Below are 71,708 nucleotides of genomic sequence, written 5' to 3'. Positions count from 1 at the left end.
CATGACGAACCTACGAACTATGAGGAAGCGATGATGAGCCCAGATTCCGCAAAATGGCTTGAGGCCATGAAATCTGAGATGGGATCCATGTATGAGAACAAAGTGTGGACTTTGGTTGACTTGCCCGATGATCGGCAAGCCATAGAGAATAAATGGATCTTCAAGAAGAAGACTGACGCTGACGGTAATGTTACTGTCTACAAAGCTCGACTTGTTGCGAAAGGTTTTCGACAAGTTCAAGGAGTTGACTACGATGAGACCTTCTCACCCGTAGCGATGCTTAAGTCCGTCCTAATCATGTTAGCAATTGCCGCATTTTATGATTATGAAATTTGGCAAATGGATGTCAAAACTGCATTCCTTAATGGATATCTTAAAGAAGAGTTGTATATGATGCAACCAGAAGGTTTTGTCGATCCAAAAGGTTCTAACAAAGTGTGCAAGCTCCAGCGATCCATTTATGGACTGGTGCAAGCCTCTCGGAGTTGGAATATACGCTTTGATAGTGTGATCAAAGCATATGGTTTTATACAAACTTTTGGAGAAGTCTGTATTTACAAGAAAGTGAGTGGAGCTCTATAGCATTTCTGATATTATATGTGGATGACATATTGTTGATCGGAAATGATACTGAATTTCTGAATAGCATAAAAGGATACTTGAATAAGAATTTTTTAATGAAAGACCTCGGTGAAGCTGCTTATATATTGGGCATCAAGGTCTATAGAGATAGATCAAGACGCTTAATTGGACTTTCACAAAGCACATACCTTGATAAAGTTTTAAAGAAGTTCAAAATGGATCAAGCAAAGAAAGGGTTCTTGCCTGTGTTACAAGGTGTGAATTTGAGTCAGACTCAATGCCCGACCACTGCAGAAGATACAGAGAAAATGAAAGTCATTCCCTATGCTTCAGCCATAGGTTCTATCATGTATAGAATGCTATGTACCAGACCTGATGTGTGCCTTGCTATTAGTTTGGCAGGGAGGTACCAAAGTAATCCAGGAGTGGATCACAGGACAGCGGTCAAGAACATCCTGAAATACCTGAAAAGGACTAAGGATATGTTTCTCATTTATGGAGGTGACAAAGAGCTCGTCGTAAACGGTTACGTCGATGCAAGTTTTGACACTGATCCGGATGACTCTAAGTCACAAACCGGATACGTATTTTTATTGAATGGTGGAGCTATCAGTTGGTGCAGTTCCAAGCAGAGCGTCGTGGCGGGATCTACGTGTGAAGCAGAGTACATAGCTGCTTCGGAAGCAGCAAATGAAGGAGTCTGGATGAAGGAGTTCATATCCGATCTAGGTGTCATACCTAGTGCATCGGGTCCAATGAAAATATTTTGTTACAATACTGGTGCAATTTCCTTGGCAAAGGAATCTAGATTTCACAAGAGAACCAAGCACATCAAGAGACGCTTCAATTCCATCCGCGATCAAGTCAAGGAGGGAGACATAGAGATTTGCAAAATACATACGGATCTGAATGTTGTAGATCCGTTGACTAAGCCTCTCTCACGAGCAAAACATGATCAGCACCAAGACTCCATGGGTGTTAGAATCACTACAATGTAATCTAGATTATTGACTCTAGTGCAAGTGGGAGACTGAAGGAAATATGCCCTAGAGGCAATAATAAAGTTGTTATTTATATTTCCTTATATCATGATAAATGTTTATTATTCATGCTAGAATTGTATTAACCGGAAACTTAGTACATGTGTGAATACATAGACAAACAGAGTGTCACTAGTATGCCTCTACTTGACTAGCTCATTAATCAAAGATGGTTATGTTTCCTAGCCATTGACATGAGTTGTCATTTGATGAACGGGATCACATCATTAGAGAATGATGTGATTGACTTGACCCATCTGTTAGCTTAGCACTATGATCGTTTAGTTTATTGCTATTGCTTTCTTCATAACTTATACATGTTCCTATGACTATGAGATTATGCAACTCCCGAATACCGGAGGAACACTTAGTGTGTTATCAAATGTCACAACGTAACTGGGTGACTATAAAGATGCTCTACAGGTGTCTCCAATGGTGTTTGTTGAGTTGGCATAGATCGAGATTAGGATTTGTCACTCCGATTGTTGGAGAGGTATCTCAGGGCCCTCTCAGTAATGCACATCACTATAAGCCTTGCAAGCAATGTGACTAATGAGTTAGCCACGGGATGATGCATTACGGAATGAGTAAATAGACTTGCCGGTAACAAGATTGAACTAGGTATGATGATACCGACGATCGAATCTCGGGCAAGTAACATACCGATGACAAAGGGAACAACGTATGTTGTTATGCGGTTTGATCGATAAAGATCTTCGTAGAATATGTAGGAACCAATATGAGCATCCAGGTTCCGCTATTGGTTATTGACCAGAAGTGAGTCTCGGTCATGTCTACATAGTTCTCGAACCCGTAGGGTCCGCACGCTTAACGTTCGACGACGATCGGTATTATGAGTTTATGTGTTTTGAAGTACTGAAGGTAGTTCGGAGTCCCGGATGTGATCACGGACATGAGAGGAGTCTCGTAATGGTCGAGACATAAAGATCGATATATTGGAAGGCTATGTTTGGACACCGGAAGGGTTCCGGATGAGTTCGGGCATTTACCGGAGTACCGGGGGCTACCGGAACCCCCCAGGGAGTCAATGGGCCTTATTGGGCCTTAGTGGGAGAGATGAGGAGGCGGCCGGGTGGAGGGCGCCCCCCCCCCCAAGCCCAATCCGAATTGGGTGGGGGGACGGCCCCCCTTTCCTTCCCTCTCGCTTCCTCTTCCTTCTTCTCCTACTCCAACAAGGGAAGGGGGAAACCTACTCCTACTGGGAGTAGGACTCCCCCCTTGGGCGCGCCCTATGAGGGTCGGCCCTCCCCTCCTCCACTCCTTTATATATGGGGGAGGGGGTCACCCCATAGACACACAAGTTGACAGTTGTCTTAGCCGTGTGTGGTGCCCCCCTCCACAGATTTCCACCTCGGTCATATCGTTGTAGTGCTGACGCGAAGCCCTGCGTCGGTAACTTCATCAACACCGTCACCACGTCGTCGTGCTGACAGAACTCTCCCTCGGCCTCAGCTGGATCAAGAGTATGAGGGACATCACCGAGCTGAACGTGTGCAGATCGCGGAGGTGCCGTGCGTTCGGTACTTGGATCGGTTGGATCGCGAAGACGTTCGACTACATCAACCGCGTTACTAAACGCTTCCGCTTTCGGTCTACGAGGGTGCATGGACACACTCTCCCCGCTCGTTGCTATGCATCACCTAGATGGATCTTGCGTGTGCGTAGGCAATTTTTTTGAAATACTACGTTCCCCAACAGATAGTGAGATCTCTTGGTTGTTATGTTGACAATGAAAGCATACCGCTCAAAATTATATTCATCTCTGTTTCAAAGCTCGAGCTCTAGCACCTCTGCAAATCCCTGCTTCCCTCTGCGAAGGGCTTATCTATTTACTTTTATTGCTAAGTCATCATGCTCTTATAAAAAGCACCAGTTAGAGAGCATCACTGTCCTTTGTATGCTTTGTTATTAATTGATATTGAGTATGAGTGTAACTGGATCTCTTTTACCATGAATTATAATGTCTAGTCAGTCCTTGATCTTCAGGGGTGCTCTGCATTTATATTTTGCGGTCTCAAAAAGGGCTAGCGAGATACCATTATATCATATTGTATCATGATTGCTTTTGAAAAAGTTTTGTCATCCGAGATTTATTATTATTGCTCGCTAGTTGATTATGCCATTGATATGAGTAAACGTGAGACCTAAACGTTATTGCGAATATGGTTAGTTCATAATCTTTGCTGAAACTCCGAATGCTGGCTATACATATTTGCAACAAGATCAAAGAGAGTTTGTAAAACTTTTTCTTTTCCACTTTCAATTTGTCAACTGAATTACTTGAGGACAAGCAATGGGAAGCTTGGGGGAGTTGATACGTCTCCATCGTATCTACTTTTCCAAACTCTTTTGCCCTTGTTTTGGACTCTAATTTGCATGATTTGAATGGAATAAACCCGGCCTAGCGCTGTTTTCAGCAGAATTGCCATGGTGTTATTTTTGTGCAGAAATAAAAGTTCTCGCATTGACCTGAAAATTTACAGAGAATTATTTTTGGAATATATAAAAAATATTGGCGAAAGAATCAACCAGAGGGGGCCACCCATAGGCCACAAGCCCTGGGGGGGTGGGCGCGCCCTGCAGGCTTGTGGGCCCCTTGGACCTCCTCCGACCCTAATTCCAACTCTATACATTCACATCCAGAGAGAGAAAATCAGGGAGAAGGATTCATCGCGTTTTACGATACGGAGCCGCCGCCGCCTCCTGTTCTTCATCGGGAGGGCTGATCTGGAGTCCTTTCGGGGCTTCGGAGAGGGGGATCCATCGCCATCATCATCACCAATTTCATGATGCTCACCGATGTGCGTGAGTAATTCCATCGTAGGCTTGCTGGACGATGATGGGTTGGATGAGATTTATCATGTAATAGAGTTAGTTTTGTTAGGGTTTGATCCCTAGTATCCACTATGTTCTGAGATTGATGTTGCTATGACTTTGCTATGCTGATTTCAGATCTGAACTTATTATGTTTTTATGAATATATTTGTGTTCTTGATCCTATCTTGCAAGTTGTAGACACCTATTATGAGTTATGATCCGCATACCCCAAGGTGACAATAATTGGGATTCTTTCCTGTGATTACTGTAGTTTGAGGAGTTCATGTATTCATTAAGTGCTAATGCTTTGGTTCGGTTCTCGATTAAAAGCAGACCTTAATATCCCTTAGTTTCCATTAGGACCCCGCTGCCGCGGGAGGATAGGACAAAAGATGCCATGCAAGTTCTTTACCATAAGCACATATGAGTATATACGGAATACATGCCTACATTATATTGATGAATTGGAGCTAGTTCTGTGCCACCCTAGGTTATAACTGTTGCATGATGAATGCCATCTGACATAATTATCCATCACTGATCCATTGCCTACGAGCTTTTCACATATTGATCTTTGTTAAGTTACTTTCGTTGCTACTGTTGTTACAATCACTACAAAACTGCTACTGTCCCTTTTATCACCGTTGCCGTTACTTCCATACTACTTTGCTACAAAATACTTTGCTGCAGATATTAAGTCTTTCAGGTGTGGTTGAATTGACAACTCAGCTGCTAATACTTGAGAATATTCTTTGGCTCCCCTGTTGGGGAACGTAGCAGAAATTCAAAATTTTCTACGCATCACCAAGATCAATCTATGGAGTTTACTAGCAACTAGAGGGAAGGAGTGCATCTACATACCCTTGTAGATCGCGAGCGGAAGCGTTCAAGAGAACGGGGTTGATGGAGTCGTCCTCGTCGTGATCCAAATCACCGATGATCCTAGCGCCGAACGGACGGCACCTCCGCGTTCAACACACGTACGGAGCAGCGACGTCTCCTCCTTCTTGATCCAGCAAGGGGGGAGGAGAGGTTGATGGAGATCCAGCAGCACGACGGCGTGGTGGTGGAAGTAGCGGGATTCCAACAGGGCTTCGCCAAGCGCTGCGGGAGGAGGGAGATGTGTCACGGGAGGGAGAGGGAGGCGCCAGGGCTTAGGTATTGCTGCCCTCCCTTCCCCCCACTATATATAGGGCCAAGGGAGAGGGGGGCGCAGCCTTGGCCCTTCCTCCAAGGAAGGGTGCGGCCAGGGAGGAGTCCTTCCCCCCCAAGGCACCTCGGAGGTGCCTTCCCCCTTTAGGACTCTCCCTTTTTTCTTATCTCTTGGCGCATGGGCCTCTTGGGGCTGGTGCCCTTGGCCCATATAGGCCAAGGCGCACCCCCTATAGCCCATGTGGCCCCCCGGGGCTGGTGGACCCCCTTGGTGGACCCCCGGACCCCTTTCGGCACTCCCGGTACAATACCGATAAAGTGCGAAACTTTTCCGGCGACCAAAATAAGACTTCCCATATATAAATCTTTACCTCCGGACCATTCCGGAACTCCTCGTGACGTCTGGGATCTCATCCGGGACTCCGAACAACTTTTGGGTTACCGCATACTAATATCTCTATAACCCTAGCGTCACCGAACCTTAAGTGTGTAGACCCTACGGGTTCGGGAGACATGCAGACATGACCGAGACGACTCTCCGGTCAATAACCAACAGCGGGATCTGGATACCCATGTTGGCTCCCACATGCTCCTCGATGATCTCATCGGATGAACCACGATGTCGAGGATTCAATCAATCCCGTATACAATTCCCTTTGTCTATCGGTATGTTACTTGCCCGAGATTCGATCGTCGGTATCCCTATACCTTGTTCAATCTCGTTACCGGCAAGTCTCTTTACTCGTTCCGTAACTCACATCATCCCGTGATCCACTCCTTGGTCACATTGTGCACATTATGATGATGTCCTACCGAGTGGGCCCAGAGATACCTCTCCGTTTACACGGAGTGACAAATCCCAGTCTCGATTCGTGCCAACCCAACAGACACTTTCGGAGATACCTGTAGTGCACCTTTATAGCCACCCAGTTACGTTGTGACGTTTGGTACACCCAAAGCATTCCTACGGTATCCGGGAGTTGCACAATCTCATGGTCTAAGGAAATGATACTTGACATTAGAAAAGCTCTTAGCAAACGAACTACACGATCTTGTGCTAGGCTTAGGATTGGGTCTTCTCCATCACATCATTCTCCTAATGATGTGATCCCGTTATCAACGACATCCAATGTCCATGGTCAGGAAACCGTAACCATCTATTGATCAACGAGCTAGTCAACTAGAGGCTTACTAGGGACATGGTGTTGTCTATGTATCCACACATGTATCTGAGTTTCCTATCAATACAATTTCAGCATGGATAATAAACGATTATCATGAACAAGGAAATATAATAATAACCAATTTATTATTGCCTCTAGGGCATATTTCCAACATCCCCTTATGTCGAATCAATAAATTTGGGTTGAATACTCTACCCTCGAAAACTGTTGCGATCCCTATACTTGTAGGTTATCAGTCCCCTTGTGTCTTGTTTTTTTTAACATAAACAACTTTATTCATCATATAATAGCCATGTCATTTACAATAGGTGGAAGAATAAAGTCAGGGGGATTGGAGTCCCAAAATTTAGATAAACCAAGACTAAAGCAGTGCTTTGCTAAAAAATTGGCAACAACATTGGTTTCCCTTCCGCAATGAACAATGCTGACATTTGAAAAGTCCATCACCAACAGACTGGTCTCAGTGATGATTGGCACATCAGGACCCATGTAAGCATCAAGGTCTGAAACTGGCTCCAATGCGTTTAAACTATCTGATTCAATGATTATATTGGAGCACCCAATATTTGAAGCCAGAATAAGACCATAACGAATAGCCTTTATCTCTATTGAAACAACTGATGCTACATGAACCAAAGGCCATGTTGCAGCTGCGATAAAATTACCCCGATCATCTCTTGCCATAGCTCCGCAAACTCCTGCCAAGGTCTCCGCATGAAATGACGCATCTACATTAATTTTCACATAACCCGTCTCAAGTTTCTTCCATATTTGATCAGATTTTCGAACTGGCATATTCGGAGTATTTGCACAGACAAAGTTTGTGGCCAATACCCGAATTGACACAGCCACCCTATCAGGAGGTTGCACGGGCACTCCTTTCATCGCTTGCCTCTTCTGCCACCAGATATACCACATGGCAACAAGGATAAACTCTGGAGCCGGTATTTCATGTACCATTGTTCGAAGTTGTAGGAGTATCTCTAAGTTAGTAGAACTAGACCGGTCCTGAACTACCGTATGCCTGATAGTTTCTCCAAGATTGAGCGCAGACCATACCTTGTTAGCCCTCGTGCATGTGAACATACAATGTTGTATGTCCTCCAGGCCAACTTTGCACAGCGGGCATTGTGGAACCAGGGGTATGTGTCTACCCGCAAGAACTCCAAAGCAAGGTAAAACGCCCTTAAGCACCTTCCATCCGATGTGCTTTATCTTCCCCGGGATTCCCAATTGCCATAAGTCCTTCCAAGTTGGGTTGATTTGGGACCTTCCGGGACAGTCTGAATGAGCAAAGTGGTTTCCGAACTGGTGATTGAACTCCACATGGTAGGCCGAGCGTACCGAGAAAGTACCTGACCTAGTAAATTGCCATGATACAAAATCTTCTACTGCTTCAATGTGTAAGGGGATTTGTTGTATTCTGTACACATCAACGGGTAGAAATATGTCACGTAGGAGTTCACCATCCCACTCACCCGTATGCAGATCGATTAATTCCTCCACTTTGGACAACATTGTTCCTCGTGGGGTAATAATTTTCCTTGACTCGCTAGCAGGAATCCAGGGATCATCCCAAATGTTAATATGTGATCCCAAACCAACACGCCAAATGCACCCTCATTTGAAAGTTTGGATACCTGCGACGATACTCTGCCATGTAAACAATGAACCCTTCTTTGGTCCAGCACTCAATATATCACCACTGGGGTAACACTTGGCTTCAATACTTGTGCACACAGAGAATCAGGTCTTTGGAGAAGTCGCCAACACTGCTTTGTTGACATAGCAAGGTTAAAGTTGTCTAGGTCTCTAAATCCCACACCACCTTTCTTCTTTGGAACACACATTTTCCACCATGCAAACCAATGCATTTTCTTCTTTTCCTCTCCATCTCCCCACCAGAAGCTAGAAATATCATCTTAATTGATTTGCACACTCCCTTGGGCAGTTTAAAAACAGACATTGCATATGAAGGAATAGTTTTTGCAACTGATTTCACTAAAATTTCTTTCCCTTGTACTGATAGGATTTTCTCCTTCCAACCCTTTAGGCGTAGACAAACCCTATCTATCAAGTGCTGAAAACAATCACTCATGTCCATCCCAACCATCGTCGGAAGACCTAGGTATTTATCTGATAGAGCTTCAGTTAAGATGTCCAGGATGCCACAAATACCTTCCCTAATCAACACTCCGGTATTGGGACTGAAAAATATGCTTGATTTAGCCATGCTGACACGTTGCCCTGAGCTAGTACAATAAGTATCCGAAATTCTTTTCAGGGTGTTTGCATTATGCTCATTCGCTCTCATTAAGATAATGGAGTCGTCAGCGAAAAGAAGATGAGAGATTGATGGTGCATTTCTACAAACCCGTATACCTTCAATTCCGCCAATATTTTCCTCGTGGGCAAGCATGCTGGAGAGCCCTTCCGAACATAACAAGAAATATATGGGGACAAAGGATCCCCTGCCTCAACCCCTCGTGGGTATGAACTCATCTGTCTCTGTGTCATTGAACCTGATCTTGTAGCTGACAGAGGAAACACACTCCATAATCATATCCACCCATAGTGGATCAAATCCCAACTTCAGCATCATTTTCCTTAAGAAACCCCATTCAACCCGATCATATGCTTTAAGCATATCCAATTTAACTGCACAAACACCATTGGATCCATGGGTCTTCTCGGGCAGAATCTTTTTCAGTCTATTTGCCAGCATCTTGGAGATAATTTTATAAACCACATTGCCCAGGCTAATGGGTCTAAACTGGGTAATTACCTCAGGGTTATCCACATTAGGAATAGGCACAACATTAGTGGAGTTCCACCCCTCTAGAATTTTTTTGTTGATGATTGCACAAGAACCTCCTTTGTTAGCTCATCACCTACAATATGCCAAAATCGTTTAAAGAAGATGGCATGGAGCCCATCCGGACCACAGGCCTACATGTCACCTATTTGGAACAAAGCTTCTTTAACATCTTCTTTCGAGTATGGAGCCATCAACAACCTGTTCATATCTCCAGTGACCACATGCTTAACAGTAGCTAGTAACCCATCATCAATAACCCCTGCATCCGTAGATAAAAGACTCTGGAAGTAATAAAAATAAGTGGTCTCGGGTTATTATTACCCTCCACCCACCCATCATTATTATTTTTCAATTTCTTAATTAAATTGTGACGCCTACGAGCTGATGCAGACTGGTTAAAAAAACTTGGTGTTGTGATCTCCACGGCGCAACCAATTCACATGTCCACGCTGCGCCCAGTAAATTTCTTCTAGTTCAAGTAGACTCTCAATAAGCAATGTAAGATCCTTCTGTTTTACCTTTGCTTCGATTGTATATTCTGCGCACATCAAGTTGTCCAACTCCTTCTGAGCTCTCCTCAAACGAGCACGGGGACCTTTAAGGACCTTACGATCTCAGTCATGTAGTTCTTTCTGGACAACCTCGAGTTTTGCGCTTGCCGACGAGCATAGGCCATGCACCACTGCCTTCTGCCATGCCGTCTTGACCACCTCTTCCACTATCTCTTCTGACAGCCAACGCGCTTCGAATTTCTGACTAGGTCGTGACCTAGGCGCTGCAACGCCCGCCAGATATTCTGTGTCTAGGCAAATCGGTCGATGGTCCGACTTCCCCATCTTTAGATTGCACAGCCCGGACATGCGATGAATCTCCATCCATCCAGCGTTAGATACAGCATGATCTAAACGTTCCCACAATCCTCCTTGAAACCATGTGAACTTGTCTCCGTGGTAACCTATGTCCTCCAGGCAACAATATGAAAGTGCATCTTGGAAGGCCTGTAACCTCGATTGGAGTCGCGGTGCACCTCCCTCCTTTTCCGACGAGAACAAAATCTCATTAAAGTCACCAATGACTACCCATGGCAGATTAGATTGAGCATGCAAGTCATGTATTAGCTAGTACGTATGATCCTTGTTATCCCAACTAGGCTCCCCATACAATCCTGAAAGCCTCCATTCTCTTCCGTCTGATTCCTCCACCATCGCATCGATGACACTAAAAGTGGTAGTCCGGGAGTAGATCCTCACCTCCTTCTTCCAGACTAAAAGCAAACCAACTTTCCTTCCATCAAGGCTTGGCGCAACGATTTTTTAATCCACCCCATTTCCCTCCTCAAATTCTCTGCCCTATCCTCATCCAAATGCGTTTCGGACAGAAAAACCGCATGTGGATTATGTCGCCTCTAGATGTCCAGAAGTGAACGAACTGTCTGGGCTCCCAAGAGGCTCCGATAGTTCCAACTTATTAGTTTCATTGCTCCAGGCGATCGTTGTTGGGGAACGTAGTAATTTCAAAAAAATCCTACACACACGCAAGATCATGGTGATGCATGGCAACAAGAGGGGAGAGTGTTGTCCACGTACCCTCATAGACCGAAAGCGGAAGCGTTAACACAATGCGGTTGATGTAGTCGTACGTCTTCACGATCCGACCGATCAAGTACCAAACGTACGGCACCTCCGAGTTCAACACACGTTCAGCTCGATGACGTCCCTCGAACTCCGATCCAGCCGAGTGTTGAGGGAGAGTTTCGTCAGCATGACGGCGTGGTAATGATGATGATGATGTTCTACCGACGCAGGGCTTCGCCTAAGCACTGCTACGATATTATCGAGGTGGATTATGGTGGAGGGGGGCACCGCACACGGCTAAAAGATCAAACGATCAATTGTTGTGTCTATGGGGTGCCCCCCTGCCCCCGTATATAAAGGATCAAAGGGGGAGAGGTGCGGCCAGCCTTGGGGCGCGCCAGGAGGAGTCCTACTCCCACCGGGAGTAGGACTCCCCCCTTTTCCTAGTTGGATTAGGACTTGGGAGGGGGGAAAGAGGAGAGGGAGAAGAAGGAAGGGGGGGCGCCCCCTTCTCCTTGTCCTATTCGGACTAGGGGGGAGGGGCACGCGGCCCAGCCCTAGCCTCCTCTCCTCTCTTCCACCTAGGCCCACTAAGGCCCATTATGTTGCCGGGGGTTCCGGTAACCTCCCGGTACTCCGGTAAAATCCTGATTTCACCCGGAACATTTCCGATATCCAAACATAGGCTTCTAATATATCAATCTTTATGTCTCGACCATTTCGAGACTCCTCATCATGTCCGTGATCACATACGGGACTCCGAACAACCTTCGGTACATCAAAACATATAAACTCATAATATAACTGTCATCGAAACGTTAAGCGTGCTGACCCTACGGGTTCGAGAACTATGTGGACATGACCGAGACACGTCTCCGGTCAATAACCAATAGCGGAACCTGGATGCTCATATTGGCTCCAACATATCCTACAAAGATCTTTATCGGTCAGACCGCATAACAACATACGTTGTTCCCTTTGTCATCGGTATGTTACTTGCCCGAGATTCGATCGTCGGTATCTCAATACCTAGTTCAATCTCGTTACCGGCAAGTCTCTTTACTCGTTCCGTAATACATCATCTCGCAACAAACTCATTAGTTGCAATGCTTGCAAGGCTTAAGTGATGTGCATTACCGCGAGGGCCCAGAGATACCTCTCCGACAATCGGAGTGACAAATCCTAATCTCGAAATACGCCAACCCAACAAGTACCTTTGGAAGCACCTGTAGAGCACCTTTATAATCACCCAGTTACTTTGTGACGTTTGGTAGCACACAAAGTGTTCCTCCAGTAAACGGGAGTTGCATAATCTCATAGTCATAGGAACATGTATAAGTCATGAAGAAAGCAATAGCAAAATACTAAACGATCGTGTGCTAAGCTAACGGAATGGGTCAAGTCAATCACATCATTCTCCTAATGATATGATCTCGTTAATCAAATGAAAACTCATGTCTATGGCTAGGAAACATAACCATCTTTGATCAACGATCTAGTCAAGTAGAGGCATACTAGTGACACTCTGTTTGTCTATGTATTCACACATGTATCATGTTTCCGGTTAATACAATTCTAGCATGAATAATAAACATTTATCATGATATAAGGAAATAAATAATAACTTTATTATTGCCTCTAGGGCATATTTCCTTCAGTCTCCCACTTGCACTAGAGTCAATAATCTAGTTCACATCGCCATGTGATTTAACATCAATAGTTCACATCACCATGTGATTAACACCCATAGTTCACATCGTCATGTGACCAACACCCAAAGGGTTTACTAGAGTCAACAATCTAGTTCACATCGCTATGTGATTAACACCCAAAGAATACTAAGGTGTGATCATGTTTTTGCTTGTGAGATGATTTTAGTCAACGGGTCTGTCACATTCAGATCCGTAAGTATTTGCAAATTTCTATGTCTATAATGCTCTGCACGGAGCTACTCTAGCTAATTGCTCCCACTTTCAATATGTATCTAGACCGAGACTTAGAGTCATCTAGATTAGTGTCAAAACTTGCATCGACGTAACCCTTTACGACGAACCTTTTGTCACTTCCATAATCGAGAAACATATCCTTATTCCACTAAGGATAAATTTTACCGCTGTCCAGTGATCTACTCCTAGATCACTATTGTACTCCCTTGCCAAAATCAGTGTAGGGTATACAATAAATGTGGTACACAGCATGACATACTTTATAGAATCTATGGCCGAGGCATAGGTAATGACTTTCATTCTCTTCCTATCTCCTGTCGTGGTCGGGCTTTGAGTCTTACTCAATTTCACACCTTGTAACACAGGCAAGAACTCTTTCTTTGACTGTTCCATTTTGAACTACTTCAAAATCTTGTTAAGGTATGTACTCATTAAAAAACTTATCAAGCGTCTTGATCTATCTCTATAGATCTTGATGCTCAATATGTAAGCAGCTTCACCGAGGTCTTTCTTTAAAAACTCCTTTCAAACACTCCTTTATGATTTGCAGAATAATTCTACATTATTTCCGATCAACAATATGTCATTCACATATACTTGTCAGAAATGATGTAGTGCTCCCACTCACTTTCTTGTAAATACAGGCTTCACCGCAAGTCTGTATAAAACTATATCCTTTGATCAACTTATCAAAGCGTATATTCCAACTCCGAGATGCTTGCACCAGTCCATAGATGGATCGCTGGAGCTTGCATATTTTGTTAGCACCTTTAGGATTGACAAAACCTTCTGGTTGCATCATATACAACTCTTCTTTAATAAATCCATTAAGGAATGCAGTTTTTGTTTATCCATTTGCCAGATTTCATAAAATGCGGCAATTGCTAACATGATTCGGACAGACTTAAGCATAGATACGAGTGAGAAACTCTCATTGTAGTCAATACCTTGAACTTGTCGAAAACCTTTTTGCGACAATTCTAGCTTTGTAGATAGTAACACTACTATCAGCGTCCGTCTTCCTCTTGAAGATCCATTTATTTTCTATGGCTTGCCGATCACCAGGCAAGTCAACCAAAGTCCACACTTTGTTCTCATACATGGATCTCATCTCAGATTTCATGGCCTCTGGCCATTTTGCGGAATCTGGGCTCACCATTGCTTCTTCATAGTACGTAGGTTCGTCATGGTCAAATAACATGACCTCCAGAACAGGATTACTGTACCACTCTGGTGTGGAACTCACTCTGGTTTACCTACGAGGTTTGGTAGTAACTTGATCTGAAGTTACATGATCATCATCATTAACTTCCTCACTAATTGGTGTAGGAGTCATAGGAACAGATTTCTGTGATGAACTACTTTCCAATAAGGGAGCAGGTACAGTTACCTCATCAAGTTCTACTTTCCTCCCACTCACTTCTTTCGAGAGAAACTCCTTCTCCAGAAAATTTCCGAATTTAGCAACAAAAGTTTTGCCTTCGGATATGTGATAGAAAGTGTACCCAACAGTCTCCTTTGGGTATCCTATGAAGACACATTTCTCCGATTTGGGTTCGAGCTTATCAGGTTGAAGTTTTTTCACATAAGCATCGCAGCCCCAAACTTTAAGAAATGACAACTTTGGTTTCTTGCCAAACAACAGTTCATAAGGCGTCGTCTCAACGGATTTTGATGGTGCCCTATTTAACGTGAATGCAGCCGTCTCTAAAGCATAACCCCAAAACGATAGCGGTAAATCAGTAAGAGACATCATAGATCTCACCATATCTAGTAAAGTACGATTACGACGTTCGGTCACACCATTACACTGTGGTGTTCCGGGTGGCGTGAGTTGTGAAACTATTCCGCATTGTTTCAAATGAAGACCAAACTCATAACTCAAATATTCTCCTCCACGATCAGATCGTAGAAATTTTATTTTCTTGTTACGATGATTTTCAACTTCACTCTGAAATTCTTTGAACTTTTCAAATGTTTCAGACTTATGTTTCATTAAGTAAATATACCCATATCTGCTCAAATCATCTGTGAAGGTGAGAAAATAACGATATCCGCCACGAGCCTCAATATTCATCGGACCACATACATCTGTATGTATGATTTCCAACAAATCTGTTGCTCTCTCCATAGTTCCGGAGAACGGTGTTTTAGTCATCTTGCCCATGAGGCACGGTTCGCAAGTACCAAGTGATTCATAATCAAGTGGTTCCAAAAGTCCATCAGTATGGAGTTTTTTCATGCGCTTTACACCGATATGACCTAAACAGCAGTGCCACAAATAAGTTGCACTATCATTATTAACTTTGCATCTTTTGGCTTCAATATTATGAATATGTGTATCACTACGATCGAGATCCAACGAACCACTTTCATTGGGTGTGTAACCATATAAGGTTTTATTCATGTAAACAGAACAACAATTATTCTCTAACTTAAATGAATAAACGTTTTGCAATAAACATGATCAAATCATATTCATGCTCAACGCAAACACCAAATAACACTTATTTAGGTTCAACACTAATCCCGAAAGTGTAGGGAGCGTGCGATGATGATCATATCAATCTTGGAACCACTTCCAACACACATCGTCACTTTACCCTTAACTAGTCTTTGTTCGTTCTGCAACTTCCGTTTCGAGTTACTACTCTTAGCAACTAAACCAGTATCAAATACCGAGGGGTTGCTATGAACACTAGTAAAATACACATCAATAATCTGTATATCAAATATACCTTTGTTCACTTTGCCATCCTTCTTATCCGCCAAATACTTGGGGCAGTTCCGCTTCCAGTGACCAGTCCCTTTGCAGTAGAAGCACTTAGTCTCAGGCTTAGGTACAGACTTGGGCTTCTTCACTTGAATAGCAACTTGCTTGCTGTTCTTCTTGAAGTTCCCCTTCTATCCCTTTGCCCTTTTCTTGAAACTAGTGGTCTTGTTAACCATCAACACTTGATGCTCTTTCTTGATTTCTACCTTCGTCGATTTCAGCATCGCGAAGAGCTCGGGAATTACTTTCGTCATCCCTTACATACTATAGTTCATCACGAAGTTCTACTAACTTGGTGATGGTGACTAGAGAATTCTGTCAATCAATATTTTATCTGGAAGATTAACTCCCACTTGATTCAAGCGATTGTAGTACCCAGAAAATTTGAGCACATGCTCACTGCTTTGTAACGCCCACGATGCGGCTATATCTCCCACGTGTCGAGGCACGACTTAGAGGCATAACCGCATTGTGGTTTAGTCGCAAGAAGGGTCATCTTCACACAATCCCATGTAATGAACAAGAATGGGATAAAGAGTTGGCTTACAATCGCCACTTCACACAATACATAAATAAATCATACATCATTCATAGTACACACATAGGTCCGACTACGGAACCAAAAGAAAGAAGACAACCCAACTGCTAGATCCATGATCGTCCCAACTGGGCTCCACTACTGATCAACAAGGAAAGAAACAACACAACGGACAAGATCTTCATCGAGCTCCCACTTGAGCTCAGTTGCGTCACCTGCACTGGTATCATCGGAACCTGCAACTGTTTTGGAAGTATCTGTGAGTCACGAGGACTCAGCAATCTCACACCCGCGAGATCAAGACTATTTAAGCTTAAAGGAAAGGATGGGGTAATGAGGTGGAGCTGCAGCAAGCACTAAGCTTATATGGTGGCTAACATACGCTAAAGAGAGCGAGAAGAGAAGCAACGGAACAGTCGTCAACTAGCAATGATCAAGAAGTGATCCTGAACTCCTACTTACGTCAAACATAACCCAGAAACCGTGTTCACTTCCCGGACTCCGCCGAGAAGAGACCATCACGGCTACACACGCGGTTGATGCGTTTTAATAAAGTCGAGTGTCAAGTTCTCTACAACCGGATATTAACAAATTCCCATCTGCCACATAACCGCGGGCACGGCTTTCGAAAGATAATACCCTGCAGGGGTGTCCCAACTTAGCCCATTATAAGCTCTCACGGTCAACGAAGGATAAACCTTCTCCCGGAAAGACCCGATCAGTCTCGGAATCCCGGTTTACAAGACATTTCGACAATGGTAAAACAAGACCAGCAAAGCCGCCCGCTGTGCCGACAAATCCCGATAGGAGCTGCACATATCTCATTCTCAGGGCACACCGGATGAGCCAGACGTCGGGTTGGCATAGACCCTGGTTGCCCAGGGGGCGCCGGACATCGCTCGGTTTGGACCAGCACTCGAAGGAGAACTGGCCCGGGGGGGTTAAAATAAAGATGACCCTTGAGTCTGCAGAACCCAAGGGAAAAAAGGCTTAGGTAGGCAAATGGTAAAACCAAGGTTGGGCCTTGCTGGAGGAGTTTTATTCAAGGCGAACTGTCGAGGGGGTCCCATAAATCACCCGACCGCGTAAGGAACGCAAAATCAAGGAACATAACACCGGTATGACGGAAACTAGGGCGGCAAGAGTGGAACAAAACGCCAGGCATTAGGCCGAGCCTTCCACCCTTTACCAAGTATATAGATGCATTAATTAAATAAGAGATATTGTGATATCCCAACATAAACATAATCCAACATGGAGCAATCTTCATCTTCACCTGCAGCTAGCAACGCTATAAGAGAGGCTGAGCAAAGTGGTAACATAGCCAAACAACGGTTTGCTAGGAAGGTGACAAAGGTTAGAGGTTCATGGCAATTTGGGAGGCTTGAGGAGCAAGTGAATAGGTAACGCGGCATAGCAAAAGAGCGAACAACTAGCAAGCAAAGATAGAAGTGATTTCGAGGGTATGGTCATCTTGCCTGAGATCCCGCAAGGAAGAAGAGCGAGTCCATGAAGAAGACAAACGGATGGAGTCGAACGAATCCTCACAACTCCGGAAAGAAACCGAAGCTAACGAGAGAAGCAACCCGGAAAGAAACAAACAACATAGTAAACAACCACCACATACACATGGCATGATGCACAATCAAGTATGATGCATGTCCGGTTTAATGAGGCATGGCATGGCAGAGTGCAACAAACAACACTACAAATTAAGTGGAGCTCAATATGCAACGAGTTGCATATTGACGAAACACCACATCAATTATTTAGTTCTCTCTCATTTATGTACCCAACAATATTAAATGTTGATTAACATGGCAAGAGGTGAAGCATAATTAAACAACCTATCTAGGCAAGTTTAAATGAGGCCGGAAATAACAAACGACAATACCGGAAAATCCCCATATCCATAATTTAGATTTGGTACTGTTCTGCCCTAAACACAATTTCAACGTTGTTAAACAGCAAAATGAAGTGCACCAAGTTAAACTAGGCATTTTTCTACCCCATTTACATATAAAGTTTATTAAATTCCGAGTTACGGTTAATTAGTTATGGAATAAATCATTTAGCATGTTATTAGAGCAAATTTATTCAAACAACATTTTAAACATTTTTTAACATGGGTGAAAGTGGCATATTATTAAACTACACAAAATTCTAAGCATTTTACATGTTTAAATCATTTTAATCCGATGCATGGTTTTTTAGTTATTAAATGCATGAAGAACAAGGGGTTTTCTGTAAAACTGGCAGTCTCTGGATAATTAGGAAATTTGCAGCAGCGAAAAAAACCCTGCGGGCCTAAACTGGCTGGCCCACTGGTGCACAGGAGCGGGCACTGGGCGCTGCTCACCATGGGCTGAGGCCCGGCCGATGGAGGAGGCCCAAGAGGGGCGCAAGCAGGCCGGCTGGAGGGAAGGCCGAGGTGGGCGCTTGGGGCTGGAGGATGCTGGCCCAGGCGCTGGAGGCGCGGTCAACGCGAGGAGCAGGGGCGCGTCGTCCCGCCTCGCTCGAAGCAGGGGAAGCAGGGGCGGCGGCAGGGACTTGGCGAGGCGGCGAAGCCGAGGGCCTTGGGCGACGGCGGCGGACTTCGGTGCGGCAGGGAGCTCGGCGGACGGCGGATCTGGGCGGAGGGGGCCGGATGCAGAGGCGACGGCCGCGGCCGGACTTGGCGACGGCGGTCCCTGTGAGAGAGAGATGGGGAGGTTGAGAGCCGGGGAAGAAGAACTGCAGGATGAGGAAGGAGAAGAAAGGGAAGGCACCGGGCACGGGGAACCTCGGGATGTTGACGCTTGGCGGTCCGGCGAGGTCCTGCGCGGGCGCTCGAGGCAGCAGGGGGGTCGGGACAGCCTTGGGCGGTCTGCACAGGGGAACGAGGGGAAGGCAGCGGCTCGGGGTCAGGCGTGGTCGAAGGCGCACGGGGCTGCTGCTGCTTGAAGGAGACGAAGGTGTGGCGACGGACCGAAAGAAGAGGCCGGCCATGGTGTCCTGCGTGCTCGGGGAGAGGGCGCCATGGACAGGGAGCTGGAGCTCCGGGTTGCTCCTGGAGGACGACGGGGTCCTGGTCGATGGACTCGATTGCCGGCGGGAGAAATGGCTCGAGGCCGTGGACGAGCTCCTGGCTCATGAAGGCGGCGTGGTGATCTGGGAGGAGCTCGAGATGGGAGGTGCTCGGGGTCGGGGTTCAAATGGTTGGCTGGGTTTGCAAATCAAGGAGGGGCTGTGGATTTGGATCGGGAGGATCCCGAGGGGGAATTGGTGAGTGGGGCTAGTGGCGGCGGCGCGACGGGACAAGGGGGAGGATTTTTAGGGTTTGCCAAAATGAACTAGGGGTGGATGAATATATATGCATCACGGATTAGGTTAGGGGCTAAACGGACCCTCCGATTAAAATCAAACGGTCGAGATAAATAGGCTAGAGCGTCCAACAAAGAAAACGGTGATGTTTTGTAGACGTTTGGGGATGATCTGAATCCAACGGTCACGACCGAGCGGGTCGGGTTCGGGACAGGTTTCGGACGCGCGCGAGAAGAGGTTTTATGCATTGTGCAGGGAGATAAGGCGAACAAAGAAGAGGGAAACGAGAACCCGGTTGGTCTCGAAAGGGGCAACGGAGGCAACAGGGAGAAGCGGGAACTACGAACGGACCACGAGTTTTAAAAACATGCGGATGCAAAGCGATGATGCAATGATGAATGCAACAAACAAATAAAACACACGGCGCACACAAAAACATGGAAGGCGTCTGGAGCGTCGGTCTCGGGGCGTTACAACACTCCACCACTACAAGAGGATCTCGTCCCGAGATCTAGGATGGCACCGGAGATAAACGGAAGGGGAAGAGAAGAGGCAAAACTAATTGCTTCTTTGACGAATGAGTGAAACCAAAGAACCTTGACAGGTCGCAAAGCTTGAGGAAATGACACAACGGAGATGAACAAAATTTAAAACACTCCGTTCAGCAAGAGGAACAAGGAACATTGCGAGAATCTTTGTAGGTTGAAGAATATGAAACAAGAGCTTAACGGATCAAAAGGAATATGAAAGCACACCGGTAGAAAAGAGAAACAAGGAACACCATGTGAACCTTGAGGTTAAGTGACACGATAGATATTTAAACCACTCCGGTTATAACAAGATAGGGAAGGAATAAGAACGATATAATTTGGGCAGCACTCCGACTGAAAGAAGAAGGAAACTTGATAAGATGAAAAGAACTTGAAGAGATGACACCACACTCCGGTTAAACAGATAAGAAAGGAAAATTTACATGATCTTGACAAAACAAGATGATTGGTCGAAGAGAGCAACATCACAAAGCCTCCGGAAACAATGCATGATAGTTAGATAGTTGGAGTGAATAGAACAAAGAGTGAAACCAACATCTCCTACCATAAATGAATTTTAAGGAGCATTCTTACGAAGTAGGATTGAACGGAGTTGTTGGATTACCAACAGCGAAAAGAAAAAAAAATCTTGTAGTGGGCTTATGGAAACATCTCAACATTATGAGGTGATAAACGGCCATTAAAGGAAGCCATTGGTTTGAGTGAGAGCACCAAGACGATGAAAAACTTCTTTCACCAAGAGGATAGGAGAAAACTTGGATCATTGATAAGCACCATAATAGCAACATTCCTTAGGGAAGGCTTTAGGTGAAACATGACACAAGATAAATCCAACGAGGAGATTATTATGTGTTGGAACAACTCATGGACGAAGAAAATATGATGGGTTTAAATATCTCATTCTTGACAACTTGTGAATCATGAAACATGAAGAAAATAATCAAGAATGACATAACACCACCTCAAAAGATAAGAGAGAAAGAATTGCACTTCGGAATGCAAGATGAAGCATGCTTGAACTTCTCAAAACAAACATGTGTTGAGCACCATGTTTATTTTAGAGTATAGCTTGGGGATCTTAACTCCGAGAGAAATCTTGAAGAACAATTGAAGAATAAAAGGAATCCTTGACGAATCACCATGTAGAGCCTCCATGAAGAACTCCGGTAATAAAAGATTGATCAAACGAAAGGGAAAGTTGAAAAGAACTCCGGGAGAAGCCTTGCAATGATTAGATGAAGCTTTGAAATGATATAATCGATAAAACTTGGAACTCCGGAAAGAAAAGATGAACAACTTGGAACCGAGAATTTGATATCATGAACGAACTCCGGAAAGAAGAAATTAGATCACTTGGATGAAACAATAATAAGAATTATGTTATGCGTATCCTTCACCAATTTAAATTGATGACAAGCAACGGATCTTGCATACTACTTATTCTCGTAGAAAGGATTAACATAGATATTGCGCAAACTTGGGAAGGCCTTCATCGAACCACCGGTAGGATTTGAAAGAACGAATGAGTTGATACGATAACGAAGGAAGTGAAATCTTGAACGAACCACCGTAAGAATTAGAAATGAAAGTAGCAAAGGCGCAATACACCGGGAAGAATTAGAAAACGAATAAAGATACTTGACAGAAAATTTAGGTACATGAGAACGAAGAGATCGTGAACTGATTTTAGGATACTTGGACGATGCACCGGAATAATATGGAGATGAGCGAAGAGACATCGCTTTAGAATAATTGGAGAACGAAGCTGAAAACTTAGAACGAAGAAATCTTCTGAAAAGATGGCCTTTGGATGATAAACGAAAACAACTCATGAAATGCTCCGGATGGGTATGAAAAGAATTCTCACAATCGAAAACAACTATGAGAGGATGGCAACAAGTAAGAACCATGAATCTTCAAGAGAACGGATAAGATTTTGAGGAAAAACTCTTCTTCGGTCTTCAAATGTTGAGAATGATGACGAGAAACACCACCATGAATTGTTGAGATACTTCGGGATGAAAATTAGAAAGATTGAACCAACAATGAAAAGAATTTGAAAGATCTTGGGGAAAGACATATGACTGATGAAAAAAAATTCATTCTTACGTCAAACTTTGAAAAGAATTTGAGAATAACTCCAGAAAAATTGGAAGAGTCAGGTAAGATCCTGGAAAAAGACCTGTGGGTTAGGGCCCACTGAAAAGAAACACCGTTGAAATGATTACTTGAAAAGGAGATTGCACCGGTTGAATTAAATGGCTTGAATGAGATAGCATCCTCAAAAGAACTTGAACAAATTTGGAATGGAAATGCGAATCTTCAGAGATATCTTCAGCACTCCATATAACATGAATAGCAAGAGGTGGATGATTAAGAGATGCACCGACATGAGAAAATATTTGAAACGAGAAAAGAATACGATCAACACTGAAAGCTTGACTTGAGTCCACCGGAGAAGAAAAAGAATGAAGAATGATAAACTTGAAGAACATCTTCATGAGAACCAGCGGGTAAGAACATTCATTGAAAAGAATGAAGGGACTTCACATGAATAAAATGGATACTTGGTTAAGACATCTGATTCCTTGAAGGAAAAGGGTGGGAGGGCGGGAAAAACAAAGGCACCTTGGGGCGGATGAAACAAACACCGTTGAGAAAAGCTTAGAATTGATCTCGCGAATGTTGAAAATGATCGGATTCACTTGAAGAGAAAACGCACCGGTTGGAAAAGAATTAACATGACGACCTCGATGATCAAGAAGGATTAGTATTCACATAGCAATATGAGAACACTGTTTAGGAAAAGTATGGATTCAACATTTGACTTCGAAGCAACTCGAATACCACGAAACAAAACAACAACAAAGGATTTGGCTTGCGGAATAAGCCGGAACAAACATATGATAGAGATTTCGTCCGAAGTTTTTATGGTGGGGCCCACACGGGCTCGATCGTACAGCACCATCTTGTACAAGGCAGTGCACATGACATACGAAGCGTCCCCGAGTCGGCATAGCCATGGACTCTTTAAGACACTACGAGACCACTGTAAAATCAACCGTGGAAAGGCGGACCACTAGACGTCGAACCCCAATCTCATATCATGCATCTGTCAGAAAGAAATCCTAAGGCTGCTTGAATTCCCACTTATAAACTCCCGAAACTTTCTGGTTATGCAATCTGGTGTTGGGGATACAGGGGACACAAAATATATCACCCAAACTAACAATACCTAGATCCAGCTGTATCCATCCGTCAACACATAACCAAGAAAACTCCGGAAATCGTTTACCTCAACCTTCGAAAAGCTTCCGTTATACGAGTTATGGCAATACTCCCGAACTCCCGCCCCAGTACTGGGTGGCGTCGAGGTGATCTCACCAACAACTGCATAAAAGAGATTTCGATGTCGGCGAAACTCAGGTATTCCAAAACTGCAACGATAAAATTGTGATGACAACACCTCGGAGCTCAACTCCCCGGGACACTGCCACAACCCCTAAATGTCAGGAGGCACCAAGAACAATGTTCTCGTCACAAAACCATCGGAACGATTCCAAGATACCCGCGTGATCCTAAAAAAAAAATTAGTGAAATTTGAGGAGAGAAGAGTCAAAACTTCTACGTCAGGAGGCCTCACCAGAGCGACGAAGGGACTGAGGAGTAAAAAGAATCCTACTCTCCGATATATATAATCCTAAGACTCAAAACATTTTTGTTCTAGACTCAACAACGCCATCGATTCGATCAAGCAGGGGGCTCCTAAGTCGGGGATGGCTCTGATTACCAACTTGTAACGCCCACGATGCGGCTATATCTCCCACGTGTCGAGGCACGACTTAGAGGCATAACCGCATTGTGGTTTAGTCGCAAGAAGGGTCATCTTCACACAATCCCACGTAATGAACAAGAATGGGATAAAGAGTTGGCTTACAATCGCCACTTCACACAATACATAAATAAATCATACATCATTCAGAGTACACACATAGGTCCGACTACGGAACCAAAAGAAAGAAGACAACCCAACTGCTAGATCCATGATCGTCCCAACTGGGCTCCACTACTGATCAACAAGGAAAGAAACAACACAACGGACAAGATCTTCATCGAGCTCCCACTTGAGCTCAGTTGCGTCACCTGCACTGGTATCATCGGAACCTGCAACTGTTGTGGAAGTATCTGTGAGTCACGAGGACTCAGCAATCTCACACCCGCGAGATCAAGACTATTTAAGCTTAAAGGAAAGGATGGGGTAATGAGGTGGAGCTGCAGCAAGCACTAAGCTTATATGGTGGCTAACATACGCTAAAGAGAGCGAGAAGAGAAGCAACGGAACGGTCGTCAACTAGCAATGATCAAGAAGTGATCCTGAACTCCTACTTACGTCAAACATAACCCAGAAACCGTGTTCACTTCCCGGACTCCACCGAGAAGAGACCATCACGGCTACACACGCGGTTGATGCGTTTTAATAAAGTCGAGTGTCAAGTTCTCTACAACCGGATATTAACAAATTCCCATCTGCCACATAACCGCGGGCACGGCTTTCGAAAGATAATACCCTGCAGGGGTGTCCCAACTTAGCCCATTATAAGCTCTCACGGTCAACGAAGGATAAACCTTCTCCCGGAAAGACCCGATCAGTCTCGGAATCCCGGTTTACAAGACATTTCGACAATGGTAAAACAAGACCAGCAAAGCCGCCCGCTGTGCCGACAAATCCCGATAGGAGCTGCACATATCTCATTCTCAGGGCACACCGGATGAGCCAGACGTCGGGTTGGCATAGACCCTGGTTGCCCAGGGGGCGCCGGACATCGCTCGGTTTGGACCAGCACTCGAAGGAGAACTGGCCCGGGGGGGTTAAAATAAAGATGACCCTTGAGTCTGCAGAACCCAAGGGAAAAAAGGCTTAGGTAGGCAAATGGTAAAACCAAGGTTGGGCCTTGCTGGAGGAGTTTTATTCAAGGCGAACTGTCGAGGGGGTCCCATAAATCACCCGACCGCGTAAGGAACGCAAAATCAAGGAACATAACACCGGTATGACGGAAACTAGGGCGGCAAGAGTGGAACAAAACGCCAGGCATTAGGCCGAGCCTTCCACCCTTTACCAAGTATATAGATGCATTAATTAAATAAGAGATATTGTGATATCCCAACATAAACATAATCCAACATGGAGCAATCTTCATCTTCACCTGCAGCTAGCAACGCTATAAGAGAGGCTGAGCAAAGCGGTAACATAGCCAAACAACGGTTTGCTAGGAAGGTGACAAAGGTTAGAGGTTCATGGCAATTTGGGAGGCTTGAGGAGCAAGTGAATAGGTAACGCGGCATAGCAAAAGAGCGAACAACTAGCAAGCAAAGATAGAAGTGATTTCGAGGGTATGGTCATCTTGCCTGAGATCCCGCAAGGAAGAAGAGCGAGTCCATGAAGAAGACAAACGGATGGTGTCGAACGAATCCTCACAACTCCGGAAAGAAACCGAAGCTAACGAGAGAAGCAACCCGGAAAGAAACAAACAACATAGTAAACAACCACCACATACACATGGCATGATGCACAATCAAGTATGATGCATGTCCGGTTTAATGAGGCATGGCATGGCAGAGTGCAACAAACAACACTACAAATTAAGTGGAGCTCAATATGCAACGAGTTGCATATTGACGAAACACCACATCAATTATTTAGTTCTCTCTCATTTATGTACCCAACAATATTAAATTTTGATTAACATGGCAAGAGGTGAAGCATAATTAAACAACCTATCTAGGCAAGTTTAAATGAGGCCGGAAATAACAAACGACAATACCGGAAAATCCCCATATCCATAATTTAGATTTGGTACTGTTCTGCCCTAAACACAATTTCAACGTTGTTAAACAGCAAAATGAAGTGCACCAAGTTAAACTAGGCATTTTTCTACCCCATTTACATATAAAGTTTATTAAATTCCGAGTTACGGTTAATTAGTTATGAAATAAATCATTTAGCATGTTATTAGAGCAAATTTATTCAAACAACATTTTAAACATTTTTTAACATGGGTGAAAGTGGCATATTATTAAACTACACAAAATTCTAAGCATTTTACATGTTTAAATCATTTTAATCCGATGCACGGTTTTTTAGTTATTAAATGCATGAAGAACAAGGGGTTTTCTGTAAAACTGGCAGTCTCTGGATAATTAGGAAATTTGCAGCAGCGAAAAAAACCCTGCGGGCCTAAACTGGCTGGCCCACTGGTGCACAGGAGCGGGCACTGGGCGCTGCTCACCATGGGCTGAGGCCCGGCCGATGGAGGAGGCCCAAGAGGGGCGCAAGCAGGCCGGCTGGAGGGAAGGCCGAGGTGGGCGCTTGGGGCTGGAGGATGCTGGCCCAGGCGCTGGAGGCGCGGTCAACGCGAGGAGCAGGGGCGCGTCGTCCCGTCTCACTCGAAGCAGGGGAAGCAGGGGCGGCGGCAGGGACTTGGCGAGGCGGCGAAGCCGAGGGCCTTGGGCGACGGCGGCGAACTTCGGTGCGGCAGGGAGCTCGGCGGACGGCGGATCTGGGCGGAGGGGGCCGGATGCAGAAGCGACGGCCGCGGCCGGACTTGGCGACGGCGGTCCCTGTGAGAGAGAGATGGGGAGGTTGAGAGCCGGGGAAGAAGAACTGCAGGATGAGGAAGAAGAAGAAAGGGAAGGCACCGGGCACGGGGAACCTCGGGATGTTGACGCTTCGTGGTCCGGCGAGGTCCTCGCGGGCGCTCGAGGCAGCAGGGGGGTCGGGACGGCCTTGGGTGGTCTGCACAGGGGAACGAGGGGAAGGCAGCGGCTCGGGGTCAAGCGTGGTCGAAGGCGCACGGGGCTGCTGCTACTTGAAGGAGACGAAGGTGTGGCGACGGACCGAAAGAAGAGGCCGGCCATGGTGTCCTGCGTGCTCGGGGAGAGGGCGCCATGGACAGGGAGCTGGAGCTCCAGGTTGCTGCTGGAGGACGACGGGGTCCTGGTCGATGGACTCGATTGCCGGCGGGAGAAATGGCTCGAGGCCGTGGACGAGCTCCTGGCTCATGAAGGCGGCGTGGTGATCTGGGAGGAGCTCGAGGTGGGAGGTGCTTGGGGTCGGGGTTCAAATGGTTGGCTGGGTTTGCAAATCAAGGAGGGGCTGTGGATTTGGATCGGGAGGATCCCGAGGGGGAATTAGTGAGTGGGGCTAGTGGCGGCGGTGCGACGGGACAAGGGGGAGGATTTTTAGGGTTTGCCAAAATGAACTAGGGGTGGACGAATATATATACATCACGGATTAGGTTAGGGGCTAAACGGACCCTCCGATTAAAATCAAACGGTCGAGATAAATAGGCTAGAGCGTCCAACAAAGAAAAGGGTGATGTTTTGTAGACGTTTGGGGATGATCTGAATCCAACGGTCACGATCGAGCGGGTCGGGTTCGGGACAGGTTTCGGACGCGCGCGAGAAGAGGTTTTATGCATTGTGCAGGTAGATATGGCAAACAAAGAAGAGGGAAACGAGAACCCGGTTGGTCTCGAAAGGGGCAACGGAGGCAACAGGGAGAAGCGGGAACTACGAACGGACCACGAGTTTTAAAAACATGCGGATGCAAAGCGATGATGCAATGATGAATGCAACAAACAAATAAAACACACGGCGCACACAAAAACATGGAAGGCGTCTGGAGCGTCGGTCTCGGGGCGTTACATGCTTGAGCTATTCTCCTCCATCTTTTAGCTATAGAACTTGTTGGAGACTTCATATCTCTCAACTCGGGTATTTGCTTGAAATATTAACTTCAACTCCTGGAACATCTCATATGGTCCATGACGTTCAAAACGTCTTTGAAGTCCCGATTCTAAGCCGTTAAGCATGGTGCACTAAACTATCAAGTAGTCATCATATTGAGCTAGCCAAACGTTCATAACGTCTGCTCCTGCAATAGGTCTATCACCTAGCTGTGCATCAAGGACATAATTCTTCTGTGCAGCAATGAGGATAATCCTCAGATCACGGATCCAATCCGCATCTTTGCTACTAATATCTTTCAACATAATTTTTCTCTAGGAACATATCAAAATAAACACAGGGAAGCAACAATGCGAGTTATTGATCTACAACATAATTTACAAAAATACTATCAGGACTAAGTTCATGATAAATTTAAGTTCAATTAATCATATTACTTAAGAACTCTCACTTAGATAGATATCCCTCTAATCCTCTAAGTGATCACGTGATCCATATCAACTAAACCATGTCCGATCATCACGTGAGATGGAGTAGTTTCAACGGTGAACATCACTATGTTGATCATATCTACTATATGATTCACGCTCGACCTTTCGGTCTCCGTGTTCCGAGGCCATATCTGTTATATGCTAGGCTCGTCAATTTTAACCTGAGTATTCCGCGTGTGCAACTGTTTTGCACCCGTTGTATTTGAACGTAGAGCCTATCACACCCGATCATCACGTGGTGTCTCAGCACGAAGAACTTTCGCAACGGTGCATACTCAGGGAGAACACTTATACTTTGATAATTTAGTGAGGGATCATCTTATAATGATACCGTCAATCAAAGCAAGATAAGATGCATAAAAAGATAAACATCACATGCAATCAATATAAGTGATATGATATGGCCATCATCATCTTGTGCTTGTGATCTCCATCTCCGAAGCACCGTCATGATCCCCATCGTCACCGGCGCGACACCTTGATCTCCATCATAGCATCGTTGTCGTCTCGCCAACTATTGCTTCCACGACTATCACTACCGCTTAGTGATAAAGTAAAACAATTACATGGCGATTGCATTGCATACAATAAAGCGACAACCATATGGCTCCTGCCAGTTGCCGATAACTCGGTTACAAAACATGATCATCTCATACAATAAAATTTAGCATCATGTCTTGACCATATCACGTCACAACATGCCCTGCAAAAACAAGTTAGACGTCCTCTACTTTGTTGTTGCAAGTTTTACGTGGCTGCTACGGGCTTAGCAAGAACCGTTCTTACCTACGCATCAAAACCACAACGATAGTTTGTCAAGTTGGTGTTGTTTTAACCTTCGCAAGGACCGGGCGTAGCCACACTCGGTTCAACTAAAGTTGGTGAAACTGACACCCGCCAGCCACCTCTGTGCAAATCACGTTAGAAGAACCAGTCTCGCGTAAGCATACGCGTAATGTCGGTCTGGGCCGCTTCATCCAACAATACCGCCGAACCAAAGTATGACATGCTGGTAAGCAGTATGACTTATATCGCCCACAACTCACTTGTGTTCTACTTGTGCATATGACATCTACGCATAAACCAGGCTCGGATGCCACTGTTGGGGAACGTAGTAATTTCAAAAAAATTCCTACGCACACGCATGATCATGGCGATGCATAGCAACGAGAGGGGAGAGTGTTGTCCACGTACCCTCGTAGACCGAAAGCGGAAGCGTTAACACAACGCGGTTGATGTAGTCGTACATCTTCACGATCCGACCGATCAAGTACCGAACGTACGGCACCTCCGAGTTCAGCACACGTTCAGCTCGATGACGTCCCTCGAACCCCGATCCAGCCGAGTGTTGAGGGAGAGTTTCGTCAGCACGACGGCGTGGTGACGATGATGATGTTCTACCGATGCAGGGCTTCGCCTAAGCACCGCTACGATATTATTGAGGTGGATTATGGTGGAGGGGGGCACCGCACACGGCTAAAAGATCAAACGATCAATTGTTGTGTCTATGGGGTGCCCCCCTGCCCCTGTATATAAAGGATCAAAGGGGGAGAGGTGCAGCCAGCCTTGGGGCGCGCCAGGAGGAGTCCTACTCCCACCGGGAGTAGGACTCCCCCCCCCCCCTTTCCTAGTTGGATTAGGACTTGGGAGGGGGGAAAGAGGAGAGGGAGAAGAAGGAAGGGGGGCGCCGCCCCCTTCTCCTTGTCCTATTCGGACTAGGGGGAGGGGCGCGCGGCCCAGACCTAGCCGCCTCTCCTCTCTTCCACCTAGGCCCACTAAGGCCCATTATGTTGCCGGGGGGTTCCGGTAACCTCCCGGTACTCCGGCAAAATCCCGATTTCACCCGGAACACTTCCGATATCCAAACATAGGCTTCCAATATATCAATCTTTATGTCTCGACCATTTCGAGACTCCTCGTCATGTCCGTGATCACATCCGGGACTCTGAACAACCTTCGGTACATCAAAACATATAAACTCATAATATAACTGTCATCGAAACGTTAAGCGTGCTGACCCTACGGGTTCGAGAACTATGTGGACATGACCGAGACACGTCTCCGGTCAATAACCAATAGCGGAACCTGGATGCTCATATTGGCTCCCACATATTCTACGAAGATCTTTATCGGTCAGACCGCATAACATCATACGTTGTTCCCTTTGTCATCGGTATGTTACTTGCCCGAGATTCGATCGTCGGTATCTCAATACCTAGTTCAATCTCGTTACCGGCAAGTCTCTTTACTCGTTCCGTAATACATCATCTCGCAACAAACTCATTAGTTCCAATGCTTGCAAGGCTTAAGTGATGTGCATTACCGAGAGGGCCCAGAGATACCTCTCCGACAATCGGAGTGATAAATCCTAATCTCGAAATACGCCAACCCAACAAGTACCTTTGGAAGCACCTGTAGAGCACCTTTATAATCACCCAGTTACGTTGTGACGTTTGGTAGCACACAAAGTGTTCCTCCGGTAAACGAGAGTTGCATAATCTCATAGTCATAGGAACATGTATAAGTCATGAAGAAAGCAATAGCAGAATACTAAACGATCATGTGCTAAGCTAACGGAATGGGTCAAGTCAATCACATCATTCTCCTAATGATATGATCCCATTAATCAAATGACAACTCATGTCTATGGCTAGGAAACATAACCATCTTTGATCAACGATCTAGTCAAGTAGAGGCATACTAGTGACACTCTGTTTGTCTATGTATTCACACATGTATCATGTTTCCGGTTAATACAATTCTAGCATGAATAATAAACACTTATCATGATATAAGGAAATAAATAATAACTTTATTATTGCCTCTAGGGCATATTTCCTTCAATCGTCCCTTGAGGAGAACGCCGATGAAATGTCATGGCCATGTACTAGGCGAATCATCTCATCGGAATTTAGTGGAGCATCTTTGAACGGTCCTTCCACAGGCAGACACACGAACGGACCTTCCGCAAGTGCACGCACCAGCATGCCGCCGCTTCGCGACTTCAGGTGGGCAGGTGTTTCAGCAACACCCCCATCGCTAGCAGCAAGCGACGTCGTCGCACGAACAGACGGCTTTGTGGGGATTCTCGGGAGAAGGACGGTGCCATCTACAAGCTGGCATTTCCTGTGACATGAGGCAAAGCCTGTCTTCGTAGATGGTTGCGAAGACCTTGCCCCATGGACGTCGCGGATTCCTTGCAGCGAGGCGCTGCTGTGTAGACTCAAAGACAACAAAGACTATGGAGACAGAATCAGAGCGGGCTTCATCCATGACTCCGGTAAACTCCCGACCAGGGGAAGGGGTGGCGGCGCGAGATCGCCCATAATCGCCGGAGCCCTAAACCTGGACAAAGCAGACTTCTCGAAACGTGCATTTACTCTACTTCATGCATGGACGTGCGCAAGCTAGCACACAGGGAGGTGGATGGATTTGGGATGAGGCTAGCTAGCTATGTACGCCAGCCAGATCGAATCCATCGATCAACTCGGCCCCCCTTGTATCCTGTTACATCTAGCCAAGACTACCAGATCAGGACCCCTTATCTAAGTTCTACGACTCGGCACCGCGGCCACCGCCGATGACAGTTACCGAGGCACTAGTGTAACTTCATGTCTTATGCGCCAAACCAAACATCAGGCAAAAATTACTCCCCTAATGCAGCCAGCCTATGCAGACTACTGAAGGACCAACTAAGTCACATAAGCAAGGAGGTAAAAAACGATGCGGACTACCAAACATTTCTACTCCCTCCGTCCCGGAAAACATGTCGCGAGGGCAGTTTTGCAAAAAAAAAAAAACCTCCAGTTTCTCCCGACCGAACCCGTGCTCCTCGTCTTGCTCCTCCGTCAGAATCCCCAGCTCCGATGCTCCCTGCCGCCGTAGCTTCGCTCCTCCACGCCGCCGCAGCTCCCCCGCTCCCCTGCTGCAGCTGCCTCCTGCTCCACCGCCGCAGCTGCCACTCGCCTGCCTCCCCAAGCTCCCCCCTTCGTCATAAAAATGTTCGATTTCCCCAGCTACCGCCGCGCTCTGCTCCAGCTGTGTCGGAACCGGCGTCGGCGAGCCTGGAGGCGCTGGATCCAGACCACCACCAACAACCTAAAGACTGACGAGGCCGACGAGCCCAACGATGACAGTGGATTTGCGAGCAAGCTAAACGTCGACGAGCGCGATATCAACAGCAAGCTAAAGGTCGTGGATTTGCGAGCAGTGGAGACGGCACCGGCACGAGTTGATTCAGGGGGTCACTGGCTAGCTGCTTGCGTTGGAATGCCTTCTCTGACACCCTGCTGCTCCCCTGGCGCGAATTGGTTCAGGAGCAGGGCGAGGGGGATGGAGCTCGCGGGCGCCATTGACACCCAGTGCATTGGGATGGATGCAGGAGAGGTGCGTGCGTGCTTGCTTGCTAACCACCATGGTTCTGTCTCTGTTCTTTGTCCTGTAAGTGCTGGTGTTGCTTCTTCAGCTAAGTGGCATGGAAGAAGCCCTGGAATGATGATTCTCACCATGGTTCTTCAGATAAGTGCTGGTGTTGCTTCTTCAGATAAGAGGTGCTCAATGATCTCACCATGGTTCTCGGCTCCATAGCACAGGTATCAATTGCCATCTTCATCCGTGGAATGATGATTTATATATCATGTTCTCTTGGTCTGTTGCAGTTTGTAACTGATGTGTGTTGTTTCTTCAGTTAAGTGGCATGGATCATTGAGGCGGCGGCTACAAATTTTCTCCACTGTTGTCCAGTGGATCATCTCCAAGTCCTCCAGTTCTGATCATCTACTGCGTGGGTCTGAACCTCTCTTCTCAAGATCCCAGCGTGGGTCTGAATTGCTACATTTTCAACTGCACTAAACAACTGCATTTTCAACTGCTGAATTACAGACTGAATGTTTTTGCTATCATACTCAAGTTTTTTTTTTGCTGAAAATACTCCATGTTCAAGTTGAATGCATCCAAAAAAAATTGTGTTGTCAGTGAGGGACTGAAGAAAATGTGTTCTCAAATTTATTTACTGTAGATCCAGTAGAACAAATTGTGTTGGCAAATTTGCCAAAACTGTTTCAATTCATAATCCACTTACTAGGCCATCTTGATGGATGTGCCAAGCAACAGCAGTGCCAATAGGAGTTTTGCAGTTGCAGTATATAGTCATGCTCACTCACTCTTCTCTCTCTACCATGTAATGGCACTGGCACTGAAATTATTCAATCTCTGTATAAAAGGACTCACCAGTATATGCCACACTAAACTCCAACAGTATACTCCTATGTGTACAGTGTACTACAGGTTTAGCATACAAAAACAAAACTGCATCCCAACAGACTTCAGTGGGTTTCTTTCTACCTAGCTTAATTAACCTTTCAGTTAGTATACAGCTAATCAATTTGCTCCTCTTCACTATACCCACCAGGCAATTAATCAGTAGACTACAGTTGCTGAGAAATTAAACTACCCAAGGTTGTATATGTTTAGATCATGAAGGAGAGATGTATAAGGCTGTACTTATATACTGATAGCTAATTAAGAAGCTGGGAAATATATACTGATAGCTAATTAGCCAGGACCTTGAGATGGATTAATCCAGTGCTACTCCTCTCATTATCTAATCTATCCATGCTATGACTGCATATTTATTTACTGTACCAAACATGTCCACTGCATATCTGTTTTTTTGTTATGCCAATAATTTCAGTAAATTAGAATATACAGTAGTACTCCTTGTGACTATTCTTGAGATGGTCTTTCTTATTTTAGCTGATCCATCCCATGTGATATGCTAGATTTTAGCATCTGTATTGATGAACCTTTGATGAAACTAAAGAAAAACTGGAAGTGTCCTTGATAGTATGAAATGGACCTCTTAACTAAATAGAAGCGATTTCTTGTCATCCAATGTTCTTTTATTTGTTCCATGCTGATAGCTTTGCTGATTTAACATTAATAAGAAAACCAAATTAATTCAAATAATTCAAATAACTAAAATTAATCCAAATCAATTCAAATAAATCCAAATAACCCAAATAATTCCAATAAATTCCAACAAGGAGTTGATATACAAGGATTAGACAAGGCATACACAAGGAGATGGCACAAGGAACTCTTTGTCCCCTCTTGACACAAGACATACACAAGGAGCACTTGGTATCAACAACTACCTGACTACATGACATAAGGGCCTCTTTGTCCCCTCTTGGCTACATTCTTTTCCTTTCTCTGGCCATTTCTTCACTTCACTTCACTTCCTTTCCCTTCCCTTTACTTTTCTTTCTTTTCCCTTCTCTAGCTAATTCTTTCCTTTCATTTTTTTTTCTTATTGCAATTTCCATTTCTTTTATAATGGCCCTAGTATCAACAACTACCTGACTGTCGCAATATACACTGGTTATTTCCATTCCAGCATTTTGAAAGCGATCCTTGTGCAAGTGGGGCAACTTATATTGATTTCCTACTTTGTCTTTCATAAGTTCAAACATAACTGCTTCTAATGTGATAAAGCTTATGTGCAACTTGTCGGGATCGTAGTTCTCGAATTCCTCTTCCACACCCTGTACCAGTTCCTGGATGTTTGTAGGTGACCTGCAGTTGGTTAGAGACTGGAGAGAGTTATGGAAGCAGAGGTCCAAACAATTTAACTCAGGGCTATTTGGGGGCTATTGTAGCAATCGGATGTCAAGATCAGTTTGTTCCACAGCTTCTCGAAAAGCTACATCATTGGGAAGGACATGAGGCTTTGCGTTATCCTGTTGGATGAATATTGTTGCTCCCTCATCATCATCAGGCCACTTATCCTGAATTGCCGGGATAACCTTATTGATTAGATAATCTCTGCACACAGGCCTAGTTACTTTCACTGATGTCAACACTTTTGTTCCCTTTGTTCTGTTCTGACTTGTCCGCTTCGCCTCAATCTCTTCGACGAATGCCCAAATGCCGATCTTCCCATCGAATGTTAGCTCCCCCTCATTGCTATATTGAGGCCTGGCAACAGCTGTTAGGAACATTACCTTCCCAATGTTGTGAGTGTTTGACACAGTGCGCTTCGATTCAGGTTCTCCTGGAAGTACATAGTAACTATTCTTCACTCTCGTCATGTCAAACCACTTTTAATCGATGTGAACCATATTCGTCATTGGTTTGAACATAGCCCGAGAAGTTGAGATCGAATTGTCATCGACCATGGACATACAAAATTTCAATCTCGCAAGCTTGTTCTCTAGCTTGAGGTGAGGCTTCACGGTGCTTGTGATGCGGTTGAGCTCATTCAACTGGAACCTCTTATGTAGGGTCGATCGGGCCACACCTAGAGACCGTGCCAAAGATCGAATTGTCCTTCTTTTATTCAGTGGGATTGTTGAGGTCCTCTCTAGATCCAGCTCCTTTCTCTTTCGGCCAGATCTTCCTGGCTTCTTGCTTGAGACATCTACTTCTTTGCCATCGGCAATTTTCTTTTTGGCGTCTTCCTAGATTCTTTCAACGGATCGTACACTTATGTCCAACAGGTTTGAGACTAGCAGCTTGTCGTCTGGTTGAACAGACCCATCTCTGAGCTCGATTACCAGCAAGGCGAAGTAAACACCATGCCTCTCCTTATCTGACAATTCTCTTCTCTTCTCTTGAAGTATCCAATTCATAACTTCATCCTCTTCCTCTTGAGCTTCATCCTCTTTCCCTTCATCTTCTTGAGGCATCCAATTCATAGCTTCATCATCTTCCTCTTGAGGCATCAAGTTCAAATCCATAGTTCCATTCTCTGCCACTTGAGGTTCCTCCTGTTTAGGGATCCAATTCAAATTAATACCTTCATCGTCTTCCTCTTGAGGCATCAAGTTCAAATCAATAGTTTCATGTTCTTCCTTTTGAGACATCAAGTTCAAATCCATAGTTATGTTTCCTGCCATCAATGACAAAAGATGAGTATACCATGGTACCATAACAAGAATATACACACACAAAATGAGTATGCAAGTCAAAGAAGAAATGCATTTGCACTAGTCAAACAATTGATTAGATCATGATCATGAGTAGATATAAACAGTTTTAACACTTCATTTTAACTGAATTTTCAGATTATGATCATGAGTAGATATGATCATGAGTAGTTATTACTGGAGCCACCATACAAACCATATGCATGTCCAGATTAAACAAAAAGTATCATGTTCAAGCCAAATTTTGAAGATTGCAAATAACCATGACCATGATCAGCAGCAATTTTGAAAGCAAAATTCAGTAAACAAAAGTTAGCTGAATTTAAACACCTTCATTTGTTCTATGGTTACATGATCATGTCCATTAATTTTCTAGGACAGGTATGACCAAACAATATTGCATAAGCAAGCTCTTAATTTAATATACTTCAGTTAAACCTTGTTGAATTTCTGCAATGTTTCTTGCAAATGGCAAACACCTAACTGAGTCAGTGTGACGCCCCCGATTTGACCGTACACTAATCATGCACGCAAATGTGTACGATCAAGGTCAGGGACTCACGGGAAGATATCACAACACAACTCTACAACATAAATAAGTCATACAAGCATCATAATACAAGCCAGGGGCCTCGAGGGCTCGAATACAATTGCTCGATCATAGACGAGTCAGCGGAAGCAACAATATCTGAGTACAGACATAAGTTAAACAAGTTTGCCTTAAGAAGGCTAGCACAAAAGTAGCAACGATCGAAAAGGCAAGGCCTCCTGCCTGGGACCTCCTAACTACTCCTCGAAGCCGAACTCCATGTAGAATCATCCTCGGGATCTCTAGCTCCTGGACTCCAGCATCTAGTTGCGTCAATCAGGTATAGAAAGGGGAAAAGAGGGAGAAAAGCAACCGTGAGTACTCATCCAAAGTACTCGCAAGCAAGGAGCTACACTACATATGCATGGGTATATGTGTAAAGGGGCATATCAGTGGACTGAACTGCAGAATGCCAGAATAAGAGGGGGATAGCTAGTCCTGTCGAAGACTACGCTTCTGGCCATCTCCATCTTGCAGCATGTAGAAGAGAGTAGATTGAAGTCCTCCAAGTAGCATCGCATAGCATAACCCTACCCGGCGATCCCCTCCTCATCGCCCTGTTAGAGAGCGATCACCGGGTTGTATCTGGCACTTGGAAGGGTGTATTTTATTAAGTATCCAGTTCTAGTTGTCATAAGGTCAAGGTACAACTCCGGGTCGTCCTTTTACCGAGGGACATGGTTATTCGAATAGATAAACTTCCCTGCAAGGGTGCACCACATAACCCAACACGCTCGATCCCATTTGGCCGGACACACTTTTCAGGGTCATGCCCGGCCGCGAAAGATCAACACGTCGCAGCCCCACCTAGGCTCAACAGAGAGGTCAACACGCCGGTCTAAATCCTATGCGCGCAGGGGTCTGGGCCCATCGCCCATTGCACACATGCACGTTGCGTACGCGGCCGGAAGCAGACCTAGCCTAGCAGGCGTTCCAGTCCAATCCGGCGCGCGCCGCTCCGTCGCTGACGTCAAGAAGAGCTTCGGCTGATACCACGACGTCGGGATACCCATAACTACTCCCGCGTAGATGGTTAGTGCGTATAAACCAAATGGCCAGACTCAGATCAAATACCAAGATCTCGTTAAGCGTGTTAAGTATCTGCGAACGCCGACCAGGGCCAGGCCCACCTCTCTCCTAGGTGGTCTCAACCTGCCCTGTCGCTCCGCCACAAAGTAACAGTCGGGGCCGTCAGGAACCCAGGCCCACCTCTACCGGGGTGGAGCCACCTGTCCTTTCAGCCCCCTCATCAGAATCACTTGCGGGTACTCCTCGAGCCGACCCGACTTTAGTCACCACATGTGTCATGTATATAATGTATATAGTATATACCCATGATCACCTCCCGAAGTGATCACGGCCCAGTAGTATAGCATGGCAGACGGACAAGAGTGTAGGGCACTGATGGAACACTAGCATCCTATACTAAGCAGTAGGATAGCAGGTAAGGGTAACAACTGTAGCAACAATGACAGGCTATGCATCAGGATAGGATTAACGGAAAGCAGTAACATGCTACACTACTCTAATGCAAGCAGTATAGAGAAGAATAGACGATATCTGGTGATCAAGGGGGGGGGCTTGCCTGGAAGCTCTGTTGTACAGGAAGAAGGGTCGTCGGTGACGTAGTCGTACTCAGCGGCATCAGCGCCGGTCTCGGGGTCTACCGGAGAAGAAGAGGGGGAAGAAACAGTAAATACGGAGCAAACAAAGCATCACAAAACATAACATGGCAATACGCGGTGCTAGGTATGCTCTAACGCGGTGGAAGGTGATACCGGCGAAGGGGGAAACATCCGGGAAAATATCCCCGGTGTTTCGCGTTTTCGGACAGATGAATCGGAGGGGAAAAGTTGCGAGTTTGCTATGCTAGGGATGTGTGGCGGACGAACGGGCTGCGTATCCGGATTCGTCTCCTCGTTCTGAGCAACTTTCATGTACAAAGTATTTTCATCCGAACTACGGATTATTTAATATTAATTTTCAAAGTTTTAAATGATTTTCTAATTTCTGGATTTAATTTAATTCGAAATTATATTAGTATTTAAATGCTATAGGTGCACAAGAAGTGTACCCAGAAGTGTGCACCTGAGGCCGACAGGTGGGGACAGTTGACTAAGTCAACTACCCAGTCAGCACCCAGTCAGCAGAGGCTGACAGGTGGACCCGAGGGTGCTGACGTAGCGCTCAGTAGGTCAACATTGACCAGTCAACTAGCAGGTGGGGACCACCTGACAGTGACACATGTATTTAGCAGGTATATATTTTAAAATTTCCCTAATTAGCTGGCAGGGCCCACATGTCATACACCAGTTTATTCATAGGTTTATTTTTAAACAGGGTTAGTTTAGTTGGTGGGCCCCTGGCGTCAGTGAGTGATTAGGGGGAAATTACTGGCTAATGATAGCCACGTCACCGGATTAGCGTCCGCGACGAGCTACAGAGCGGCGGCGGTGCTGGACCTCGCCGGAAACGGCGCACAGGGGGGCGTTCGTCGCGCGGGTGGGCTCCCTGGGATGGCCGCAGTGCGGCGCGTCCGGCTGTGGCGGTGGCGTTTTCTGCGGCGACGGGGCTTGGGTGGCGGCGGCGATGGTGGTGCGGGCATGGGGCGCGCAAGGGGAGGGGCGAGCGGCAGGCTGCGGCCGGAGGCAGAGCAGAGCGAGGGAAAGTAGGAGCAGGCCGGAGCGAGCGGGTGCGAGGAGTGAGAGGCGACGGCGCGGGGCGAGGCCACGGCGGGCACGGGCCTCGGCGACCAGAGCGGGGGGAGGCGCGCGTGGCGCCTGGTGCGGTGGTGCGCGTGCGCGCGGCGAGGGGCACGACGGGCGGCGCGGTGAACGCAGGGGAAAGAGGAGGAGGGAAATGGGGGGAGGCTCACAGCGTTGCCGAGAAGGGGGCCGGCGTGGCTTGAGGACCCGAGTCGGGGAGGGAGACAAGGAGGCGACGCGAGGTCCGGCGACGGTGAGGTCTTCGGGCGGCAGTGGTGGCGTACGACGGCCCGAGGAGGAAGCCCAGCACGGGGCAGCGTCGTGGGGGCGTTTTGGCTCGTACGTGTGGTCGGGGGCGAGGAAGTGGTCGACGACGAGGCGTGCGACGAGCTCCTAGGCGGTGGGGCGCATGGTGGTCGTGATGGAACGAGGGATGTCGAGGTCGGGCGCTCCGCCCAGATCTAGAACGGGGAAGGAGGAGGAGAGGCGTGTGAGGAGTGGGGATCGTGGGGGGGGGATTAGGTTACGGTGGGGGGTAGCGGGGCCTTAGTAGGCCAGGCGAGCGGGACGGTCGGCTGGGCCGAGGCCCAGCAAAAAAGGGGGGTCTTCTGTTTAATTTAGTTTTACTTTTATTTTCTCTTTTATTTACTTTATTTCTTTTCTGTTTCTTTTAGTTGTTGTTTATTCTAGTGTTGACAATATACCAAAGTGGCACCTAAATTGATGTCACGAATTATGCCACTGCCACATTAATTTTGCTACCCAAAGTAAAATAGTTTCGTAATTAATTATTATTTAAAAGTATGTAAATAATAGTTTTCGCTACTGTTTTATTCGTCTTAGAGTATTTAAGCATTCTATAAAAGTGTGGCTTCTCCACCCTAATTACCTATGCAATATTTGATCCATTCCGAACATTTTAGTTTTAATATTGGAAAAAAAATTGTTTGCTTGATTTTGAATTTGAATCGGTTTCGAACTAACGCGAGATTAGCAATAGTACTCGAAGCGACGTGGCATCATTAGCAGAGAATTACTGTAGCTTAATTATCCGGGCGTCACAGTCAGCCCATTTTATGACTGCATTCGTCTATTGCCACTATTCTTAGCACACCACACCAGAGCCAGGAATAGGAGGAATCATTGGGCATTAAGATGGTTTCCAAAACTTAAATTTGGTGACTGGTATATTCTGTGACAACTCAACTTAACCGTGTCATCTCTGAAAGATGTGTTCTTCAGACTGAACACGGTCTGCCTGCCTGCTTGCCTGACTTACTAACTGGAGGGGTGTTCCACAGTTGGTCGAAAGAAGCATACTGAAGATGGAGTACTAAAATGGGGTTCCATATTGAGTGTTGTATACATCAACCGGAGGCTTAATGTGCTTTGCGTCTTCCTGTTTTGAACCTAGATTGATTCGGCCATAAAAGAGGGTTGTGAGATCTTGAAGATGGTGGTGACCATGTAACCACAGACCAAGAGTAAGGCCTCTCTTTTGTAGACATGGTTTCCACTGTCTTCAAGGAATGTGTTTTTTGCTTTCCTTATCGGATTTACTCTAGTGTGCTAGCTGCTCTAGAGATTTTTTGCTTTCAAATGTTTCTACAAATTGTAGACATCTCAAGACTTGCTAAATTAATTCAAATGTTCTACAGATATTCACTGTAATTGTAGACATCATAAGCAGAAGTATTTTTCTCCAATTGAAGTTTTACATCATCATCACACAGTTTTACTGTACCTTCTTCAGGGTGCAGAGTAGCAGCAACAGCAGCACGGGCAGGGTCAAGGAGCAGCAGCACGGGCAGGGTCAGTGGAGCAGCAGCGGTACAGGCAGGGTCAGTGGAGCAGCAGCAACACGGGTAGAGACCACCGGCGACAGGGGAGAAGCAGCCGCACAGGTGCGTGGGCAGGGAGAAGGAGCGGCACAGGTGCACGGGCGTGGAAGATCGACGAGGCCGCGCTGGAGATCGAGGATCACGTGCGCGAGCTCCTGGTCCACCGGATTGTGGAGTCAAGCTCCGGCGACGCCGGTAGGGGATCACGGCGGCGCACGTGCCGGAGCTCAAGGAGGATGCGCGGGAGCACGAGGAGGACGTGCGCGGGCTTGAGGAGGATGCGGGGGAGCTCGAGGAGGGACGCGCGCGGCAGGAGATTCCGGCGAAGCCCACAGGCAGCGGGAGGGGACCACGGCGGCGCAGGTCTAGACTGCGGCGGCGGAGGTAATTGGCGACGACGGCGAGAGCAGGTACTTGGCTACGGCGGAGGAGCTCAGCTGGGCTCGCCAGCCCCTGGCAGATCACACAGCTGGGCGGCACCAGCCCTTGGCGACATGCAGGTGACGAGCGGAGGAAGAAGACAGGGCAGAGGGACTTGTTTGAAACAATTTTGAAACCACGAGGGTTTTTTTTTGCAAAATTACTAGTGAACTACGCCCGCGACATGTTTTTCGGGACGGAGGGAGTACTTTGAACGAGGCCACCCCCGACCTCGACTGAGCAACACACGCGCGCAGCACCACGTACGGTCCCAGGCGGATGACCACCACACCGAGCACATCTTTGCCGTGGGGGATCGTGTCCTCAAAGCTGCAGTCGTAAGACCGGTCCACCGTAAACGAACCACCCGGGACCAAAACTAGCGTGAGTTCTTTGGTCCCTTCGGCATCGAGCAGAAGGTGGGAAGTCTGGCATACAAGCTCACACTGCCACCGGAAATCGAGCAGAAGGTGGGAACTCTGGCGTACAACCTCGCACTGCCACGGGACAGCCGTATCCACCTGGTATTCTGTCTCCCGGCATTCGCGCCTGATTACACGCTCGTCTTCTCCGAGCTTCCACGGGCCCCTGATTTGACAGAAACTACCATGCTTCCGGAGGCGATTTTGAATCACCGTATGGTCAAGAGGGGTACCTCCGCCATGGTCCAACTCACAGTACACTGGTCTTCACTCCGAAGACAACGAGGTGCTTCGCCAGCTGTTCCCATCGGCGCCAACATGGGATGGGGCTCCTCAGCGGTTCCCATCAGCGCCAATCTGGGATGGGGTTCCTTCTCGAGACGAGGGCAATGTCAAGCTCGCACTTCAAAGTCAAGCACAGATCCACACCCCATACGGGTCATCACACTTCCACGGTGTGGTTAAAATCACACGCTTCTACAACAAAACCTGTCTAAGGTAGGAACATCAGAGGACAATGAATCACCAAAAAAAAAAACACTCGAACCCATGGAACATTCTCGCTCCAACAAACCACTTGCTTCTGGGGTACCTGGGCACAAGGAACAAGGGAAGAAATACTATTCTCTTTTGTCCTCTTCAGCCTCATCATCTTCCAAGCTGAAAGCACTGCTAACACCAGCATTTCTGTCTTTGTCAATCTTTACCATCCCTACATCACCATCAGACCCCTTTGTCAGAGACTGAGACTCCTCCTCATCGTCGACAGCTTCGCCTGAATATGCATACCTGGACAAAGGAATCATGTGTTAGTTTGAGAGTAACTCCTAGTTAACCGTTTTTTTATGACCTACACCCTCGGCTCCTAAACATAAGATGTTTTGGCAGTTCAATTTAAACTGCCAAAACGTCTTACATTTATAAACAGAGGTAGTGCTTAAACAACCTAGACTATGCCTCTTATACGTAGTGAACACCTAGATTATGCCTCTTATACGTAGTAAACACCTAGATTATGCCTCTTACAAGGCTCCAGACCATTGAAGAAACAAAATATCTACCTTTGTGAGCTTTGAGAAGGTGCCCACAAATAACATATCACAATAAGCAAAACAAATGCAAGAACGTCCCAGAAGGCTGTAATGATCCAAGCACTCTGCCATCTCTCACTAAAGGGATCTGTTGCTTTGAAATAGACCTGCAAAATGAAGCCATGATAAGACGACAGGTACCAAAAATCAAAGCAAAGACCTTCATATTAATTAAGATAGCTTAATGACTGTTGATCAATGATCAGCTAGAAGAACTCACTTTGCAAACAGGCCATAATGAAAATTTTGTCTCTCCAGTTCATGATAATACTTGGCACAAACAACGCCAGAAAATGGTGGAAGATAATAGAGGCTCATAAATTTGCATATTCTCAACTAATCTATCAGCCTATGAACAATGCCACATGCATGTGATGAGGATCAAAACTGCATACTGCCCATCAATCTATTTCATTTCATGCCTTTGGCAGCCAGAGTAATAAGCATATACGAGTGAAAGCTCATTCATTTAGACACAGATTAAAAAGAGTCAACAGAAAAAAAGAACATCAAAGTTAACACCAAGGAGACATGTTGATATACAATACCTATCACAATCTTGAATTATTAAACTAATCTTTCTTCTACAACTTATCGAGTGTCTTATAAGACTAATGACGTGTGGTACATATTATTCAAAATTTGCAATCCTGGCAAACATTTGAACTTCCTAAACATAGAGTTACAATTTTAGACAACTGATGTTCGGATTTGGAAACCAAGGGCCTGTCCGGATCTCCTCTGGCTCCACGCTCCGCGAACTCCATGCGCGGACCCGGGCCAAACGACCTAGCTCCAAGAAGCCAGCTTCGAGAAGATGTCCTGGGCTGCAGTGTAATTTGGAGGAGTCGGAGAAGCTGGGAAATCCCAGCACCACGAGAGTTGATGGAACGCCTCCCTCACACCGCCAAGCGGAAAATGGACGGTTCGGTAAATTTCAGCGAAATTATGCTGGACTACCACTAAAGTGGTCAAGCCGGCCTCACCCCACTCAACCAGCCTCCTGTTTGTCACTCCAGGCCGCTGCTGCCATCCCGCAACCTCAACAGCGCCCAGCCGCCACCCCGCCCACTTCCTCCTCCTCGGGTGCAGCCAGATCCAGCGGCACGCCTAACCCCACCAGCCAATCACAGCACGAGCATCATCATCAAACCACTGAGTGTAATCATCAAACCGCTGAGGTGTAAGCAGACAGCGCCTCATGGTAAGTGGGAAGAGCCTCCTCATAGGCCAAGACCTGCTGGTCGTAAGCACGAACCGCAGCCTCATCAGCAAGCTTAGCTGCATCCTTAGCAGCCCAAGGAACATCCACAGCAAGAGACGGTGGCGTCCGTGGAGTAGGAGCCACAAGAGGAACCAAGCATGGCGGATAGGGGACCTCGCCAAAAAGAACACCCCAGAGACGAACGCATATGGATGTCCATAAAGGCAACGAACTCGGTGTAGTTAGTACCCTAAAAAATCATCTGGCAAGGATGGTGACATAGCCCGACAATGTAGACATCCTTTTCTTTATCCTCAACCAATTCAAGGCAAAATAACGAGTGAGGAAGCAGCCACCCGAGCAAGGAGGCCCGACTCAGCCCAGCCAAATGAGCTAGGAAGCATCAAACGCCGGGCAACAAAATCCGGAGGAAGGCGGGTGGGCTCCTTGGGGGGGGGGGGGGGGGGGGGGGAGGGGACAGCGAAATCAGGCGGTTTCTGGGCAGGATCCGACGGGGTGGGGATGACCCGACGGGATACGGCACGAGACGACTAAACAGGCAGGATACGGCGGGCGGCAGGTGGAGTTGACTAGGGTGGCAGGATCCGACGAGGTGGAGATGACCCGGCGGCAACCTCCAAGGCAGCGTAATCCAGCAGGGAATCAGTGGGGCGAAGCAAAAGCCGTCCGGACGAGCAGACGGGGCAGCGGCGACCAGACGGTGTGAGCTGAGCAGCACGCAAACATGCGGGTTGAGAAAAACAGCGATGGCTGGCCAATGGACGGTCGGAAAAACAAAAGGCAGCGGCGGCGCGAGATCATATCGCGAAAGCACGAGCATGAGTTGAGTTGCACACGGGCTCTAAAACCATGTTAAGAAATATGCAACTTTCTTCCTGGGGCTAAGGACCAATATATATATTGTACATGTACTCCCTCCGTCCCAAAATAAGTGTCTTAACCTTAGTACAACTTTGTACTTAAGTTAGTACAAAGTTGAGACACTTATTTTGCAACGGAGGGAGTAGTAAATATACAGGAAGGCCTTATACATAGGGAAAATACACAGGCTATACGTGGAGCATAATATAACTCTAACAGTCGTGACCAATGAGATCGAGGCGCCCCACTTATCAGGAAAATATTTAAACGAATTACGTAAAACAATTTGTACTCCAAATTTTTCTTAATAAAACAACCTATACTTTCCTAATACTGACTGCCGATTCCTATACATACACAACTAGGACTCTCCATAAGGGACTACTGCTTTTAATTAATTATATATATATATACACACGCACATATAGGGAAAATGCATCCTACTACCGGGTATAGTTACACCCATGTCTCATATACTACCATGTGGTAGTATATACACTACTTTATTATTTTTAGTATGTTCATATACTATATCTAAGATACTCCAAAGTGAGTTATATGAAAAAATTGCAAGTGAGCCCATAGTTTTTATTTTATTTGTGAAATACATACATATTTCTATGTAAAATAAAGTATGCTCAAAATATGGTACATACTACCAAAAAAGTAGTATATATACAACTAAACACTTATATACTACATACTACACGTACATACACTCTGATATGATAGATACTACCTAGAACGTCCGAAACAAAAGTGGGAGCAACTACACCCGGTAGTAGGGAAAATTTGTCTTTTCCTGCCAAGCATAGTGCTTCGTCCAACCTTTCATCCTTTTCCTGAGCATCATTCCTTGAAAACCACCTTAACTGTCCTACCTTTTATTGACTTATCAAATATACTTGTGTTTTCTTTGGTAAGCTATTAAGTGATTACAATATAAATCCTAAAATATATTTAGGTACGATAAATCACCGGTAGGATCTGATAAACATTTATACAATCACACTAATATGTACATGTAAATCACAGGCTAACATACTAGAATATTTATACCCAATAGCAACGCGCTGGCAATTATCTAGTTATACATTAAAAAACTTAAAACCCTTCCCCGTTCCGCTTGTTTTCGTCCAATCCTATTGATTCTAGGGTTTCCCCGTCCGCCATCCGCACAGAAAAATCCCCCAAAGCCACGTACCCATGATAAAACCGACAAAATCGTCGAGCACACGTCTCAAATTGTTATGATCTCTCCAATTGTTAGGATCATGGGACGACTTGGTCTCCCTTCCTCCCTATCCATACCCTAAGGAACTTTGATCTGATACATTGGCCCCTCTCCCATGGTCATCGCCGCCGGCAAGCAATGCGTACAAGCATGTCGGTTCCTCGACATGGAGTTCTCTCGACGCGGCCCTTCCGCTCTCTCTCTCGACCACACCATCAAACATCTAGTCCGGCGTAGTATGCACACGAGTTCCTCGTTTGCTCCTCTACACGTGAGGCTGGATCAGTATTTCATCGCCACTGAAACAGAAGAATCCCTTGCCTTCTCAGCTCAGCCCGAAACACATCTACCTCTCTCATTTCTCTTCGCTGCGGCAAGCATTGGTGGGCGACAGGCAGGCATCACAGACAATGGGCTTCGTAGAACTCTCCCCTTGCAGTCGCCTAACTGAACAAGAGCCGCATCCATGGGGAAGCAGGAGGTCGTGGCAGCAGCTTGACAAAGAAATAAGCAGGCAGAGGATGGTCGATTCAAGTAGGGAAGAGGAAGTCAAAGGCAATAGCTTAAGAGAATAACGGGGAAGAGGATGGCCGACGTGTAAGCCTGGCCGCCGAGCAAAGAATAAGGTGCAAGTTTCTGTTGTCCGACCACTCCAGTGCTCTAGCCATATGTGAACTGCTTCTCATTAGTAAGATGTATGTATGTGCTCACACTGGATCTATCTGTATTTTATGTGCAGACCATCAATGCTAAATAAGCATTTGTAATAGGTGTTGCATAGTTTGGAGCTTCGATATGTACATCTGGGCTAGCTACTTATGCTATGGTGCTTTCTTAAAAGATGAACTGCCAATGTATTGCTGCATCGGCTACATCTGTCTTCGATAACCATACATTACTACATGTACATTGTAGATGGTCAAAAAGATGTATAGTTGGAAAAATACATTACATGGGCTGTTATATTTGCTTACCTAAAGAACAAATTTATTTTTATGCAAGATAATCACCCTTTATAAGCAAGAGGTTATATGAACCATATACTTCCATCCCATCCCTCTAACCAAACACTATGATTATACCATTCCGGTATATCTAATTATTAACTTTAGTTGTGTAAGGTGATACCTGGAGAGAGTGGTGTCCCTCAACATAAGCTTGTGGTGGCTCACTTCTGCTTTCGGATTTGTGTCCAGCAGGATAAGCGTGCCAAAGTCACCAGAACGAAGTGGTGGAAGCTCAAGGGAGAGGCAGCTGAGGCTTCTAATAAGAGGGTGGTTATTAAGGAGGGCCGTTGGGAGGGAGGAGGTGATGCAAACAATATATGGATGAAGATGGTGACTTGCATTCGTAAGGTGGCTTCAAAGGAGTTTGTTGTACATAAAGGCGATGGAACGATGATGTCTAGAAGGAAATTAAGGAGAAGAAAGACTATTTCAGACGCTACACCTGGATTGGAGTGCAGACAACATAGAGAAGTACAAGGTGGCAAAGAAGGCCGCAAAGCAAGCTCTGAGTGAAGCAAGGGGTCGGGTGTATGACCTCTACCAGCGTGACACGAAGGAAGGCGAAAGGGACATCTATAAGACGGCCAAGGTCCGAGAGAGGAAGACAAGGGATGTCAACCAAGTCAAATGCATCAATGACGGCGCAGATCAACTCCTAGTGAAGGACGAGGAGATCAAGCATAGATAGTGTGAGTACTTCAACAGGTTGTTCAATGGAGAGAATGAGAGCTCAACCATTGAGCTGCACGACTCCTTTGATAATATCAGCATGCGTTTTGTGCAACGAATCCAGGAGTCTGAGGTCAGAGAGGCTTCAAAAGGATGAAAGGAGGCAAGGCGATGGGCCCTGGTTATACCCCCATTGAGATGTGGAGAGGCCTCAGAGACATGGCGATAGTATGGCTAACTAGGCTTTTCAATCGCATTTTTCAGGAAACAAGATGCCAGAAAAATGGAGGCAGGGTATCTTAGTACCAATCTTCAAGAACAAGGGGGGTGTTCAAAGTTGTACTAACAACTGTGGAATTAAGCTGGTGAGCAATACACTGAAGCTATGGGAGTCATTGAGCATCTCTTAAGAGGAATGACAAGCGTGACAAAATTTCAGTTTATTTCATGCCTGGGAGGTCGACCATGGAAGTCATTTTCTTGATACGGCAACTTAGGAGAGATACAGGGAGGAAAAGAAGGACATGCATCTGATGTTCATTAACTTGGAGAAGGCCTACAATAAGATACCACAAAATGTCATGTGTTGGGCCTTGGAGAAACACAAAGCCCAACAAGTACATTACTCATCAAGGACATGTACGATAATGTCGTGACAAGTGTCCGTACAAGTGATGGCGCCACTGATGACTTTCCTATTAAAATAGAACTGCACCAAAGGGTGAGGTTTGAGCCCTTATCCTTTTGCCTTGGTGATGGATGAGTTCACAAGGGATATTAGAGCCACCGATACCATTTTTTACATGTCTTTGATGTTTATCTAAGCATGCCATGATTGATGCATGTTCGTGCATTGAGTGTGATAGGTTGTCCTGGTGTACAGATATGAGGATGCCGCAGTCCATCTGCGGAAGCGGCGCAACAAAGCGCGTGAAATGCTTCTAGTTCCTTGCTATATCTTGTGATCCCCACACCTACGAAGGATGGGACATCACACAAAGACATATTGGCAGCGATATTTCCTAAGAAGGCAAATACAGACAACATTTTGTTGTGTTCGAGAAAAAAGATACTTCCTAAGAATCACATTAGGGCATAGCCAATGCATAGCCTCAGGGTGATGCCTCGCATGCCATGTAGGATCAGATATCAGGAAAAGTAGGTTCGGATGGGGAGGCGGGATCCTCTGCAACAGGCGGGTGCTTGGAGAGAAAATGTGTGGTCCGATGTAAAAAGCTAAAAAAGTTGAGGTGGAGAGTAGAGATGCAAGTGTACTAGAGTCTTTATTTTCTATTCCTTGATGAGGCCCACTAGTGGTAGTTTACATTGGGGAGAAAAAATCAATGTAGGTGCCTCAAACCACTTTTTCTCATGGGGCATCTATATCCATATGCCACCATAGTTCATGCCCTTAATGAAGTAAATATTTAATCGAATTATGAAGTACAGTCTGAAGCTGTGACAATTTTTATTGTCCATGTATATAATGGGATTTACGCACCTCATAGCCAATCCAGACAACTGAACCTATGACAGAGACCGCCAGTGCATTTGTAAACTTTCTGTATATATCCAATTTCACAGAACTCCTCCTTGCCTGATGAATAAGAAAAGAAAGCTTCAGTATCAACACAATATACAGCTTTCTAAATCAGGATCCAACATGCTTGCTAATAAACTTTCAAACAATTAATAAACTATCCTTCTTGCCCTCTTTCTAGACAGACTTATTCCAGAATCGACTCCTCGTGGTGAACCCACGTTAAGCCACATCACCCCTTAAATAATCCATGAAAAAAATTAGGAACTCAGATGGTTTAAGAAATAAACTATTACACATGGGCGGCCCATAACTGGGGGTTTCTAGCATACCAATCACTAACTAGACCTAAGTTTGATGTCTCCTCATGGAATTGCTAGTGCAACACTTTCCTTTTACCAGGATGCTAGAGCAATAATTGAGTAACCAGTAGTTTTCACAAACCAAACAGCAGAATAACATAATATGACTTTACCATTACAACATAAAAATAAATGCTTTAAACATTACAACAAATGTTCCTCACCTGTAGTTTCTCGAGAGTGCGGGAAAGAGAAGTGAAAATCCAAAGTATGAGAAAAGCATCCAAAAATGCATCAGGAAGGACAAGGAAAAGCTTTGCTTTGCCTGAAATGTCATTAATTGTTCCAACATTTTCTGAAATATCCAGTAATTCAGAAGCCAGGAAATACGTAAGCCCAAGGAGTAAAACCTTAGAGGTGAGCCCTCCTAGAGTTGGGCGAACAACACCGTATCCCATGGATATAGAAAGGATCAGTAGACGGGAAATTGTTTTTCTGATAGCGCCAACAGTTACAACCCAAGTTGTAATTCCGACAGGTCGTACACCGCTGCTGTTGAAGTTTAAGTACTCAAAGTACCATAGTGTCATCTCAAACAGTCCAAGAGCAATTACTAGTGTGATCCAATTCTGTATTGGCAGTATATCTCTCCAAAACCTTATGTAATTGCTAAACCAGACAACCATGACTAACAGATAAGCCAGCGACATGAAAACATAAAATCTCATCAGAGGTGCCATTCGTCCCGGTAGGTACCCCCCAGGATTTCTCCAGATTGTCTTCCCACTCATAGCAAGGCCCCTTACTTTTGGATCACAAGAAATGAAGAACAAGTTGTACATGCCTGTCTTTGTAATGTGAACTTCCTCGTCATCCAACTTCACTGAAAGGTGATTAGCACTGAAGTGTGTATCTACCACGACAGGCCAATCTGGATCATCAGAAGATGGCCTCCTGATTACTTCACCTTGTTTGCAGCCCTCTAGTTTAGCAAGGTCAGGGGTGCAACAAATGGACCTCTGTCCACCATAGGCAGAACCCCCAATGTTATCCCTGTCAGCTGCTTCAAATAAAATAGCTTGCACCAAGCCTGTACTATGTGCCATTTTTGCATGTGATTCTGCCGATTCTGCGTTCCTCCAGAAAGTAACATTCACAAACCTGTAACAACATCCAGAAAGTAACATTCACAATCCTGTAACAATATCCAGCCATCTAGTTAACAACAAATTCCAAACCACTCCGCTTATCGAAAGAGCATACTACACTTGATTAGTAAGCTCACATCTACAAGTTTCAAAGCAGTTTACAAGCATATTGATAATCCAGAGAAGAAAAGAGTTAAAACACTGAAACAGAAAGAAAACTGTCAGTAAAAGTGCATACTTCATCATGTTCATCTCACCAACATCATCTCAAATACGACACAGGCCAACACACGCATCAATAACTCTCGAATTTTGTGTAATGAACTGAAAATTACAATCGGCGAGAAGAATGTGGGTTGCAGGCATGCAGCTTGGAACTATTAGCAATCCAAAATTTCCTTGAGGCGCATGGGAGCAAGCTAAAATGCTTAATCCACGAGAAACCACGTCAAACTCGAATTAAATGTTAGTGAGCAAGCAAAGCAATGATAGAGCCGCTATTCACAGCCCGTCCAAACGCAACGCATCACACAGAAAAGCACATACCTACGCACCGCAGCAGTTTCCCGAAGAAGAAACAACAGCCATTGGGGTCCACTAACACATGACGAGGAATGGGGGGGAGGGGGGGGGGGGGGGGGTAGCCCTGGCCTTACTTGATGAAGGAGGAGGCGGGGGCGGCGAGATCGGCCCCGTCGGCGACGATGCCCTCGCTGCCGCCGGAGAGGAGGAAAGCGTTGCCCACCTCGCGGAACGACTCGCGGCCGTAGGTGTGGATCGACGCCTCCGCACGGCCCCACCACCCGCCGCCGGCGGCAAGCACGAGGGCCGCCAAGAGCGCGCCGAGGCGGAGGGGCTGGGGATTCATGGGAGGCGCCAGAGATCTCGGGACGAGGTCGAGCGGCGTGTGGGTGTGGGGCGGTGGTGGTAGATTGGTCACTCCGTTGTAGCTGCACTGCTACTTCTAACCGGAAGCAGGCGGCGTGGGGATAATTGATTATAACCCCCGGTTCGTGTGCCTTAATCCCCTTTCTTTGTCTGCCCTTGTAAGACTAGTCATAATGGATAATAACTTAGACTAATGGGGTGTTTGGTTCCAGGGATTTTTTTATGTTTGAACTAGAAAAAGTCCCTAGTAAACCAAACAGGGTGGGACTTTTTTGGGACTTTTTGCTAAAAGTCTTTAGAAGCACCTCCTTGGGAGTCTTTTTTAAAAAGTCTCATAACATGCATATCTCTATTCCTAATATCTGAGTTATTCGGATTGCGTTCACGATTTATTTTTGTCCCACCACTTTCGTCCGATTTTTGTTAGTCTGGTTTTTTCGTCACACCTCTCCCGCTACAGAACGAAAGAAAAAAATGTATGCCGCCGCGATAGGAAACCCACACGCACGTACGCACGCACGCACGCAACAGCCTCATCCTCCCATGATCGCCCCCAATGCCGCCTGCAGGCCATGCCGGTCGCCCACCAGATTCCTTGCCGGTCCTTCTACACGCGGCACCGCCTCCCTTGCAAGGACGCCCCGCCATGAGTCTCCATCAGTGCCACGACTGTCGCAGCCTCCCCACCTGCCGACGCTCCAGATCCGGTCGTAGTTGACCCCCTCTACATCAGTGATCGGTCAAGGTAGGGGGTGTGGCGCTATCCATCTTCCCGCGTGTATGGCGGCCGGTGCCCGTGTCCGTGTATCCCGGCCAAGGGTGTCCTTGAGATCCGTTGATCCATGGTCAGATCTCGAGGAGAGGGGGCGTGCGGCGGTTGCCGCCGTCGGTGGCTGCACTTGAAGGTCTCCGTCGCTTGCTCCAACCAAATCCAGCCAAACCCGTCCTATGGTGGTCCACGTGCATCTGGACGGACGCAACGGCTCGGCCACCCCTGTCCTTGGTCTTCGTCCACCACACCATCCCATTACGGTAATAAATCTCAAGCCATGCCCTTTTCCTTGAGATGAACTACAAGACTTCTGTTCTGTTATATCTTGGTGAATGTCTCGCCAATTGCCATACAGATACATGTGTGCTTCTCCTGTCGTGCATGTGCTGGGTCAGCTGCTGCTACCCGGGCTCACATGACCACGTGGAGGAAGGAGCTGTGCAAGGAATCACTGCCAAAAGACTGAAGACGAGTTTGAAGAGTCCTGGATTCCAGGCCATGTTCCGTAAGGAAGAAGCAACGCGAGCTAGCCGAGGATTCAGATTGACAGGCGCTTTGATTCTCGTTGATTCATTATTTTGACCGACCCAAGCAGTGCCGGCGCTCACGGAGGAGAACCTGATGTTCCTAGAGGCCTGACGTGCGGTCGATCACACTTACTACAACAAGTCTTCCAACAGGTGGAGCTGGTTCAGGTACCACAAGCACCCTCCATGACAAGCAGGTTCTAGTTGTGCGAAGTTTGTCTGTTACTGCTATCCATACTACGCCATAGCAAAATAGGTTTATCTGATGCCTCAACTGCCTTCTGCCAGTCACCCATTTTTATTTAGCGTTGGTCTAGGGAATTTTTGGAGTTGTTGTGTGTACCTTCATGTTTTTACTTGTGAAATGTCTTCATGTTTTTTAGATTACATAAATTTTTGAAAGCTGGATTTTTGTATGTCTTAGTTTCTACATTTGTGAAACTGAAAGCTATTATCATGGGACAGAAAAATAAACTTCTTCTGTTACTATTGTGTGTTTAATCTCTCCGTCCCAAAATTTAGCACAACTTCAGCGGCACTTATTTTGGGAGGGAGGGAGTAGTTATTTCCCACAAACATTGCTATTTGAGTCTGAGAATCTAAATCATCTTCTAAGGTTCTGACAAACTCTAATCATCACCTTTATGAATATGTTAAACAAATGAAGGATGTTATTAAGATTTTCTTATCTTGTCTTTTTTAGTTCACTGTTTGCAGCCTCACGAATTTCGGCGGCCCCGACATTTATGTTCCAAAAATTACAGTTAGCTGCTCAATGGAAAACCTTACGTGAAGTAATAGAACTAAACACTAATATTATGACTATAGGGTTGCTAGATAACTGATCAACAATACTGTCAACTAGGTATGTATTTTTCCCTAGATTAAAGACAAGTAGGCTTCCTCCTCCCTGCAGCTTAAGCCATTTAGTTCATATTGATATTTTAGAGCCTAGAGAAGATAACTAAATGTTTATTGGGAAATGTTTTAAATGGAGGGATATCCTATAACCTGTATTTGACACTATAATACGAGTCTGCAAATCATTCAAGGATCAAATATTATTGTCCGTTTCTACCACATAATGGTTGCTTTTATTGTTCGAAATTTGTATTAGTAGTTGATATAGTGATTAGATCAACCTTGCAGTACTAATGGGCTCCTTTTAGCCTTGCTTATATGGTCAGCTTTTGGAAATTAATTGATCATGTTTTCCTCTTTTGGATCAGAACACTATAAATAAGATATGTCTAAGCTGAGAGTGGTTTTAGATCTGAGCTTCACACTAGAAAGGCTGCAATCCCCTTCTAGATATACATCTTTATCCTATATGTTTCTTCATAATTCTTATGAACTTTAGTAGAATAGAGAGTTTTTAAGCCTTTAAATTAGCATGTATGGACATTTGATTGAGTCAAGTCGCCCTTTTAGTTGAAAGAGGAAGCATAGTAAATGCATTTTTTGTGTCTTCTACTCGGCTAGACTTGCTCAATCGTAACTTGATGATTTTCTAGGATTTGACACATCTCCACTTGCAAGGCTACAACAAGATTTAGTCCTTAGATTGATTAATTACACACATGTACAAGAAAATATATCACTTGAATTGTTTGATTTGCATCGAGGAGAATGCCGACATAGCATCAGAGCACGCGCACAGCTTTATAGGGTACATAACCAAACCGTTGGCGCGCATGTTGAGACCATGAGCCCACGTGGGACCTCCAAAGAACCTGAAAATCACCGACATTGCCAGCAAGGTCGTTGTGAATTAAAGGTATGTACAACTTTCATTGCCGCTTGCGTATATTTTCTCTGAGGATGACCATAATTGTTTCATGCCACCTGATGTTCTTCAGTAGTGATTTAATCAATCCAGGGATGTTGTAAATTGACACGCTTGAACCACATGCTTCGAGAGACGATGTCGTTGACTTCGGCAACGATGAGCAAGGTGGCGAATACCAGCCAGAGCTATTTGAGGTCTTTGAGAGCCACAAGCAGAGCCTTGGCAGGCTCTAAGAGTGGGAGATCTTCTAGCACCAGTCGATGGCCAGATCGTCAATCATGTAAGGTATGGGGGCATACAATACATGACTATGTTTTCTGTATTCGTCCGTTCTTCTCAATCATGTATGACTAGGCAAGTACTTTTTTCTATATTGCAATATTGATAAAAATATAAGAAGACGCCAATAATTCAACACATGCAACTTCCACCGTACAAAAGATTCATATATTTGAGCAGTCAAACTTTAACAATATCTGCAAACAACACTCATGTACTCAATCTCATGCCTTTGCATTTAAAGACATTATAACTGTGCACTCTAGGAAGCCTCTCACGCATTCATGATTTCTGGCCGTTCGATCTTGCCTATGGACTCTGCTGGCCGTCAGATGTAGGTTTCTAATCCCGCACAACCCTGCACACTCGGCTGGGCTACTACTCCCGTAGCAAAAACGCAGGCACCTCGTTGATTGGGTCTGCTACAAGGAGCCTGTTACTGCCCCTCTGCATGGGCTAGCCCATCTAACGCTCGGTCGAGGTCGCTGTCCCCCCAGTACCCGGGTGATCCGAAGAGGCAGCGACGACACGGCGGCGCCGCCCCACGTTCTTCCTTCCTATCGATCATGGTGGAGGTCCGTTACTGCCGGGTGTCGGCTCACCTCCTTCTGCTTTTTTCCGTGAGCCCTACTCATTCTTTCTGTGCTTGCTAATCTCCTTTACCGTGCATGCTTCTAACAGATCCATTGCCACTGTGAAGCCCAACTCGTGAGCGAGCGTCGGAGGTCGAGGAAGAAGAGAAGAGGGGGAGAGGGGCACTCCCATTTTAGGACACGCTGCTGTGTAAATGGAGATAACTGCTACCATCCCTTGCTCTAGCCCTGCCCTGCACGGCACTACGGCAGCCGCGGGCTCTCCCATCCATGGTGGCTGCCCATCAGACCTCCTCTTCCTTGCCGGCGTGCTGAACTGACTTGTGGGTTGCTGCGTGACGGGTGAGACTCCTTGTTGGATGTGATATATTTCTTCTACTAGATCATTGCTGGCACGTGTTGCCGCACCCGTCCTTTTTTTTTACTATAGTATGAAGTGCTAGGAATTTATGTAAAAACATGGAGTTGTTTATCAGCAATTTTTTTGTTTTCTTTCCAAACTTGAGTCCATAATGAATGTTTAATCATTTTCAATGGGTTGGTTATGCACCTTATTTGTAGATACTTGGAAGACATGCTAATATTTGTAATATAAATATGAACAATAGGAAACTGATAGACACAGTGCATATTTCTCAATCTAACGCTGGATGTATCCAAATGGTCGGTGTGCTAGCCGGTATCAGGCAAAACTGGATCTTAAAAACAACTATATCTAAAGGAAATCGTTTACAACACCCACTATCATTGTTTAATTCAACTATAATAAAACAAAATCACAAAATACAAATCAAACTGACGGCAAATTAGCATAGGTACTTCCCTAGGCAAATTTGACAATTTTGACCTCGGGACGAAATCAATTCACAGAATGAACTGCCCGTGAAACTATTTCACTCCCCTGACCTTTTTGTGCAGCGCCCGCCACGCCGACGCCACACCCAACGGTGCAGCGCCTAGCTCGGGGGCGTTGCACTCTAGTCCACCGTGGCAGCCCTGGGCCCCGGACCCAGCAGTGCAGCGCCTACGAGGTAGGCGCTGCACTGTGACTTAGATGCCAGCCGCCCGCTCCCCCTCCCCCCACCCCACCCATTCGTTCCAGGAGGAGTTACAGAACAGGTGCGGCGGCGGCTTCCTCCTCTCCCCCTCTCAATCCCCTCTCCCAAATCCTTCAGATCCGACGATTTGGTCCGTGCATTTCTTCACCAATCCATCCTAGAAGGTACTCTCCTCCGATCCCCTTCTTTCTATCCATACAAAATATGGTATTTTGAAGATTTGGGGAATCCTTGTTTGATTTGATTAGATTTGAATCTTGCATGTATTAGAATTTTGCATGTATTACAACCCTTGTTTGTTTGATTTGTGGAACCCTAGTTTATTTTATTTTATTGAAAAGATATGGTTGGATACATAGAATGACATGTTATTTCTATGGAAAAGTTATTTGTATGAAGTAGGCCTAGTTTAGTTTATTTGTACTGAAATTATGCTCATATTGAGAAAAATGCTTTGGATACATATGCTTTGAATCTTGCATGTAGTAGGCCTACTTTAGTTTTTTTTAATTGAAAAGATAATCGTGTTGACAAGAATGCTTTGTTGAAATTGTTAGGATGGTTTGGCTTCTCGATGATCATTGGGACAAACAACACCGGTCGTACGCTATGTCGGTGGAGCAGCGGGTAATACTGAAAGTGGCCGGTGTTATGAATTTCGTATTTTTTTCAAACACAAATGTCCCATATGTAATGTTATGATTTGTTTGTTTGTAGGAGCTTGCACCTCTGAAGCTTCGGTCTCACGGGGTCACCCTTGGATGGATGCGCTATGATGAGCGGTACACACCGTATGTAAGGGAGGCCGGACTTTCCCTTTCATTCAGTTGGTCCGCCGGTCGACGCCACCCAACAATGTTGCAGCACTCACCGCGCTTATTGATCATTGGAGGCCGGAGACACACACTTTCCATCTTCGGACCGGGGAGATGACCGTGACGCTCCAGGATATTGCTATGATCACCGGTCTTTCTATCGATGGCAATCCTTTATGTATGAACACCGATTCTGATGGGTGGCGCGCGCAGATGCATGCCCTTATCGGTATGGTTCCTCCGGAGCCTCGGGAACCAGAAGCAGAAGATAAGAAGAAGGAAAGAGTCGCAGCCGGCGCTACTTTCACGTGGATATCATCGAACTTCAGTACTTGCCCCGAGGATGCTAATGAGGACATGGTGAAGACATATGCTCGTGTCTACATGTGGTACGTGATATCCAGGACTATGTTTGCTGATGGCACAGGTAAGAATGCTCCATGGATGTGGCTGAAGGCGTTGACCGTCTTCGATGGCAAATGGAGTTGGGGTTCGGCGACACTGGCTTACTTGTATCGACAGGTATGAAGTTGTTTTCTTTTCACTTCATTGATACATTATCAATGCGCTCTTGCGGCAAATTTGACCATGTTCTCTTTTATGTGCAGTTGGACGAAGCCTGTTGTAGGCACACTGGAGGTATTGGTGGTTGTCTGCTCGCACTTTCCATATGGAGCTGGGAGCGTTTGCCGATTGGACGACCGAAGACTGTGAAGTACGAGGATTGGGACGACAAAGACGACTCACTACGGCTCCCCACTTGGGCTTACAAGTGGGATGTGTTAAATGAGACGACGGATGATCCCTCGGTAATGTACAAGTTGTACAAGAGCGAGCTGGACGCGATCACGCCTGAGCAGGTGAACCGACATTGCATAAGTGATTATCATGCTTGTATCGTAACTCGATATCAATTTTGCATTCATTCCCATTTTGCAGGTGGAATGGGAGCCGTATGGAAAAGGAGAGAGTTTTGGTAACCCTATAGAGTTCAGGCTGAAGCCGATGTGCACTAGGGATAGGGATCTCTGGCATATGCGGTCCCCACCGATATGCAACTGGGCGGTTGAGCTTCACCTGCCACATCGGGTGTTCCGCCAGTTTGGTTTATTCCAGCCACACCCGTCGGAGTGGGAGGACACGGACAAGTTGCTACACGCGTAAGATATAATTAACCTTGAGCACTTAGCAGCTTCTCGACGGTTTCGATGATGCTGCTATTCTGTTTCTAACTTGCAGGTTCGATAGGAAAAAGCAACGGAAGATCAAGGATTGGGCCAAGCATCACAGGAAGTATGTCGTGCAGTTCGCTCTTAGTGTGGAGCAAGCAAAGGCTGGAAAACGAGCCCAGCTTCGTGAGCACTGCCCGATCGCGTTCAACAACTATCTCACATGGTTTCTTGCAAGTACCCGCGTGGAGGTATGCAAGCCGGCGTATGCTGAGGAGATTCTGGAAGAACCCACCATTTTTGATGAGGTAGCCCAGCACCAGTACAACGCATTAGTCAGGAAAGGCAACTCAGTGATGCCTTCAGCTCCAGTGATGAACTTTGTGGTTAGCCTTTTTGCTTTTTCATTCGCACTATTCACATCTTCGCTTGCCTAACACTTTGATACCGTTTCTGTTCATAGCGTGCCCAGATCAAGAAAGCAGCTGATGAGACCGAGACTATTCTGGAAACAACCCCGGCTGGCAAAAGCGATGGGGAAGGTGCACTTCGAGCATTCATTAAGGTTCACATCTCCTTCAAACTAGCACTTAACATTTGTTGCTACGTTCCATGTCTCATTCACTTGCACATGTTGCAGCGCCAGGGCCAAAAGTTAAGGTGGCTATCAAACTTTTTCGGTTGTCGTGACCCCGAGTATGTATCACTAGAATGGTCTAGGTCGGCGACACCATCAGATCCGCTTCGGGGCAGGGCCATGATGAACCTTTCGAGGATGAGGATGTGGGTGTGGTCACCCAAGAGGTATGGCATGACGATATATATCCATTTGTTGATGCATTCCTAACTATATCCTCACACACGGTCTTTCCATATCTTCTGTTGATGCATAGGTTACTGATGATATGACCGTGTGGACGTACCAGGCTCGGTCTGCATACGAGTTGAAGCCTAGGAAGGGAATCAACAAGTACACGCCTGAAGACTTCACCCAAAGAGGCCAAAGAGGCAAAAGGACGGTCGGCACCTCGCGGATGGCGGCTTTGGATGACTATGTAGATGACGTGGAGGAACCGGAGCCGCTGGAGCGGGTTCCTCTTCCTAGGAAGGCGAAGAAGATAAGCGTCAAGAGGGGGGGAGGAGCCAGCAAGCGCGGAAAGCACTAGTCATCGTCCTTTATTTATAATGTTGAACTTAGAGTGGAATTTGTTATGTCGTTGAACTTGGAGTGGTGGTAGCTATTAGTAATGTGGAATTTGTTATGTCGTTGAACTTGGAGTGATCGTAGCTATTAGTAGTGTGGAATTTGTTATGCCGTTGAACTTGGAGTGGTGGTAGCTCTATGTTAAACTTGAACTTATTGTGATGATCCTTTTTAAGAAATGATGTATTTGGTGAACCCTTTTTGAACCTTAATGTTTATTATACGAAATGTTGAACTGTGGCTGAAAATGACCCAGTATGAATGACAAAAAAACACTAAGTGTTTGTGCAGCGCCTAGCCCGGAGGCGCCACACTATACAGTGCAACGCCTAGCCGCAAGGCGTTGCACTGTAGAGTGTGGCGTTGCACTGTAGAGTGTGGCGCCTCCAAGCTAGGCGCTGCACAAACACTTGGCGAAATTTTTGCCCCAAACTGGAGGCCTACCTTCTGTTGCTCTCTAGATAGCTACAGACTTGTGCAGCGCCTAGCTCGGAGGCGCCACACTATACAGTGCAACGCCTAGCCGCAAGGCGTTGCATTGTAGAGCGTGGTGCCTCCAAGCTAGGCGCTGCACAAACACTTGGCGAAATTTTTGCCCCAAACTGGAGGCCTACCTTCTGTTGCTCTCTGGATAGCTACAGACTTGTGTAGCGCCTAGCTCGGAGGCGCCACACTCTACAGTGCAGCGCCTTGCCGCTAGGCGTTGCACTGTATAGTGTGGCACCTCGAGCTAGGCGCTGCGCGCTGCACTGTATAGTGTGGCGCCTTCGAGCTAGGCGCTGCACAAACACTTAGCGAAATTTTTGCCCCAAACTAGAGGCCTACCTTATGTTGCTCTCTGGATAGCTACAGACTTGTGCAGCGCCTAGCCCGGAGGTGCTACACTATACAGTGCAATGCCTAGCCGCATGGCGTTGCACTGTAGAGTGTGGCGCCTCCGAGCTAGGCGCTGGACAAACACTTGGCGACATTTTTGCCCCAAACTGGAGGCCTAACTTCTGTTGCTGTCTGGATAGCTACAGACTTGTGCAGCGCCTAGCTCGGAGGCGCCACACTCTACAATGCAGCGCCTTGCCGCTAGGCGTTGCACTGTAGAGTGTGGCGCCTCCGAGCTAGGCGCTGCACAAACACTTAGCAAAATTTTTGCCCCAAACTGGAGGCCTACCTTCTGTGGCTCTCTGGATAGCTACAGACTTCTGCAGCGCCTAGCCTGGAGGCGCCACACTCTACAGTGCAACGCCCAGCGTCTAGGCGCTGCACTGTATAGTGTGGCGCCTCCTGGCTAAGCGCCACACATCTCTGTAACTTGCCATACCTTCTGTTGCTCTCTGGATAGCTACAGATCTGTGCAGCGCCTAGCTTGGAGGCGCCACACTGTAGATTGCAGCGCCCAGATGCTAGGCGTTGCACTTGGACTTAGTGTGAATTTTTTAGCATATGCAAACATAGTAAGTAGATGTGAAGTAGGATTGATACGAAGCAAGCAAACAACTGTGAAAAGAACATATGCACGAAGTACTTCACGACACATAGTAGTTCATAACACATAGTACTTCACGACACATAGTAGTTCTTACAACCAAATCGAGGAGGAGACATAGTAATCAACGACACATAGTAGTTCTTACAACCAAATCGAGGAGGAGACATAGTAGTTCACGGCATATAGTAGTTCACAACCAAATCGAGGAGGAGACATAGTAGTTCATGGCACATAGTAGTTCACAACCAAATCGAAGAGGACGACATAGCTCTATTGCGTAGAGCAAGGCCCCTTTCCCTTCTTCTTCCTCTCTTCTTCCTCTTCCTCCTCCTTTTTTTTATGAGGTGAGCCTCCTTAACCACCCTCTCCATGAATATCTGATTGTCCCTCTCTTCTTTTTCAGCTGCAATTGCCCAAAGCTTCATGGTTCTTTCTTCAAAATCCTGTTGACGCTTCTTCTGTGCCTCCTCACATTTCCTCATCAACACTTGCTCCCTAGCGCGCATCGCATTTGACGCTCTCTGTTTTGCCTTCCTCTCCTTCTCAAGCTCCTCTTCCTTCTTCTTCTTTAGCTTGGCTGCATCCTCCTCTCTAATCTTCTTCGCAGCCTTCTCCCACCATCCCGTCTTCGCCATCCTCCTTCATCGTTGGTTTATTGGGTTGGAAAGCCGCCATACCTACAATGAGTGAAACATAATGGTTCGTAAGGACAATAAAAACAAATGGAAGCACATATGAAAAAAAAGAACATATGGAAAAACAAGAATATATGATACATTATAGTTAGTGAGGAACATACGGAAACGGTCCATCTAGGTATCCAAACATTCCTCTATAACGAACTTGCCCTTGTCCATCACCACGGCCAAGTCCACCACCAAGGCCAAGACCATCACCACGGCCATTACCACCACGACGAGCTCTACCACCACCACGGCCTAGACCACCATCACGAGCTCTACCACCACCACGGCCTCTTGTAAGTCCTAGTTGCCGACCTTTTTGTTGCCTAGATCCTCTTTGGCTAACACTTGGTTGGCTTGGCACTTGTTGGCTACCACTAGGTTGGCTACCACTTGGTTGGCTTGGCACTTGTTGGCTACCACTAGGTTGGCTACCACTTGGTTGGCTCCCTTGTGTAGCTCCTTGTTGGCTTGTGCTTGCATCATTTTACTTGGACCTTTTCCTTGGTTTCGTATATTTTCTTTTGTTGTGGCCATGACCTTTGCACTCCCCACAACGGGAGCTCTCACGAGGCTCTTGGAATTGGTCGTTGCCCGCTTCGCGGCGGCCACCATGGCCCCATCCGTCCATGTCGCCTCTAAGACGCTTTGTCTTACGTCTACCCCTTTTAACAACCTTCAACTCCGGATCCAGCCATAGTTGAATTTCATGATACTCCGGCCATTGTGATTGGTCAAAGTATGGGTAAAAGCGGGGAGCCCATGTTTTCTTGACCGTCATGATTGAGAACTCCGACTCCCTCACGGTGCGTGGGTGATTGATGTCCACATTCCTAACGCGACCGGCGGTATACAAGTGTGAGCATGAGAGATGAAGCAACAATGGCCTCCCGCAAGTGCAATCACATTGTGTTAACGACACCTTGAAAGCCCGACCTCCATGTTGCCGGCCATCGTTTGTGGTTCCTCCTGGCTCTTTCACTTCGTACTTCCACTCTTCGTTGTCATATAATATAGCTTCTTCTGAGTCCGCTTTCCGTGATTGAAATACCAACCATTCATCAACTTTGGGTGGGAACTTGTACTTGTACTTTCGTGGGTTCTCATCCGCTATCTGTGCATCGGTTTTCATCGAGTACTTTACAAAGTACGCATTCATCTTGTCAAATGTGTATTGAACTATTGCCGTCACGGGTAATCCACGTGCACCTTTGAGCACCCTATTGAAGCATTCGGCTATATTGCTTGTCATTTGACCGTATCTCCGGCCATCTTCATCAAAAGCACGTGCCCACTTGTTCCGATATTGAATGTGCCTATTGAGAAAGTCTTGACCCCGAGAACAAGTTTTTTGTGTGCGAGCAATTTGTTGTACAAAGTGGCGACGCGCTTATCGAAGAAAGCGAGACAACAATCTTGAAGATCATCGGCCAACTCCTTAAGGCCACATGCCCTATAGAAGTTTGAACAAAAGTGCCTCATGCACCATCGATGGTGCAACGGAGCATGCCCGGGAATGTCAATCTCCACCGCGTTAAGAATTCCTGGATGCCGATCCGATATGACACAAATTTCCCTTTGAGCGGGTAACACCTTCGTCCTCAAAAGATGCAGAAACCACTCCCAGTTGTCATTGTTTTCCACCTCAACCAAAGCAAATGCCAATGGCAACACCCGGTTATTGGCATCACTTGCTATCGCAACCAACAAGGTGCCCTTGTATTGTCCGGTTAAGAACGTGCCATCAATGTTTGAAAGCCCTCACACATTGCTCGAACGCCCAAAAAGCACGACCAAATACTCTGACTTTCCTTCCTTCATGGACCGTTATTTGGTGCCCATGAGACTCGACCACATGAACCATGCCCGGGTTTGTCGCGGCCATGGCTAACAACAACCTAGGGATTCGGTTGTATGCTTCCTCCCATGTACCATACAACATCTTAAATGCGGCTTGCTTCGCCTTCCATGCCTTGTCGTATTTCACTTTGTAATGAAAGATGGCTTTCACAAGATCAATGACATGTTAGACGCTCATTGTTGGAAGTGTGGATATTGAGTTGGAGAGCCTGTAAGCGATGAATTCGGACGTGAGTTGTTTGTGGTCTTGGGACACAATCTTGCCATCCACCCTTTTGCCTTGGCACAAGTGAGTTGGCACACAACTCACTACATGCCAAAATTGGACCTCCTTTCCATGGTCTTGCACGCACAATCCACGGACATATTTCATCTTCACATGCACATGCAACCGTGTAGCGCACATTGACGTCCGAGTTCACCACCTTGTGTGGACGATAATGCGTAACCGAGTAGTTGTCGAGCCACATCTTCAATTTCAACAAGGTGTCAAACTTAGAACCTTTAGCAATCCGGTTCTTGTCGCCTAACAAATCACGGTGAGAGCTTGGCCTAACCCCAAGAGGTACACATTGGCCACCATCTACCACGGCTTCATCCGCGAGACTAACATCCTTGAACAATGTAGTCCGATGATCCCGACCAAATACCTTCTCGAAAGCTTCGGCCTCCTTCACCGTGAACCCCTCCGCATCAACTTGTTCATCGGGACCATCGTCATCCGAGTCCGATGCATATGCACGGGAAAAAGGGATGGAATGGTCCATTGTCTCTTGCAAATGATATTTGTCGAGATCACCCACATTGTTGTCATGGAGATTAACTTCATTGTCATCGTCCGCATACTCATCATTGTCCTCTTGCAAAGATTCATCTTGGTTGTTTGTAAACGGGCTCAATGTTGGCCTCACTTCTTGGGTCAAAAGAGGTTCAACAATTTCATCTCGCTTCAAGGGTGGGGGCCTACAAGCAACCAAAGGGGAGGGGTTCCGGTTCAAGTCCAAATGCAAACTTGAATCAACCTTCTTCGTTGCAAATAACTCAAGAGCCTTGTCTAGTGATTCGGCCACCGTCTCCTTGTATGCAACCCAACGTTGCTCCGAGTTGACACGCATTGTCTTCCAACGGATGTGCATTTCAAAACCAACATTATGCCTTTCCTCCAACTCAATGATATCACTAGGGTCCATCCAATTCAAATCTTTCCTAACTTGTTGCAAGAGCTCCGCATAGATAGGACTACTATCAAACACCATGTCAAGCTCATCCGGGTTCGGTTCTATATTGCCTTTCAAAAAGGCGTCTTTGTCCCCATGATGAACAAACACACATGTTCTTCCCATCCCTATAAGCATTCAAAGAACACAAGATAACATTGCTACCATGAGACTAATCCAAGGATAAACACGGAATACAAACCCTAATATATATATCAAACAACAATCCTAACCCTAACCTTAACCTAACCCTAACCATAACCATAACCATAACCCTAGCCCTAAACCTAACTCTAACACCAACATAAGAACACCCATAAGAATAACCCTAGCATACTAACAAAGCCTAATCATAGAAATTGGCAAACAAACATCTCACATCTCCATGCAAATCTCTAGATCCAAACAAAACTAGGGTTTCCCCAAACTAGCAACAAATGAGCAATGGGAGAACTTTGTTGGATCAAAACAAGGGGATCAAAGAATATTACCTTGAGGGAGGGTTTGACTTCGAAATCCACGGACAAATTCTTCAAATTTGCAAGATTTGGGAGAGGATTTGAGAGGGGGAGAGGGGCCAAAGCTTGGGGAGAGAGTGGGAGAGTGTGTGGTGTGGGGGGTGGGGGAGGGGGGCCAGCAAAGTGGCTGGATAAGTCACAGTGCAGCGCCTAGCCGCTAGGCGCTGCACATTACATATGTGGCGCCCAGCGTCCAGGCGCTGCACTGCTGGGTGCGGGCCCAGGGGCTGCCACGGTGGACAGGTGTGCAACGCCGCCGCGCTAGGCGCTGCATAGTACGGTGTGGCGCTGGCGTGGCGGACGCTACACAAAAAGGTCAGAGGAGTGAAATAGTTTCGCACCCAGTTCATTCTGTGAAATGATTTCGTCCCGAGGTCAAAATTGTCAAATTTGCCACTTCCCCAAGCCATAGCACTAAACTTTAAGAAGCAATGTGTCATCCTCAGTCAGCTACACGTACATACATGCACCATCAGCACGAGCACAATACTTCCATCTCCGTTCGATGCTCAATTGGTAGCTCGCAGACAAATTGGCACCTACTAAGTTATAAAATAGCAAGTCTTATTTCTTTAATAATCACAACATTCAAATTATGGGTGTGAGATGTTAGATGATAATACTATTTCCTTTTAAATTTTAAGGAAATATATGAATTAGCAACAATGCTAAATAAAACATCAACGCTGGTAATGAGTCTTTGATACATGAACATGAAATATCCCAAGCCATGCTAAACAAAACATCAGCACTGGTAATGAAAGTGAAATCCTCTAGTGGAAATGAAAATTATAACGCAGGAAGTAAGATCAGATTTCAACTTTATCAATCTAAATAGTGAAGTTTACTTTAATGACCTCAACAATCAAGATCCCCTCTTCCAGTATCCTTGAAACAAAAACATAAAACTACTTTTAACTTTGTACTGCATGAAAATGGGATCACAAAGGCAGAGGAGGAAATAATATAAGACTCATTAACTCATTCTGGCAGGAACATTTGGGTTAACACCAGCATCTAGTAAGAAGTTCATCATACCAGGTAGGACACTGTTCATTGCTGCCATCAAGTAATGCCCATATAGTCAATTTTATTCACATCAGCACCAGCCTGTATAAATAAATTATAATTTATTTGAGCAAGTGCTTGAGATGTCATCTATAGAAAATGTATGGACCAATAAATAAAGTTGCATCTATAGACTACAGACTGAAGGAAGCTCCATAAATAAAAATTGTGAAGTGATGCCTCATAAAAATAGCAAGAAGGATTCGAATAGTATACTCACATATATAACAAAAACCATGTTTTTCATTCATTTCTTCAATCTATTGAAATAAAATTGCTAACTGTAGATCCTCCTTTATGACGGGCTTGTTTCTAACTATAATTTATTTATTTTAAGGAAAGATATCTATGTAAAGCTTGGAATGGACATCAACATTTGAGAATTGCCGGAATGGCTGCTCTGTGATGTCTGATTCTAAGAGCCGAACAAGTTCCGTAGTGTTTTCCGGGTTAGTGGATAACTACAAAAAATTGACCTAGCATCCATACACACGTCTGGTGGCACCCATTTCCAATAAGGAGGTTAGGTGTTACTAATAAAAACATGCGTTCTTCTAATTAGATTTTACCTTTGCTTCTTGGAGAAGATATATATTCCCTGGACATCTTTGTGTATGCTCACAAGACATAACAGAAAAAGGAACCAGAACATGAAGTAATTCTTAGAGAAAATCTGCTTAATTGCTACTCTAGCGTCGGTAATCATCTGCCTTGACCAATCATTTACTTTAGAGAAAATCTGCACAAATCCATTTAACTTGGAATGATGGAAAACCAAATCAACAAATAGAGAACTTTAAAACAAAATTAAGTGCCGCTATCCACCGGGGGTGGAAACTTAAGAATTCCCAAAATGCGCTAGTAATAACCTGTCCAATGGCCATTTGAGATTGAAGACTAAAAGATTCCCCAAATCAAAATGCCAGAACCAGTCTCCAAGATTTACCCGAAACAATTGACTCCAACCAGTATGGACACCACCTGCACAAAATAAGGATTGGTAAGATATTAGAACATTGTAATCATTGCGTGGAAGAGGGGTTGTACAGGAAAGAAACAAATGTAGATAGAGAGTAACCAAGCCAAGAACCATGCTGCTAGAGGTTCTGTTGCTGGAGTAGTAAGGGTGATCGGAGAGTGCCAGGTGAGGTAAGCTTATATGCACAGATGCTTGTACTAAAGAAAACAAAAAGTCACACCTACTGCATTATGCGTCACAGGCAAGTGGCACATATCATCCACCATGAGTCAACCAGAAACTGAAGATTGAGTACTTCCGTCAAACTACAACAGATCGGTTTTGCCCGTCGAACAGACAAACAGTCGAGCGCCAGTTCGTACCAACCTGATCGGCGTGAGGTCCGTGAGGCCCGAAGCAGGGACGTGTCGCCCTGCTAACCTCTCTGCAAGTAACCTGGTCTCGTCACGACTCCACATTTTAACAGTGAATTATAAAATCCCCCCTGAAAGAAATGGTTATGCAGTCAGTCCAGGACGTCTGTATATGGACGTCACATAAACTCAATATAACATGCAGTATTCTCAGGTGGATCAACGATATTCAGGTACTCAAGTTTGACAACTTTCGATTCAAATTTCTTGAAGTCTCTAATATACTGACCACCTTCTGTTGACCAATTTATTCTACTCTAGAAGTCAGATGCAGAATAAATTGGAAGTTGCACTTGAAGGAACCTATCTTACAGCCATTCCAGACCCTCGAAGTGATGCACGCCCTGAGCCCCTCCCAACCGAGAGGGCCCCCCAATTAGAAACTGGTCAGATGTTTGTACGTACCTCCGGCTGGTTGCTCGACGTGGTGGATCTCGCGACGGCGCGCGTGAGAACTCCAGACATGGCTTGAAAAATCGAACACATGCTTCAGGGATTTAGTGCGCCACCGATTTGGGGATGTAGCTCATCGCCGCCTCAAGAAAAAGATGCTCCCTGCTGCACCTTTAGGGAATACAGGAGAAAGAGGACAACCGCGAGTAGGCGTACGTAGACGGAGACGCCGCTCCGACGGGGCGATTGAGGAGCTGCGAGATGAAGACCATGGCGGCGGCGGCGCACCTAGGGTAGGCGAGGGTAGGTCTCGTGCGCGAGAGTCAGAGAGACGAAAGGAGCGTCGTGGGGTGTGGCTGCACGGAAGGAGACTTGCAAAAGCCCATTAGGCCGAATTTCACACCAGGGGTCCAAAATAGTCACCGGAGCAGCGGCCCAACAAGGAAACACTCGGTTTTAGCGAACACAACGATTCCAGGCGGGATTAAGACTAAATCTAACGGCCAAAAACATCCTAAACTGATGATCCAAAGGCTGAAAGTGCTAATAGCCCGAGAGGGCTAGAAAGATGCTCAGTTTTAATATATTTAAATGACCTAAAATAATGAAAGTGGCAGGGACGATTGGCAGATCTCGCACCTCATTCATGTTGGAAGTGGCTACTTCCATTTTTGTGCTAGAGTTGATTCAGTTGATGCCTCGATGTTGTCCATTGAGGCGGGTACAAGACCGTAAGATGCTATGAGAAGCAGTAGCACCGGCCAAGCGACCTTGAGGAGCAGCAGTTGTTGCCAGACGCTGAGAGAGTATCATCCATATAGTAGGAGGCCTTTCTCTGATTGCCCATGGCATTTCTTTAAATAATCCTCTGAGTTGTGTTATCTTTAGATCTAAAATCAGAAATCAAGTGAAGAGTAAGAAACTGATTTGTTGAGGGGGGAGAAATCAGTTGATAGTTTCCACATTTTCATCTCACGAACAGTTCATCTATGCACTACTCAAGACAATACGTCCTTGATAACTTCCAGAATTTTTTGTTCACCGATTCAGTATTCCACCAGTAGTCCACCTTACTAGCACACATAATTGGTTACAATAACTACTATCGCTATTATGTAATTATGTTGGCAATCTCTTGCGCTGAAGGATTTCTTCCAAAAAATGATCTTATCTATGTGCATTCAAGAAAAGCAAATTTAAGTCGAAGTGCTTGTTTTCCAGGTTTCTTTTGTCAATTGTCAGGTTTTCAGCCTATGTATCATGCCTGCTACTACTTCATTCTTATGTTTCTACTGAGGAACCTTGAGGGATACAGAAGTACAACTTAACTCCATGTCTTCACCTCTTATTGTTTTTTAGCAGGAATGCATTAGGAAGGTCCAAAGGAGAAGAGATCGAAGATGGCTCATGATGATCCAGTGCATTGCTAGAGTCCAAAGTCCCCCACTATCTTTTCATCAACCATTTAGGAAAGATCATTAATAGAAGAAGAAAGAGCAGAATACAAGGGTTCAGAGGTACCGTGACCGAAAACCAAAAACAAATTAAAAGGAATTAAACCAACTTAAACACTATTGTATAAGAAGGTCCAGAAATCAGTTAAGTGGCTTAATACAATAACTAGCGTCAACCTCGATTTGGCTGATGACATGGAGAACAGGAGAGACTCTTCTCAAAATTATCGTTTTCTGGTAAATCGCATGTAACTTGCTCAGTGTTTCTATAGATCCTCTAATTGAAAGAAGCTACTGCTATGAGCTATGTAGTAGAAATTTTTATTCAGATTGCAGGTTACTTACTATGCGAGCCTACTTTGCATGTAGAAATGTAGATTTGTACTCCATTAGTTTGCTCTTCATTGACATTGAATGCGACATGCAAATAGGACTGAAGCCTGCACCTATCGGGGGGATGAACTGATGACACATCTCTAGGAGTTTCTGTAATTTAAAAAGTCCTGATTCATATTTGGATTACACATGTAGACTATTCTAAGAATTATAGATAATTCAGGAGAAGCTACATCTGGCCATCTTGTTTCATCATATTACCATATAACTTCGAATTTCAATGGCATGTAGAGCATTTTGATAATTTGAATAATGATCTTTGTTGCTAAGAGGCTTATATTTGGGTTGTCATCGACATCACTCATCAGTGGGCCACATTGCATGTGAGACGGGTCTACTCATCTGCATTTTGTCTTGACATAGGTGATTTTCAACCTTGCTCGGTCGAGATATAATTGTACTTCCATTATGTTTGCCTTCAATATTATACTGACAACTTAGTTGTGTTGTACAGGATGATAGTTGATGCCATTAGAGGCACTAAACCATTTGGATTCCCAACTATCTTGCTTGGCAATGTCGCTCTGCACCTAGGGTGCCTCATCGCCTATTTATGCTTTAATTTCTTAGCTATGCTATGCTCTCTGAAGAAAAATGAGCAAAGTACTTGCCTTGGTGTACATCATTTTTTT

The 71,708-nt window shown here is 45.8% G+C and overlaps 3 protein-coding genes and 1 long non-coding RNA gene across 22 annotated transcripts; 2 read left to right on the top strand and 2 right to left on the bottom strand.

The window, feature by feature from the left end:
* Positions 1 to 42,829: 42,829 nt before the first annotated feature.
* Positions 42,830 to 52,497, bottom strand: LOC123097371 (transmembrane protein 87B). Its single transcript, XM_044519085.1, has 5 exons — positions 52,175 to 52,497; positions 50,595 to 51,531; positions 50,030 to 50,125; positions 43,503 to 43,639; positions 42,830 to 43,230 (listed from the first exon to the last, which is right to left on the bottom strand). The coding sequence occupies exons 1-5, from the start codon at positions 52,384 to 52,386 to the stop codon at positions 43,062 to 43,064; spliced, it is 1,551 nt and encodes a 516-aa protein (XP_044375020.1). The 5' UTR covers positions 52,387 to 52,497; the 3' UTR covers positions 42,830 to 43,061.
* A 310-nt stretch (positions 52,498 to 52,807) lies between these two features.
* Positions 52,808 to 58,172, top strand: LOC123097372 (uncharacterized). Of its 14 annotated transcripts, none has more exons than XR_006447147.1 (6): positions 52,814 to 53,151; positions 53,257 to 53,438; positions 53,534 to 55,482; positions 55,585 to 55,779; positions 56,106 to 56,348; positions 56,455 to 56,900. XR_006447147.1 is itself a non-coding variant. In XM_044519086.1 (4 exons), the coding sequence occupies exons 1-4, from the start codon at positions 55,411 to 55,413 to the stop codon at positions 56,483 to 56,485; spliced, it is 483 nt and encodes a 160-aa protein (XP_044375021.1). In that variant the 5' UTR covers positions 55,204 to 55,410; the 3' UTR covers positions 56,486 to 56,900. The 14 variants fall into 14 exon arrangements, 1 of the variants encoding a protein (XP_044375021.1); XR_006447144.1 differs by adding an exon at positions 57,982 to 58,042 and having other exon boundaries at positions 52,816 to 53,438; positions 56,455 to 56,708; XR_006447143.1 differs by adding an exon at positions 57,285 to 57,434 and having other exon boundaries at positions 52,816 to 53,438; positions 56,455 to 56,708.
* Positions 58,173 to 58,329: 157 nt separating this feature from the next.
* On the top strand, positions 58,330 to 60,807 carry LOC123097370 (serine/threonine-protein phosphatase 7 long form homolog). Its single transcript, XM_044519084.1, has 7 exons — positions 58,330 to 58,761; positions 58,848 to 59,099; positions 59,179 to 59,399; positions 59,479 to 59,794; positions 59,872 to 59,973; positions 60,049 to 60,212; positions 60,302 to 60,807. Exons 1-7 carry the CDS (start codon positions 58,354 to 58,356, stop codon positions 60,315 to 60,317), a joined length of 1,479 nt encoding a protein of 492 aa, XP_044375019.1. The 5' UTR covers positions 58,330 to 58,353; the 3' UTR covers positions 60,318 to 60,807.
* Positions 60,808 to 62,342: 1,535 nt separating this feature from the next.
* On the bottom strand, positions 62,343 to 69,590 carry LOC123097369 (uncharacterized). 6 transcript variants are annotated; one of them, XR_006447139.1, is made up of 5 exons: positions 69,239 to 69,590; positions 68,787 to 68,904; positions 67,412 to 68,422; positions 66,347 to 66,912; positions 62,343 to 62,772 (listed from the first exon to the last, which is right to left on the bottom strand). It is a non-coding gene; the product is annotated as an uncharacterized lncRNA (long non-coding RNA). The 6 variants fall into 6 exon arrangements; XR_006447137.1 differs by lacking the exon at positions 66,347 to 66,912 and having other exon boundaries at positions 62,349 to 62,772; positions 67,412 to 68,180; positions 68,311 to 68,422; XR_006447138.1 differs by lacking the exon at positions 66,347 to 66,912 and having other exon boundaries at positions 62,353 to 62,772; positions 67,412 to 67,483; positions 68,011 to 68,422.
* Positions 69,591 to 71,708: the final 2,118 nt, after the last annotated feature.

The sequence above is a fragment of the Triticum aestivum genome, chromosome 4D (assembly GCF_018294505.1).
Source record: "Triticum aestivum cultivar Chinese Spring chromosome 4D, IWGSC CS RefSeq v2.1, whole genome shotgun sequence".
Lineage (NCBI taxonomy): Eukaryota > Viridiplantae > Streptophyta > Magnoliopsida > Poales > Poaceae > Triticum > Triticum aestivum.
The sequence above is the reverse complement of the archived record's forward strand: the minus strand, read 5'-3'. Positions and strand labels throughout refer to the sequence as shown.

Bases quoted from the DNA above. Each gene is read 5' to 3' on its own strand.
- LOC123097371 (XM_044519085.1), bottom strand. From the start codon at position 52,386: ATGAATCCCCAGCCCCTCCGCCTCGGCGCGCTCTTGGCGGCCCTCGTG. The intron at 51,532-52,174 runs GTAAGGCCAGGG...ATGTTGTTACAG, and splicing joins CCCGCCTCCTCCTTCATCAA to GTTTGTGAATGTTACTTTCT. The intron at 43,640-50,029 runs GTGCGTAAATCC...TTCATTTTGCAG, and splicing joins TTGTCTGGATTGGCTATGAG to GTCTATTTCAAAGCAACAGA.
- LOC123097372 (XM_044519086.1), top strand. From the start codon at position 55,411: ATGAGCCCACGTGGGACCTCCAAAGAACCTGAAAATCACCGACATTGC. The intron at 55,483-55,584 runs GTATGTACAACT...TAATCAATCCAG, and splicing joins AAGGTCGTTGTGAATTAAAG to GGATGTTGTAAATTGACACG. The intron at 56,349-56,454 runs GTCCGTTACTGC...TGCTTCTAACAG, and splicing joins TCCTATCGATCATGGTGGAG to ATCCATTGCCACTGTGAAGC.
- LOC123097370 (XM_044519084.1), top strand. From the start codon at position 58,354: ATGACCGTGACGCTCCAGGATATTGCTATGATCACCGGTCTTTCTATC. The intron at 59,100-59,178 runs GTGAACCGACAT...CCCATTTTGCAG, and splicing joins ACGCGATCACGCCTGAGCAG to GTGGAATGGGAGCCGTATGG. The intron at 59,974-60,048 runs GTTCACATCTCC...CACATGTTGCAG, and splicing joins CACTTCGAGCATTCATTAAG to CGCCAGGGCCAAAAGTTAAG.